A 72,089-nucleotide genomic window follows, 5' to 3' on the forward strand; every position below is an offset into this window, starting at 1 on the left:
AGAGAAAAAAATGATTTTTTTTTTGATTCCTGTGCCAGGAAACCAAGGTAGGGCCCTGCTGTCTACCATTCTACTTTTTGGGAGCACAAACTGGCTCATTAACCAGGACTGATGCTTTTTGGCATGTCATTTCCGGGAGACACTTTGAGAGGGATTGCCTGGGGGTGTGGTAAGGCTATGGGTATTGTTTGACCAGAGATGAGAAATTAGTGAAAGTATAGGTTAGAGAAAGGAATAGAACAAGACAAAAATGAACAGAAAGGTTACAGAAGAGTGGGGGGGGGCAGAAAGGCGAGAAGAAAGAAGGAAGACAAAGGAGAGAGAAATATAGGAGATAAAAGCAAAAAGGAGCAAAAGAGAAAAAACATATGTGCAGTAGAAACTGTTATATTGCTGTGGTCTGACTGGCTCCTTGAAGAAACTAATTAGTATCAGGAAAGCAATAATATTGAAATCAATGGGAGAGCTTTTCTGTGCATGTGTACACATCTCCTGCACAGAAAATTGCTGGTGGGCAGAGGAAGGGTAAAATGCATATGGGAGGATTCTGTAGACTCTCATCATCCATTTACAAGGGGACGCCATGAATATTTAAAGGTTCTACACTAAAATTAAAGTTTGTATGATGGCTGGTGTATCCCTTTAAAGGCTACCCAGCCTTTCCTTTAAACTAGCATGACTAGCATTTTCGGGACATCAAGGATCCAGGTTTTAGCTCTTTTTATCCAGAACTGTCCAGGTGAAACCTGAGATTGTTGCAACCTTTGGGGCTGGCACTAATGTCATCTGCCATTAATGACTAATGTGATCAGCTGTGATACTCAGAGGCTGTGGACCAAAAACAGAGAGGGCCCAGCTAAGGTAGAAATACTCAAATTAATTTTCCTTTTTCAATCCAGAATCTGTTTCAGTTCAGACTAAGCAACTTCAAACTATGCATTCCATCAGATAAGAAATATGTGTATTTTTTCTACTTCACTGTCCCTTTTAGTGACATACTCACTGGGGAGTCTATAATTATCTATAATTAACCATAAAGCTTAAGCCTTTAAACTGCCTAAAGTATGAATCATTATTCAAAATAATAAAAGTATTTCTACTAAAGATGCCAAGCAATTGTTCTTGGTTATTTATAATATATATTATCCTCTGGGCTTTAGATATGTATTCTAATAATGTTTTAGTGACTCTCTAAGAATTTCTGAACATGTATCATTATCCACATACATTCTGTAATAGCTTGTAATAGCCTGTGACTAACTTGCTGCTTTTCCCAAGTTATGTATTCAAAAATGAACTGCAACGGTCAAGGAATTTCTACTCTGTATGTGCAAATAAGTTATAATAGTACATGTGCAGGATCTGAATATGTCAGGTTAATATTACTTTGTTAAAAACAAAACAAGAAAATAAAACTTGATCAAACAATTACAAAGTAGAAGTTTAGGGCATATAAAACTAGAAAATATTTTAGAAAATGCTGGACCATAAGAAGAGGCACAGTAGAGAATAATGTTAGAACAGGCTTAAATAAGTGCGGATGAGCTACTACTAAGAAAATAGTCGAGGGACTGCCTGGGAGCGAGCACCATTAAGGTGCTCTGCCCCCAGGTACACCTAAACTGGAGAATAACTGGCCCAGCATGCAATCTTTCTCAATAGAGAACAAAGAGCAGCAAGCTGGGCCATTTACAACAGCAGGGAAATATGGGGCAGGGAAAAGGGGATTAGGTAAATGAGAAAAGTATTTAACCTGGCCCTCAGGGCCAGGTTGCCATTACTCAGTTTTTCCGCTTTGTTTTTTTCAGATCCTGCTGCTGGACCCGCTGTAGAAAAGAATGGAAGCCGAGGCCTTCTACCTGCTCGGTCAAGCTAGAACAGGAGCTCTCCTGGTAAAGAAAAAGAGAAAAGTTAGACCTCTGAGGAGATCCCCTGGCGGCTGGTGAGGCAGTCCTGGTTTCCAGGCTGTGTCATCATCCCTCCCTTCCTACCTCCTCTATGCCTTCCATTGTATCCCCTCCAGTCTGCCACTCAGCCGCCGTCCCATTCTTTAACTGTACCCGCCCAAGTCACAATCAATGCTGTTCCTCTTTCCCAACAGAACCAGGCAACAGCTGGACAGACGGACATCTACCCAAGCACAAGCAGAGGCAATTGCCCTTCGGCAGTGCAAGACCACGACTGTGCAGCAAAGCACAGCAATGCTGGCGCAGCGAGAAGCTCACAACCATCCCAGATTTATACCTTTTATAATTGTATCATAAATGCATTGGGAAGGGTTGCTTTTTATTTAAAAAATACCCTGAATAGGTTAGATGGCTAGATGAGAAGAAGGTATAATCCTTCTCCCAACGATTTAATGTTCTTCAAATATCAAACAGGTCATTGAATTTTTGCCATTCTACAAATACCTTTGCCAGTTTAAGAATGGACTCATAGTTTGGGGTATAACAATAAGAATATGTGAATAAGAGGAGAGAGGTGGTTTATATGCATACCTGGGAACTCTCCGGGTTTGCCCAGAGATTGCCGGGTGAAGCTCTGGTTTTCTGGGTCAAGACCCGAATCCTCCGGGTCGCGGGAGCGGGATCTTGACATGCCCCGCTCCCCACCCATTTTCCCTTTAAATGACATCAGCAGAAATGCCCCCAACATCAGCTGGACCTCCCACCGACATCACGGACCGCCCGCTGACATCAGTGGGCAGTCCTGGCCGCGTCCCGCATGGGAAGGCTCCGGGTAGCCGGAGCCCAGAAGTTCCCAGGTATGTTTATAAGGCACTTTATCTACATTAACTCCTGGGGATTTTAAAATCTTTAATTGAGGAAATGGGGGGCTCGGCTCATGCATGCATCTATAAAGTACATTTGGATAGAGCTAACACCAAACGTGTTATTACTGTTTGTCTATGTTTTTATTGATCTGTGCAATGTGCAAGGTATCTGCTAAATCTGCTTCCATATGCGGCGGGAAAAAAGTCTTTAATGTTTTAGAGGTGCTTGCTGCATCATGCTACAGTGGTGAAAATATGGAAAAGAAAATAAAGATCAGAGTTTTAAAAAAGCAAAATAAAGCAAATATATATTGAAATAGTGTTTTACAGATTTACTATTACCTACAGTCTATATCGTAGACCTCCTCAGGCTTCAACATGCCATTCCATGCTCTCTGTACTGCTAACTGCTATTGCTGTACTTCACTGTGCAGTGGGCATCCATTATTGTCCGTTAATGGCCCGAACAATCATTAATAGCTGCTGATGTTTGCCAATGCTCGATCTGTATAATTGCCAATTGCCATCAGTTGCCATTTCCTTTGTCGTTTTAGACCTTATAATACTTTTTTTTTCAAACTGTGTCTGCTGTTATTTGCTCTACTCAAATAATTCAGGTACTTAAAACTTATAGGACTTTTCCTATGTTGGTCCAATAAAAGGTGTCAAATTCAAATGAAGAATTATTAGCCCAGGACATTTTCTATAATATGACTATATCCATTTTCCAATTAAGATGAGTATTAAGTATTAAGATGAGTATTGAGATCAAGTCAGCATTATATTTGTTTAATTTTTTAATTCTTAATTGTCCTGTTTTCTTATCCTACCTTTAAACAACATTTAAACAACCTAACAATGGGGTAGAGATTACTTAATGGGGGGCAATTATCATGCAAATCCAGAGAACAAGCGATTAAGATGGCCACGTCCGTGGTATAAACATAAGGTTGTTATTTAATACATATACAGTATATTCCTTATTTTAATAGGTAAACACTTTGGTGCATAGAAAGTGATTGATCGGTTTTAATTTACAGCACAAGAGTTACCTAAAAGCGCCTGGTGAATAGATCCTGTTCAGCTGGAAAATAACAAGGCATAAAATCTATGAGTAATGATAAGCAGCACGTAGCTAAAGGAATTGTGAATCTGTCTTTAAATTGCTGTGACAAAGCAGATGAGTGTTAAACAACATACATGGATCTAATTTATTCCAGGCAGTGATCCAGCACCTTCTATAATTAAGCTAATACATCTATCCAGAAAACTAGAAGTAAAAGCATGCCAGTGATGTGACAGTGCTGTAAAGGTTTTCTTATAGTTGACATTTTTTAGATGTACATTGTATTACACAAAAGAAAAAAAACAACAGGAGAATTACTGCAATGGGTAAATACTAGTCAACCATGAAATTTGTTTTAAACCTAAACAACTTGTTCTTGAATTTTTAAACCTTGAGTATATTCTGATTATATACTGACCTGGATGTTTTCTGGGCTTTTTTTGTTGTTTCTTTTTAAAGGCAACTTGTACATGTATGATAAATACAATAATGTGGTTATACACAGAAAATTAGTTGAGAGCTTGCAAATCTGTTAAATATATATTGTGAAATAGTCTCATAAGCAGGTTGATTTTCCATACAATTACCATGTCAGGACCCCGCTCCTGCGACCCAGAGGATTTGGGTGTTGACCCAGAGAACCGGAGAAGCAGTGCCTATATCCACATATGATGGTCATGCCCCAAAATACAAGGGATATGATGGAATGTTCATACTTTATGCAAGGGGTCTTCCAGGGGCTAGTGCGGTATGACCCCTGGCTATTTCCCCTGTCAGGACCTGTTACCGCTCATACTAGTCTGGATTATAAATTTGAGTAGAAATTTCCTTTAGCCACTACAAGAGTCATGGCTTCTGGTTTGTCCAAGTAGGCAAGGACCCTACACGATCAGACTTGTGTGTAATTTCATTGATTATCTTTTCATTTTTACTTTGCTCTGATTTTTCTTGCTCTCACTTGATACCTGTCATATGTGTTTTTGTATCACCATTGTTAGAAACACTGCTTGAAATAATTATAAAAATAATCCATAACCCACAATACACTTTTATATCCCAAACCTCCTATGTGACAGCTAAAAATCACACGTGCTGAAAAGCAACCGCACACCACAAATATACATTGCCAGCCTTCTTTAGGGATCACCCTTGGGAAAGGCCTTTGGGAGGAAAGTTAGGGGGTTTCTGCTTTTCTGCAATAAAAGCTTCTTTTTTTTTATAGTATTTTTTGCTTGTTGTGCATTTGAGTGCAGCTCCTTTACATCAGGCAGCCTTCTACACCCAGTATTCCAGTATTCCAGTATTGATCTGCCGACTGGATGCACTTTTAGAGAGTGTAAAAGTGTAGTGTGCTGTCTTGTTTAACCACAAAACAGCCACAGGTACTTAATTAATCACCTACTGCACTTTAGGGTGAATTTTACCAATTTTTAGCCTAAAACAAGTTCCCAAGTTGCTTCCTTATGATTTTTTGTCTTAGTAAGTATCAATGATGATGTCACCTTTTCAGTTAGTGAAATATCTGCGTTGCTAGATCTGCCTCGGTCCATTAACCCCTTAATGACAAAGCCCGTACATGTACGGGCTCAAAATGCATTGTTTTCAATGGGTTTAGGGACCGCCCATTGTCCTTAAGGGGTTAAGTACTGTTATTTTGAAGTGGAAGCATCTAAGAGCTCAACAGCTCAGCCACAAGGTAGTGAACACACACCCACAGAATGTGGCCACTGAGTGCTGAAGAGCATAGCACGTAAAAATTGCATGTGCTTTGCAGCATCACTCACTACAGAGTTCCAAACTGCCTCTAAAAGCAACATCAGCAATAACACTGTGCATTGGCAGCTTCATGACATGGGTTTCCATGGTCGATCAGCTGCACACAAGCAGAGGATCACAACAAGCATCAACTGGAGTGGTTTAAAGTACACCACCACTGGATGTTCTCTGGAATGATAAATCCCGATTCCCTATGTGGAATTCTGATGGACGAACCTGTGTTTGACAGCTGCGAGGAGAATTCTACCTACCGAAATGCATATTGCCTACTATACAATTTGGTGGAGAAGAAATATTGGTCTGAGTTCCAGTGAAGGGTGATGTTTATGCTACAGCTTTTTATGCAATTTTTTGTTACCAACTTTGTGGCACCAGTTTGGGGAAGGCCTTTTCCTGTTCCAGCATGACCATGCCACTGCATACAAAGCAAGGTCCATAAAGACATGTTTTGACAAGTTTGGTGTGGAGGAACTCGAGAGGCCTGCACAGAGCCCTGACCTTAACCCCACTGAACACCTTTGGGATGAATTGGAAAGTTGATTGCAAGCCAGACCTTCTTGGCCAACCTCAGTGACTTCACAAATGCCGTTTTGGTTAGATGAACGCAAATCCCCAGGAAATCTTCTGGAAAGCCTTCCCAGAGGAGTGGAGGCAACACCATATTAATGCCCATGGTCTTATAATGGAATGTCCAACAAGCTCATATACTGTAGGTGTGGTGGTCAAGTAAGAAACATACCTATTATCGTATAGTGTATAAGGGAAAAGCAGTCAAGGTCAATGATAATAAGGCGCAACGATTCTTAATCAAAAATTTACTTTTTGGGGTTTTTTCTTCAATTGTCAAATTTTCAAAATACACATTTTAAACACACGTCCGATGCATATATACATCTCAATAATGCTAAATAGTAGAAGTGGGCAAGCCGGTAGGGCTCAAGCTAGGAATTGTGTGTGGTATAAGTGGTGATGTCCTCAATTATCGCCCATTACCCTGCTACTCTTGCTTACCCACACCCCAGTTGATACTTAATTTGCATCTCTTGACTTTGCCAGCTCTCATATGGAGAGTCTGGCGTGGGGGCAACTGAATATGGAAATAAGAGAGAACAAAACTAAATCCAAAAACTAAGTATAATATGCAGCAAGACATGAATATATCCTATTTATTAAAAAACAATATCTTTGTATGTCGGTTAGTTAAAGGAAAGTACCCTCATTACTAGGAGTATTGAATGATTACAGGTAAGTTATATATAATTTTACCTGTACATTGCCTTGAGATTTTAAAAGTTAATTACAAACCAAAAGCTTTTAATCCTTACCTTCATTCCCAAATAAAACCAAGTCCCGATGGTAAATGTATAAACTGTATTTTTAACAAGGCTTAAGTCATTATATTGTTGTGATTGGCATGTGGAGTTAAGTGCACACCATGTAATGTATATGAATTTGGGACACTACCAGTAATATCAATTTACCCAGACCAGCTCTTAATGGAAAGCAGAAATGTAACCTTTTCTATTTGTTACAACACGGAATATTTTTAGATGTGCCAGAGTAGTAAATAATGGTGTGTTAAATCTGGATCCACAGAATATACTTTGCTTGCCATTAACGCTGGCATGCTAGACTAGTTTTTGTAAGAGTTCTCTATTATTCCTTTGAAGATTGTGTATGTTGCTACTGTAGAATGTTTGTCTTCTCCTGAATGAGAGGGTTCATTGTATTATAATAGTGATGCAGTTAACTCAACCCAATAAAACTTTTATATGACATTTAGGAATGTTTACTATTTAAAGGGGAACTCCCACTATTTTTTGTTAATTACCAGTAACACATTAAAATAAGTTTTAAAAAAAAATGTGTTTTTTTTCTAAACCCGTCTTGTTTGCCCAAAATAAAAAGTTTTCCAAGTGTGTAGCGTAAATGTAGCAATACACTGCTAGATGAGGGATGTGCTTCGGCCACCATGCAGCAATGTCTCTGCACCTCCTTGTTCTTTCCTCTGCTTTCAGGAGTGGATGTGGTACACAACCATGCAACAGCCACCCAAGTGAAACCTCTGAAGTATTTAGACAGTTGCATATTAACAGGGCCGGACTGGGAATGAAAAGCAGCCCTGGAAACATTTGGAGACCAGCCCCATATAGTTTATCTCGTGGTCGAGCTCTTATACCCACACGCACCCCTAATACATACCCGAGTCAGACTATTTGCCATACAAATAACTATAAAACATTCTTTTTATCACATTATTTGTATTCAAATGCCAGGAAGCAAAAGTGTTAAAAGAATGAATTAAATGAATTAAATGAATTACATTAGAAATAATGGAATCAAAACATTTGCTACTGCAAACATTTTTAGATGAAAAAGTTCAATTTTATTCAGTGGAACAAAACAGTGATCACATTATTCTTCACGATATTCTTGTAAGAAACTTTTATTTCTTAATGAGTTCTTCAATGGGTTTTGGGACTGCCCATTGTCCTTAAGGGGTTAATTCATGTAAACTATTTTTTCATATTTAATCAAAGCTGTGATTGAGAAAAATAATTTTTTTGTTTTTATTTCCTTTTTTTGTGCCAACCTGTCCCCCCAGTTATTCACATCTGCCCCCAGGCTTGCCACTCTGTCCCCAGAAATGCCTTATACCCCCCTATATGCAATTCTGCCTCCCTGATATGCCTTATACCCTCCTATATGCCACTCTGCCCCATGATATGCCTTTTAACCCCCTTTATGCCACTCTGCCTCCAGAAATGCATTTTGACCCCCTATATGCTACTCTGCCTCCAGAAATGCCTTATACCCCTTAATGCCACTCTGGCATATAAGGGTTAAAAGGCATATCATGGGACAGAGTGGCATATAGGGGGTTAAAAGGCATTTCTGCCTCCAGAAAAGCCTTAAGCCCCCATATAACATACCCCTCCAACTTACCACTGCTTCTGGTGTCTGGTGAGGGCAGCGGGTTGAGGCCGGCATTTATGACGTTAAAGGGGCCGGTGCACCGTGCCGCCCAATGGTCATGCCTCAGCTCTTCATCCCACCACTTTTAAGACGTGGGACAAAGTCCTGAGGCACTGCCATTGGGCAGCGCTGTGTGTCAACACCGGCCCCCTTAACTTCATTAGGTGCCGACGGTGGGAGAAGGCGGCCTGGGTGTGGGCGGCACAGAGCATTACATGGCAATATCCATTTTACGTACATAAAAATAACACTGCCCTACCAAAATAATATAAAGCCAGTAAAAGAAGTTGAGGTGGACTACATGGTTCTATATATATATATATATATATATATATATATATATATATATATATATATATATATATATATACATACATATACACGTTACAAATAGATTGGCATGTAGCAAAATATGTATTTTTTTTATATTTCATTGCTATCAGAGTCCATATACATCCTTAGTAACCATATTAAACAAATATGCTTCTGAATCTAAGAGCATAATCTAGTAATTTAAGACATATTGACTTGGCATCCCATACCACATATGCAACTCATTTTTATATACACAAAGGATGTGGTAGAGAAAATAATTAGAACAGTCACATGTTCACACAAATGTATCATTTACTAGCGGAGGAGTTAATTTATTCTTTAGACATATTGGTTCAATTTCATTTTAATCAAGTGACCCCAGAATTGAAAGTCATGTTAGTACATTCTTTACAACAGTTATTCAAGGCTAATAAAAATTACTCTGTAGCAGATGGGCCTTTTCAGTGATTATCGCCTTATGCAGAGGTTTGCCTTGTGTCTGTGTGGTTAAATCGACCCCATATTTGCTTGGGTCGACCTTAGTTCATCTAGCTAAGTTTATATGAAAAGCTGTTATGCAGCTCTTGTCTTTGTAGTGATCGGTGTGTGTGTGCTGAGAGTTATATTGGAAAGGTAGCAGAGAGTTAAAGAAGCTTAAATAAAATGGCATTTTACTCCAATGGATTTTACTGTATGTGAACTGGAACATAGATTGTTTATTTACTGGGGTTAGAAGATGAGACTTCTCTTGGGGTAAGTGGGGTATTTTGGTCCAGTGCAGCCCTAGGCCTGACCTGTGGCATCATTCCAGTGCTCCCCCCCAAGAACTTACCTCTGTGGCAGCCAGTTATATACTTTAGCTGAGCATTACCTGTCAAGGGAAATATCCCTGCTGTCTCTGCCACCTACCTGCATGATCTGCATGCATACCTCCCAACATTTCAAAATGTGAAAGAGGGACAATTTTTTTCTTTTAAATCGCTCTCGCGGAACTCACCAGTATAAGCAATTGCACTTTACAATGTTGCGCTTCCATTGCCACTGAAAACACGCTTCATTTTTGTCAGCACAGTCATGCATATTAAAAATAACCAACACATTGAATTGAATCACCATGAGGCTCAGCCAGACATACTACTTCCATGATGCTGGCTGAGAATCATAGAAAGTGAAGTTAATAGTAGATAAAGCTGCAGGTGTTAGCTGTGAGTTACAATTCCCTTGATGCTCAGCCAGCCAGGTGTCCACCATGACTAGGCATTGTGGGAGTTGTAATTCACAACTAACACCTGTCATATCATCTGCTGTTAACTACAGTTTACATAAGGCTCAGCCAGACATACTGCTGCCATGATGCTGACTGAGCATCATGGGAAGTGCAGTCAATAGTAAAGCTGCAGATGCTATCTGTGAACTACAATTCCCACGATTCTCAGCCAGCCAGGTGTCCAACCTAAAGTTGGCTGAGTATCATTGGAAGAGTAGTCAACAGCAACAGAGATTTTTCTTTTAATTTAAAAAAAGGCTAATGTTAGCCTCCCTCCCAGGACCATTACACACTGCCTTTACACACACCTGCCCATAAACACACATATACACATACACTGCCCTTGCACACACCCATAAAAAACATACACTGCCCTTACACACGCCTGTCCATACACACTGCCTTTACACACACCTGCCCATAAACACACACATATATACATACACTGTCCTTACACACACACACACATATAAACATACACTGCCCTTACACACACACACATATATACATGTACACTGTCCTTACACACACATATACATGTGCACTGCCCTTACACACACAAACATACACGTACACTGCCCTTACACACCCCTGCCTTTACATACACATATACTGCCCTTACACACACCTGCCTTTACACACACACACACACATACACTTCCCTTACACACACCTACCTTTACACACACATACACTGCCCTTACACATACCTGCCCATAAACACACATATACACATTTACTGCCCTTACACACACATATACACATACACTGCCCTAAAACAGCAGCTTACAAATACCTATACTGCTCTTACACACACCTGTCCATTCACACACAAGCTTACAAACACACACATACATACACTGCCCTTACACCCCTTTCTCCCCATCCCTTACCCCTTTCTGCATTCTGCGGTGGGAGCATGAGGTCTGTCACTTCACTACGCGCTGGCTATTGATGCAGAGTGCGGGGGTACAACTTCATATCCCCGTGCTCAGCATCATTTGCAGGTGTGTAGTGATTAGCAAGCAGTAAAGCGAGGTCTGAAGTGACAAACCTCGTGCTCCCTAATGTTGAGCCGACTAGAGGGAGATTGTGATCTCCCAACTAGTCCTGCAGGCTTCAGCTGCTGATCGGGTAGCTGTGCGCCCCCTCGCAGCTGCACTTGAGATGAGTACCACTCTTGCCTCACCCTTCATCCGACAAGCGGGACAGAGGTAGCAATAGGCGGGACAGCGGGGCAGAGTCCCAAAATCGGGACTGTCCCACCCAAATCGGGACAGTTGGGGGTCATGTGCATGTCATCACCTGTACCTGCGTACCAGAATTGGCTTCTTCCAGAAGTATCTTAACATAGCACAAAATACGGTACTAAAGCTTTTAGTGTTTATTCAATTTAGATGTAAGTGAATGAGATTCTTTCTGTGTCTGCGAATATAGATTGGCGCTTAATAACTTACAATACCCCATTGTTCACATTACTCTATAGACAAAAAAAATATGTTGTTCTTACTGGAGAATCTCATATGTTTAACTTTTCATATTGTATAGTAAACATGTTTAAATGAAATCTCATCCACAACTATTTAGTGAATAAACCCCATAGGTTTTGAGGCATGAAGGAACTCATGAACTAAGTTTGTTACCTGGTAGATCTCGATTTATGGAAATTATTCATTCCAAAAAAGTGAATGCTAGTGTTTTTAATAAACAGGATGAACACAACACTTTTAAGTCTGGGTCAATTGTGGCTTCTTAATTTTGGTCTGACCTTTATTAAAACAATTACTCTTTCTTCAGACTCATTTTGCCTGATTACAGTAATCAAATAACACTTGACAACATTGACACAAATCAGGCATGCAGGAAACCGTTAAATAAACCCCTTAATTTGATTGCAATGTCTCTAGTTAAACCATGCCAGAACTACTATACCTCAATCTTGTCTGATACATTTTAGGACTATTTACACCATTGTGTTTTATATAATTTTCCAAAATACACTCACTAACAGGCAGAAATTCCTGGTCACTGACAAGTTATGAAAGTTACAATTTGATCTACAGCTTCAAATCTTAAATCTTAATGTTTTATACTTTAACTAGGGTTCAGTAAGGAAATTTACCAGGGGACATTTCTCTCACTGGAAGCCAAAAAACGTCTGTTTTCGATACTTGAAAAATAAACCTGATTTGCACTTTTAAATAACTAAATGTTTACCGCTACTATTGGACAGCTTTGGAGCCATTGCTGTAGCGAGTTTTGCTAGAACATTTTATACTTCAAACGTCTTCTCATTCCAGTCACGCTGGTTTATTGATAAACCTCTCAGGGCTGCATTTAGCTCACGGTCAAATAGGCTAATTGTCATGTCGTTTTATACTAGGGCCTGTTTGACTGTAGGCATCAAGGAGAAGATTGACCTGACAAGTATAATACCTAACATTTAATTTAAATGCTCTGTATGAGGGTGTCAGTTTAACCATCCCCTGGGGTTTTAAACAAGTTATTTCCACAGAATGCTTTCATAAAAAGTGTTACTTAGGTAAAAACAAGACAAAAGAAAAGTGTATATGAGGTTAGATTTTCCAGGTAGACGTGTGTTCTTATTCATAGGTAGTAGGAATAAGAAAATTGACTCTGTTTGCTACTAATGCTTACAATTAGTCAACGAAGGAATGAGTTCAGTGTTTTAGAATGTTTACCCTTCAGGTATAAATTACAAAGATAGTGTTGCTAGCCTTGGCTTTTAGGATAAAACAATTATTAGGCACCCCTCAGGGCAGTAGTGTGTGGAGAAGAAAGCTCCTTCCTACTCTCATAGCCTTTTCTCCTTAAATGTAACAGCTGCTTTTTGTTTTGAATAACTATGGCTGCTGGAATTTACAAGGGGGGTGGGAATCTTAAGGAATGCTAAATACCTCCAAATGAACACCTTGCTTCCTTTGTTTGACCTGTAATTTTAAATCATTACCAATTTTCAAAATGGAAAATTATGATCTAACAAAGCAAAGAATGAGATCTATGTTTAATGAGTGATATATATATATATATATATATATATATATATATATATATATATATATATATATATATATATATATGGATATGACCACCAGAATGCGAAGAGGTGTGGGTTTGTGTGTATGTACATATGTATGGATCTGTGTACGAGGCAAGATGTGACATGAGCATTACATCACTGGTATGCAAAAAATAAAGATGTGTCTATCTAGGGAATATCATGGGAATATCACAGCCAAGGATAAAAACTGGTACATGAAATTCAAAAGAAAAAGAACAGGCAATATAAAATATAGAAAATTTGGCAATTTAGAGATGAGAAGCAACTGTCATATTTATTCCACTCAATAAATATCTCTTAAGTTCAACCTTTAAGGGATAATCCAACCACCATATGCAATTTAATGCAAATGAAAGCTGAGAAGTTCCTTTAAATGTTGTGGTGTCTTCCATACATATGCATGGAGGGGAGTCTGCAGATTTCTGAATATGGATTTTCCCCCTTCACCCCCCCTCCCCCCAGCTACTTGCTATGCAGGAGAAATATGTGGCTAAACATAGATACCAAGACGTGCTACAGGCCTGCTACAGCTTCCCCAAAAGGTCTTTTTTATTATTTTCTAGTCAAATGAGTGCATATGAAAGTACTTGCAAAGTACTTTGATATACATTCATTGTTCAGGGGGTTTCCCCAGTATCTCTTTATATTTACTAGCAACAACAACTCCACATGCATCTGTATTACATGATTTTTGTTACATTTGCTATGTACCTCAATACAAACTGTAATGTATGTTATATTTTACATTACAGCTCAATATAACCCAGTGTTTAACCATAAGGTACCTGCTACATACAACATAGCTGCCAAACTTTACTTAGCACACCAACTGCAAATATGCAGGGTTGTATACGGCAATTGATTAAAATGCTAGATACCACCTCCTCTTCACCTGGACGTCTCTCATGTTTATATGTAACCACGAGGCTGATGCTGATCAATCTGTAATTCAGCAGATTCTGATACCTAATGTTGCTGCCATAATAATTTTAAAAATGTGCTTGCAGTCCATAACATAAGAATTTCCTCAATGCTTTGAATCATTTCAATAGAGTTAGTAGGCTGTTAAGCAGTGTCATATCAAAATCGAGTTATTCATTGCATTTAAATGTTTGCCCGATATATAATTAGTGAAGGAAGCTCTGTTTTAACTTAATTTAATTGTGCTCAGCCCCAGTCAACTGGAGGGTCTGTGATAGGTGTTACTAAATAAATAAAAAAATAACCTTTGGTATCAAGTTCTCAACACTCAACTAAAATACAGACATTTGACAAAAAATTAGAGACATAACATAAGAAAAATAAACATCTTTTAAGATCTCCTGACTAGTTCCTCTGAATTAATAAAACAGGTATCTCCACATTATGTGTTTACGTTCTGATAGCTCTGGTTCTAGAAATCTGGATGAGTTCCACGGAAGGAAGACTAGTAATGAGTCTAGAACTACACTCTTATATGTAAAACGTAAAAACAAGAAAGTAACTCCAACCACTACCAAGTTTTGCCTTTTTCCAAGCTTGTTTGACCTGTATTTTGGCCATATCTTTCCCAATTTTCAATCTAAGCCCTTCCTATGGTGATTATTTTCCTTCTTAATTGCTGGTGGTTGTCTACAGTGTTGCACTTAGTATAAATCAAGCCCTATAAAAGCCCAAATAGTGTTAAAAACATACATGAAATAAAAGTTAGGTTGTTATTTTAACAACACTATAAACATGTTTCATTGTATGAACAAGCAAAAACACAGAAGTGAAATATATGCAAACTAACATTAGTAAAAATACACTAATAAGCATGTCTCTTTGAGTAACAAATACAAAATAAGCAAATGAAAAACAACTTGGTTCAATAGAAAAGTCAGGAAATTAGGAAAAGAGCATTTAAAGCATAAATATCAAAGGGTTGAGCAGCATTCAAAAAACTATTAAAATCGCTAAAATAATGAGAAAGAGATTAAGGCAATACAACCCTTTTTAAAAACACATTAAAAGTTTGAAATTGGTAAATCCGTTGGGGAAGATCAGGAGAGGGCAGACGTTTTAGAGATCATGGCTCCAGAATGGAGCGTGAGGTCTGTTTCAGTGCTCCCATACACTGTGTGCTGGCTGGAGACATAAGGAAAAAGAAGAGAAGTAAAGAAAAGGGGGGTCTTATTGAGAAAGGGGAGAGAGAATATGTGTTTTGAAAGTGTATGTGAGGACAAGTGTGTCTAAGGGCAAGTAAGCATGCGCCTGTAAGCCAGGATATTTGTGTGTAAGGGCAAGCGTGAATGTGCGTGTATATGGTTATGCGTGTGAGTTTCATGGTTTCACCTGTAACACCTATACCTAACCAGTGCAAGTAAGAAAAAAACTCTAACAATTATTGAGATATTTGTCGTTATTTTAGACACACCTCATACACTTGGTATTTGCATTTATTTTGGCGTTTTAACACTTTTTTATTCAACCATTTTAGCGCCAATCTGTCCCAAACATTGCAGTAAAATGTAGTCTTTTCATTTTTAACAAACCTTTATACAAAAATTCTATACAAACACAGTATTTCAGTAGATTTATTTCCCTGGATACATGGAATTTTTTAAACAACTTGTGATTTGTATTCTAAACACACCACAAGTACAGAAATACCACACATGCATGGGTAAGTTCTGTTTCTCAAATCTTGCTGGGTCTGAATTGGAACTTGCACATTTCAGTTCTCCTACTTGGAATTTTGAGACACAGTAGAGGTCCTACATATCAGTTTAGCCCCATAAAACAATATGTTCTCTAAAAGTAGACAGCACAAGGAATCTGATTAGGAGCAAGTTGGCAGCACCTTTCAAAGTTGGTGGAACAAAAAAAAACAAAACCTTTTTCACATCCACTTTGCAGTTTCACCATCTCTACTTTTCTGAGTGGATATATGAAAGAACAAAAAAGGATTTGTATTCAGCAACACCCCTGGAGTACAGCAATACCACAAATGCATAGTTAAATAATGTTTCTCGGACGTTGTGGCGCCAAAACTAGAACATGCGCATCTCATTAGAGATACAGTAGCAGCCCCAAATTACTATATATATTCCTGAAAGCACACCCCTTGAAGATTTCATCCCTGCTTACACCCTACTTCCCTTTCTAGGTGGCTCGTTAACCACAAATTGAACAGGAACACCGGAGTTTGAGGTTTTTGTTCTACCTTTTCACATGCCATGTGAATTTTCAGATAGACATTTCAAATTGAGTTACCTGAAATAAAGTAAGACAAAACATGAATTTTACATTTCTGCTGAGCACGTAGATACCACATATGTGCGGTATGTGAGCGTTACACGGTCACAAGACACTCCCAAATCATAAGAGTGCAAATCATAACAGTTTTTCTAACAGCTGAACCAGGCACAAAAAACTACTATTAAACAACAAAATAACCCCATAAATTATATATTCCCTCAAAGCATAAAGCCCACAAATCTTATGGGAACACTGAAGATTCCACCTTTTCAAATGTCGTACACATAGAGTGAATATCAGGATTTACATTGTCTTGCACACATGGGAGGTATTTTGCTGAAGTACCTTCCGTGGGGTTTGGGTCATGTTTTTATTTGTTGTTGGTGCCTCCCCTTTGGGGTGAATTTTAGTGGATTTTCTGTTTCTTTCCTTCCTTGTTTTTGGGGGGCATTTTATATTTTTGGGGTTAGTGGAAAGCGTAAGGAGTAACACCAGGGTCCTGTTAGTGGGATAGTGATAGGTACGGTTAGATATTAGGGTTAGGTAACAGTACTGTGTAGTATTAGAGATAGGGATAATGATCAGATTAGGTCACTGGCTATTGATCGTGAGACTTATTAATCAGTGGTCACGTTGCTTTTTTTTAGGTTAAATATATATATTTTTTAAAAATAAAAAATGCATTGCTATCAGATCACTTTTAAGTGACAAGGTTAAGGCACTGACATTGAGTGAGACCGATCAATATTCAGTGACCTAAAATGTCACTTACAAGTGTGTGCATGAGTGTTTTTTTTCATTAGATGACCCTTCTCTCTTTTTAGGGCAGGTTCATCCAGTGGCTGTCATAATGATGAGATCACTCCTATTGGCCAGGAGTGATCTGATCATCAACAGCCCACTTTTGATTGGTTCTGTGGCAGTTTCAACTGCAGCAGATCCTTAGCTGACAGCAATTGACCTGGAAGCACTTTGAATGCTGATGCTTCATAGGAGCACAGCATTGACTGTGATTTAGTACCCCAAAATCCCTAATTAACCCCTAAATGCTTCAATCAGGTCTTAGACAGAATTGCGGAATTGGAAGGGGCAAACGCAGCACGACAGCTCTTAATAGAGCGTGCAGCGTCTGTACATGGACACTGGATGGAGTGTCGATATGCAGTGTCAGAGTGTGTGTGTTATTGCACATTGATTATGTGTAAGCATATGGTGTTAGACTGTGTGTGTATGCAATATAGTGCTTGAGCATGCCAGGAAGGTTGTGTGTGGAGTGACATGCAGGGAGCAGAGCACTGAGCGGTGAAGAAGCTATACAGAGTAAATTGCGCTCTCTAGTATATTGCAAATAAACCTTTTCTGGCGTTTCCTCGCAACAGCCTTTCAGTGGCTGTTTTTGTGTCACATTGTCGTTTACTGTTCCTAACTAGAAATTATGTTTCTAATTGCAATAAGTGTTAAGTGCAGAGTAGGCGGTACTATATATATATATATATATATATATATATATATATATATATATATATATATATATATATAATGTATATATTAACATTCTTAATTTTTGTACAATTTTGGTGTGTAATTTACTTTTATAAAATGTGTGGGAGTTTTTATTATTTTTAAAGGTGGGGGGTCATTTTCGGGTTTGGCTAAGTGAACCCTGAATTTTCGTTTTCGGTCCAGAATTTTCATTTCGATGCAGCCCTAGAATAAATAGAACTATTTCATTTTTACTTATCCAGAATCCTGAATTTGTAGTCACAAAACTTTCTAGGCCCAGAAATCAGTGAGAGGAAAAGTAAAGGTTTTGTGTCATTTACTTTATTTTAATCTGCATGTTTTATTAAAGGCCATATTTTCTCACAGTGAAAAATAAGTGTGGCCCTCGCACGTATACAATTCTGATGAAGTGGCCTACTGCAGAAAAAACTTGGACACCCCTGGCATAATATAAACATAATAGTTATGGAAGTTGAGTATGTACATATGTCAAAGCACTATGAAAACAATACACAATATAGAGGTGTTGATTACTTACTGTACATAGATGAAGGCTAAAACTGTCTCTCTAGAAACACCTGTTAGATTTAAAACCTTGTAATCTGGGACCCATTAAAGTGGGTTTCTCGTATGTCCCATGTAAATACAACTAAATTACGGTAACTAAAATTGTTCTTATTTTAGGTAGTTTTACAGCTGTGTAACAAATATGAGTTATGTGCAATATTTGCACATAAAAATAATTTAAAATTCAATGTATTATATAAAAATGTATATGTATCTGAAATACAGTTTCTTATTCATATATCATAGCAAAGCATCTATTTTATATATATAAAAAAATGTATTTTTAAGAATAATCACAATCTCCGGTGTTCAAACGACAGAGGATGATAAGGGATTATAGGATGCCCCAGGGTTCAATTAATCTGTTTTTTTAGACAAGTATTTTCCATGCTACAAGAATTCATCAGACTTAGTTTTCCATTTCAATTGTCCACCATGTTTAAATCTTTAAATCTGAGATCTTTATAGTAAGCAATATTTCACTTTGCTAATTCTTCACAAAAGGCAATATATAGTTAACGTCTGTTCTAGCTGATTATTTCCCTCATAAATATGCAAATACATTTGTAGGCTTTTACACATTGCACGTATTTACTTGTTAATATAATTACAAATATGCTCTATTATGATCTATATGCTCAATAGCTATACAGCAATTGTATTGTTAATTCTAAGATTTGAGGTTTGGCACATAATGTGAGCCATAAAAGGCTATGTTTGGTCAGATGTCAAATGCATTTTATTGAGATGTCATCATATTTGGCTGGCACGGTACATATTTTTTAGATGACATTATGTTTGTCTGGTATATCATATATCAATGAAGTATTACCAAGTACAAGCTCAAGAGGAGAGTTGACAGTACATTCAAATTGACTAAAAAGTTAGGAGAGGGATTAGAAAATGTTGTCACCAAGCTTTTTTCCCCATCTGTGTTTTGCTTTTGCTGACACTTTGTCTGTTGGGTGGTCTTCCTAGCTTTAACAAACAGTAGTTCATGTAACCAAAAACACAGAATGTTATTTAATACAACATGCAGCCTCTATCCCAATGCAGTCTGAGACTGATCCAAGCTTAATATTATATTACAGCAGCTTTAGAAGTTGATGTGTGCCGAAAAATTAGTACACAGTGAGAAAAATGACAACACAGCTGCCTAAAACTATCTAGCTTATGATAAATAACATGTACAAAGTTAATCTAAGCAAAATCACATACTAATGCAGTATCTAAATGAAATATTATATTTGCTTGTATTTTAATTTGCTTTGTTTTTGAAAATAGTACTAAAATATATTTTGCAGAGATTAATTTTTGATTGCACCAGTGTGTGCAACTTTACAATTTGCATGTTGTGCATTATTATTATTATTTATTGTTTTATACAGCACCATCAAATTCCGTAGCGCTGTACAATGGGTAGACAGGGCATAATAAGTAGTATGTAACATAAATTGACTAACAGAGACAACAGGCGAGGAGGGCCCTGCTCAAACGAGCTTACAGTCTAGAGGCATGTTGTCAGGAACCACAAACCAGATGGAGACAGAAATGCAGTACAATCACCTTTATTCAAAATACAAAAACATAATATCGTATTTGCTTGAGTATAGGCCGCACCCGAGTATAGGCCGCACCCTAAAAGTTAGGTGCCTTTTTAAAGAAAAAATGTAATTTAAAGTGTAATAGATATGCTGCCACTCTGGTCCCCCCGAGACATGCTGCCACTCTGTGTGTCCCAACGAGACATGCTGCCACTCTGTGTCCCCCCCGAGATATGCTGCCATTCTGTGTGTGCCCCCCCGGGATATGCTGCCACTCTGTGCCCCCCCAAGATATGCTGCCACTCTGTGTGTCCCCCCCCCGAGATATGCTGCCACTCTGTGTGTGTGTGTGTCCGAGATATGCTGCCACTCTGTGTCCCACCCCGAAATATGCTGCCACTCTGTGTCCACCCCGAGATGTGCCCCCCTTCCCTAGGCTTACCAGTGCAGACTCCAGGAGTCCCCGGTGTCTTGCGGGGCCGGCGGGGGACATCTATTCTACGCAGAATGGTATACAACTTCCGGTGTCGGTGAATAGATGTCCCCTGCAAGACTGCATTGGTAAGGAGGATTGTTAAAGCTTACCGCGCAGACGTTCACCGGCGAGCGTAAACAACCTCCGCTGCCGGCACGTCTGCTCGATGTGCTTTAACAATCTCCCTTGCCGTGGGAATTCCCGGTGAACGTCTACACGATGCGCTTAGACAAGCTCCCGTGCCGGCACTCCCCCCGTGGGAAGTGCTGGCAGGGGAGGGTCTCTCAGTGCATCAGAGAGTAGAATGCAGGTCCCCTGCAGCGCTGCGGGGGATCTGCATCCTAACCCTGCTGCCTGCCTGGCTCCCGGAACTGCATGTCCCGGGTGTCGGGCGATACGAATTGCGCATTCCTGCGTTAAACCCCGAATATAGGCCGCACCCCCACTTTTAAGACTTAACGTGGTGGGGGGGAGTGCGTCCTATATTCGGGCAAATACGGTATACAGTGCAGAAAATATAATGTCCATAAAACGTAGTCAAAAATCCAAGCCAGGGGTCGAGAGCCAAATCAGGAAGTCAAACAAGCCGAGGTCAGGATACCAGAAGTCAAACGGAGTCAGGGATGAAAGCAGGAATCGGGAACTGGAGAGGAAATCAGCCAAGCCAGGAGTCATACACAGGAAACTACAGGAACAATGGGAGGGGCTGGCTAATCAACAGGAAACCAGGGAAGTAATACAGAACAAATTACTTCAGCTGAGGTGAGGCTAAATGTGAGAAGCAAGCAAGCACACAAGGGGCAGGGTGAAAACCCTGACACATGTGAATTAAATGACAACATGCTTGTCTACTACCTGTCTTTAAGTTACTCTTAAAGAAAAATGGGTATTCCAGTCTCCCTATCAAACAAAACCCCCTTATGTAGTTGGGTACATGAGGCACATCTATACCCCCTACTAACATTTCATCCCCACTGGGATGGGTGATGGGGTGGTTAAAGAATTGCCAAGCCTGTTAGATACTTCAGAGCCTTCTGGAACCTCTTGTACTATACCTCCATTTTCTGTAGTTTGGCTATAGCGTGCAGTCCTCCCCTTTTCCCTCGATAACTTGTGCCAGGTGCTGGGCTCTTGCCCAGATATAGTTGTTATGAACATTAAAGGAATGCTTTATTTATTAGATAATTGAGCAGGTTAGTTAGCATGCACAATTTGGAGATTCAAATATTTTTTTATTAAAGTTGAAACAAAATATAACAACATAGTTTCACAGTAGAATTCTGAACCAGGTAAACAATGCTTTGAATCTCTCCATGTATGGTTAGGATCAATGTGATAACCTTCATATGGTTATTTACTACTTGCTTTCATCAATGTTGTAGGACTGGCATATCTATCCTACAATTTCGACCCACCAGGTTATTGGGAAATATAACAGCAGATTTTTTTGTACATGCACCCACACTGACTATGGGCAAAACATGGGAAATTTCTACTCTGGCTCCAATATTTTCCACATGGACAGCTTTTGGATACGAAAGTATTATCGTTCTATCAACATCATCAAAATATAATCATTTATTAATAATGTTTACGCAAGCTTACAATCTTGAAGCCTTAACTGCCTTGAGTACATACCTAAAACTTAATTATCTAAAAGCTAAAAGATATCTTATAAACCTAGATAAAAAAAGGAAATTACTACTTGAACAAGATTAATGGGAGATAAAATGATTCTTATTTTTTTACAAACATATCTTGCTAATTAATTATATGCCTTGTTGTTTTGTTGTAAGTAATTAAAGACATGTACAAGTTTGTACAAGTAGTCTTTTGCAAACTATAACACCAGTCCCTTTTCTTGCTCTGTTTCTCACAGTGAATATTGAATGATAGGCCTGCATCACTTTTAATGAAAATGAGAAACCAAAAATCAGATCCACAACCCAGAAAGCAACTAATTTTTAAATACAGACTTCTAATTACACTATTAATATGGAATATGTATGACTAAAGTCTTTGCCAGCGATAGAACATGACTTTCCTATATTTTTTTGATGATTAACTCCAAAAAGACTTGAATAAAAGCATAGTTATTAAACATTATGTATTTTAAGTGATGATCTATACACACATAAATAATGTGTTTTTCAGTATGGAAAGAAGAAGCAAAAACCTATTTTCCAGTCATTGTTCCAGGCATACACCCAACAGCTACAATTAAAGCCCTGTGTTTTAGAGCTCTAAATAAATCATTGGTGCTCTGTTTTTCCATTCTTAAATATCTACGTGCATAATAGAAATGTTTTAATAGAAAATAAAATGCAAAATGTATATTAAGGTACTAAAATATAGCCTCATATTTAATAATATTGGAGTAGGTTTCCCGCTTAATTTTATGTATTTCTGATTATTGGAAAAAATAAACATTATATATATATATATATATATATATATATATATATATATAAGCCCCCCGATTGATTTTGTCTTTGAATTATTAGAAATAACTCTTACTTTGAATTATTTTCAAATCATTATTAATTTTCAAATTATTATAATCATTTTATAGTTGGGTTTCCGGACATCAATGGGGGCCGCGATGACACAGATGTATGCCAACACATATATGTTTGAATATGAAAGTCAATATATTTTGTTACCATATGCAGATAAGATTAAGCTATACAAGAGATTTATTGATGATATTTTGGATAGGTACCGTGGAGGAGTTGCAATGCATGGTAGTCCATCTAAACAATTTACCTGGAAGTATACAAACTCTGGAATGGAGTTATGAATGTATTCATTTTTTAGATTTAAACATTTTTTTAAGCAAATGGAACAGTGGGTTACACCTTGTTTAGACATTCCCCAGATCAGAACTCGCTATTAAGGGCTAATCATTTTTACCCAGAAGGTCTTAATAAGTCTCTACCATTTACGCAATTTTATCAGGAGTAATTTTGAGGCAGAATTAAGGGAGACATAATTAAAAGAAATGTATCAACATTTTAGACTTTGTGGATATAGGAAGCCACATCTTGGCAGAGCTCAGCAACATAGGCCTATAGTAAAAGCAGATACAGAGAGGGTTGTCTTCCCATTAACATACCATTCTGCCACTACGAAGGTAATTTTGGTTGTCTATAAAAACTGGAAGGTTCTACAGAGTGACCCTGCACTACCTCCTATCTTTAAAAAAAAACTCCATTAGTCTGTTATAAGAAGGGCATAATTTATGTGACCAGTGAAGTCTTACACACCAACAAGCAACAAAACCCCAGGTGCACAGGATATGCTACCTGTGGACACATGATTCCTGGTTCTCATTTTGCACATCCTCACCTTGGATACAGTGGCCCCAGGGGTCTTAATGAGAATTTACCATTATCATGTTTATTACCTGTGAGATAGAGCTATTAGATGTTTAAAGTGTACTTCCAGCCTATTCCAGTATATGCCACTATTTTTTTAGTGATATTAATGGATAAACACGTTATATATTAGCATTTGTTGATGCAATTGATTTTTAGGGTGTCTATAGAGGGTTAAGTTAGCTTAGGGGAAAGGGTTAAGTAGTGGGTGGGATAGGTTGACCTTATGAGTATTTATTGGGTGTAAAACCTTTGAGGGTGTCTTGAAAAAAGTCTCAAACTTTGACCTTATTTCACCTGTATGGGAACAATAAACGTTTCTAAATTGAATTTCCAAGAGTGCTCATTCTGTTACAAAGGCAGTTTATAGTCCTCAGAGTCGGGAACACCAGCTTGTTGCAAAACAGTGCTTTATTTTAACTCAAACCCCAAAAGCAAATCATAAAAAGAAACACCTAGCTCCCAATTGGAGCCCTCTCTAACTGTACGATGCTGGCCCAGACTGACCAGCCTAATCACCCACTAACTTGACCTCCCCGCCAGACCCAGCTAAGCCAGGCTCTGGAAAACCTCCCAGACAGCACACACGTCCAGGCAGGTATTGCCTCACTTGGCCCAGGGATAGTCTTCTTCAGGGCCTCTCCTTGCCCTGGGAGCTCAGGGAAACTTCCTCTTCCCCCAACAGTCTCCCTGAATATCAGGCTCCAGGGGTTTTTAATGCCCAGCACCTGTGCCTGATGCCCGCCCCATTGGAATCCCGGACCTGATTCTGCAGACTTCTAGCCTCTTGGAAAAGCCGGCATGGAATTTCCACAGAATGGGGGAACGGAGCATTGGCCCACCCTGCTCTTCAATTGCTCCACCCCAGGGACCCATATGTATAATCTGCATAGCAGCTGTACCCAGATGCCATGCCAATCAACTCCCTGGGGTTCACAGTCTCACAACATACATATATATATATATATATATATATATATATATATATATATATATATAGTATATGGTGTTGTGCTTGATGATGTGAGGCTTGCATACAGCTTCTCGGCGTCAGAGCGTTAGTGACTTTTACGCACCATGCGCCTCACCACTGGATGACACGCTCTGTGACTTTACGTGGGTTTTAACTTTGTGGGTGAGTTGCTGCTGTTCCTAAATGCTTCCACTCTCCAATAATACCACTTACAGTTGACTTATTGCAAAGGTGGCATCATCTCACGTTTGAATTCACTAAGCTCTTCGGAACGACCCATTTTTTCACAAATGTTTGTAAATGCAGACTACATGGTTAGGTGCTTGATTCTATACACATGTGGCAATGGATCAGATTGAAACTCCTGAAGTAAATTATTAAGAGGTGTGTCCCTATAGTTTTGTCCATATAGTGTACTATAAGCCCATAATGACATTGCCACAGTAACTTTCTGTTTTGGGGATTAACGGTTATGTATTATGTACAGTTAGAATTAAAATAGACAGATCTCTTCATCAGCCTGCAAAGATCAACACTTTATGTTTTTACATTCTCTTCATCAGGTCCCCTTTTTATAGAAACAATTTCTTGGAAATTCTTGACATTGATAAATTCATGAAAATGGTTGATGCAGGTTGGAGTCATTATAGAGAAAACATGAAAAGATAAAGTTTGTATAAGGTTCCTGGCGGGATATCTCTTAACCATTGAACCGTGGCTGCAGTAATATAACTAGTGATATCCTTATCTTGCGATGAGTGGATCTAGTTGGGTAAGACAGTAGGGACTATGGGCGAGAGGGTACTAAGAACAAAAGCTGTAGTTAATAATATTTTCTGGAAAACAAACTATTTTTGTTGAAGAAAGAGGGATGTCGTGAGGTATTGATTGAAGAAAAAAAAAACAATTATTGCTTGGGTGGAAGAGGTTATCTATTATGAGATAATTTGTAACCATTTGATTCTTGAATATGTTTTTTAATTCTTATAACTTCAATGTTTCTCAGATATTTGTCACTTCATTTAGTAGTTTACTTATATAAACTACACAGTATTCATTTAAGATTATTTTGAGCTGGTATTATATTTTAGCTAATAAAATCTGAATAAATTCCCTTTTCCTGCCCATTACACTGCCCATACGATAAGAATTTAAATTGACAAATAGTCTTGGATATAAATGTCATATATGAAACCTTATTATACACATGGTTAACTAATATTTTGCAACACATACTGTACCTCCAAGTAGATCACCATTAAGAGAGTAATGGCAAATAGAATAAACTCTCTGTCACTAAACAAATTCAGATTCTTGTGGTATAATTTTATAAACTGCTTTAGATTATGTTTAGAGTACTTACTGAGGCATCATTGAAGGAGTAGTAATATAAGCACACTATGGCTGTTAAAGTTAGTACTGATACATAATATCACCTTGAAGCCATGTCATGACATTATAGCAATAATACTTTTAAAAGTATCATTGCAATAATACTTATCAAAGTCTGTCTCATAATTGATATGTTTATGCATAATTGATTTTTAATATAGAAATATAGAACTTGATGGCAGATAAGAACCATCTAGTCCACCTGTTTTTCCTGATGTAATGACTAGGGGCCTCCAGAACTGTAAACAATATGCTACGTGAAATATTAACAGGAGACCTTTAACCACCTCACTTTTAGTGCTACGAATGCTTCTAGCTATACAACCCAGCACCATCCTGGCCTTTTTTCGATTCTATTCAATGACCTTGTTGAATTGAATTGAATTGTTATTAAACAAAAACAACTCAATTTCACAATAGAGATTTACTTTGACACCTCTTTGGTTTTGCTCAATCTCTTTGTTACAATGTCCCAGTTTTTTCCACTCCAGTATACAACACTGCAGGATATGAGACACTATACAAATAAATCTTAAGTATTATGTAGTGACTCCTCTCAAGTTTAGTTTTTGTATGTATTGACCCTTAGCTGTGTTTTCAATGAAGTAGTGTGAAAACAAATCCTATTCAGGTTCTTGACAGTGAAGAACAATTATGGTCTTCATCAAAAGCTTTACTATTATCAAAAATAGTTAGGTGATGTGCTGAACCAGTTTCCACTATGAAAATCTGAGATTATATACCAAACATGATATATGTGCATGTGTACCTACAATGCATCTTTTTTGATCTACAAGTACACCACATGGTTAATGAATTGTTAATTGAGGGTACTCATAGCTCAATAGAATAACTTGACTATTCATTTGCACATCCTTTCAAACAAGATCTAAAATGTTTGCCATTTATGCACAACTATAAGACACAAATTAAGCTTACAGCACAAACATAATGGAAATGTTAATTAATTGGACTGCTATTTTTTCAATGCTTTAAACAAAAATCTTGGTTGGCATGATGTTCAGCCCAGTACCTCATGAACATTTTGTTATCTGTGTCTAGTCCAGGGGTAAGCAATCTTCGGCTCTCCAGTTGTTGTGAACTATATTTCCCTTGATGCTTTGCCAGCATTATGACTGTAAGAGCATTATGGGAGATATAGTCCACAACATCAGGACAGCTGAAGATTGGCTACCCCTGGTCTAGTCTATTCAAATGGATATTTTTATATTACACTTACTTAATATAATTCGTATAACGTTATGCACAATTTGTACATGAGGTAATGTACCAATACATAGTTCTGAACAACATTTATTAAATAATAAACAAAAGAAAATCTTACAATCTTGCAATTGTACTTCTGTATTTTAAAATTAACTGAGCCAATTTATAAAACCCTGGTGGTTCTTGAAATCTGGAACAAATATCCTTGTCTACCCTAACCTACACATCAACTTTGATCTCTTGTTATTTGCGGTCAAGGCCCCCGCATTCTTCAAACCACAACCATCTTTCCAGCCCCTACTGTTCTTTGCTGTCATAAATGTTTCTAGAATTATATTTCCAAAGCAATAAAATAAAAATCCAAAAGTGTGCAGACTATATCAAAGACTCTCACATTGTTTTATGGAAGCTGAGTTATTTGTTGACATTTTCTCCTTCAGCTTTATCTACTTCTTTCTATCCTCATTCAAAAAAATTGCCAACCCACTAACTATCTTTAAGTAACAGGCCTAAATATGTAATTCTGTGTCATTAGGTCTTGTGCAGGAGCACTTACTTGCGATACAGTAAGGGAATTTACATGGGATGGACATATGGGTATTCTGGATATAAGACTAGGCAATGGACTTATTAAGGATTGAATCCTTACATTATGAAGAATGTAAACTTATGTGTGTCCTGGAAAACATGGCCAATGTGGTCACCCTAGACTAGATGAGCCAAATGATTTTTACCTGCCATCAAATTCTGTTTCTGATACTTTTATAGGATTTGTTTGAGACAATGTATGTTAATGCAGGGGAACTGTTATAAGACAGACACATTGGACAACCAGGCCACCACCTTTAGTGTCTGATGCAACAATCTGACCTGTTATTGCTATAACAAAAAAAAAACGTAAGCAGGGCATCTTGATAATATATTCCAAAGAGTATAACATTATGTTGAGAAGTGCTTTCCCTTGATTTCTTCTTAAATGCAGAGCAGACATTTCTGCAGTATATATGATTTTAAGGCATCAACAGTACATATTTACACAAAGCAGTGAATGTTTTATGGTTCAGTGGTAACAGAGGAGAGACAACATCTGCAGCTGGTAAATAAAGGATTTTTCACAAGTATAGTGTCTCACAGATTTTTATTTTAGAAACATACCGTTTCTTTTGATAATCATCTTAAATAAAATAAAGTAGATTTCATATAATCTTAAATAAAATAAAGCAAATTACAAAGGCATGTCATATCAAGATAAATTGTTTCTGACAATGCTACTTTTGCATATCATTGTTTATTTAACAATCAGTTTTGTTGAACGAATTGAATGGATTTGAAGACCCACATGGAGATTAGGAAATTTAAAGACATAATAATATAAGTTAATAAACCAATTTAGTCTAACCTATGCACTATGACTTATAATAGGAGTTTAGAGATGAATGAACTGCATACAAGTATTATATTTATTTATTAAATACATTACTCATTAATGGCATATAGAATTATATGTGTGTCAAAGACAAAATTTCAGACAAAACGATAAGTTCAGGTAAATAATTGTATTAAAAACATGAGCAAGTCAACATCTTTCAATGTTTAGCCAAAGTTTTCATGGGGAAGCTGGCACATTACAACTCCAATGAACTGTACATTAGATGTCTCCTGGAATATACTCAAATTGGCACCAAAAGCTCCAAAGAATGTAATCCATCCAGCATGTCTGTTCCACGTCTTTTTTGTATCCAAGTTTTTTAGACTGTGTTAAGAATACTCTAGATAAATCATTTAAGGGCTTCAATTGTCAGATTCATCTCTGGGTGAGCTATATTCTAGGAAACCATAATGATATAGAATTCTAGTGTATATTTCTACTCATTAATGTAGTATGGTTTAGACACACATACAGTAGAACAACATCTACAAAGTTAAAATCCAATAAAATTAATGGGCATTACATTGTCCTTTTTGTACAACACTAAGCAATATGATGATGCTTTCAAAATATATATGTGTTATTTTTTAGCAGGGGTAGCAGTATTTAACCCCTTAAGGACCGGGCTGTTTCTTTTTACTTTTTTTGTACCCTTTGTGACCAAGGCTGTTTTAACACTTTTGCGCTGCTCATGTTTAGCTGTTTACAAGTTATATATTGTTTTTTTCCGAACAAGGAGGGCTTTCTTCATATACAATTTTCATCATATCATCTAATTTCTTATTACATGGGAAGTGTGCATTTTTCAACTTGAACTTTGACATTTGGTCCTTCTGCTCCCATGTCCTATTTTGGACATCTTTGAAGTCAGCTAATTCAATTTGCTCCATCAAACCATATTTTACACAACCCATAGTATTTCAAATGATGGTATTTTAACCCTTTCTGTGCACAAATTCTACCACCAGCCTTTTGCCAAAGTTTGCAGTAGTCATTTTTTTTTTAAGTTCACACAAATTGTACAGGTATGTATTTATAGCTCCTGGTATACATCACTGTCAAACAACACTTTCATCAACATATCTCGAGTACAGTGATACAACACATGCATATGTTTGTCAGGTTGTTTGGGAGGTAAAACACCACATTTGGGAAGTGTGCATTTTTCAACTTGAACTTTGACATCTGGTCCTTCTGCTCCCATCTTTGAAGCCAGCTAATTCAATTTACCCAATCAAACCATATTTTTTTGAAAACTAGACACCCCAGGGTATTTCAAATGGGGGTATTTTAACTCTTTATGTGCACTATTTCTACCACCAGCCTTTGTCAAAGTTTGTGGTTGTCATATTTGTGTGTTTTTCACACACATTGTACTTTAGGTATGAATTTGCAGGCCTTGGTATATGTAACAGTAATGTAATGTGCTCAGCAACATCTCCTGAGTACAGTCATACCACCAATGCATGGGTTTATCAGGTTGTTTGGGCGCTCAAAGGTCACATTTGGGAGGTGCACTTTTTTCATTTTGACATATGGTCAGTCTGTGCCTATGCCCTATTTGGAACATCTTTGAACCTGGCCAATTCAATTTACCCCAACAAACCATACTTTTGTTTTTAACGAAGACACCCCATGGGTATTTGAAACACTAGTATTTTAATTCATTCCATGCCAGGATTTTTGGGAAGATACACTGCTAATTTTAGCACTTACTAAAACCTTTTCTATTTATTTATAATATTTTTTTTACATTTTGTTGGAACTGGATGGTTCTCCTGATGGTGACATCACTTCAAAATTATTTTTAAATATTACCAATTTTTTTTCATGTTTTTAAAAAAATATTTTACTAATGACATTGCAATTAGAAAGCTGGGCTCAATTGACTTGCATGGTTGAATGCAGTACCTTTATTCAACCTGGTGCTTGTGATAACAGCAGCAGCAGCAACAGAGAGATTTGACTTTAAAAAAAACCAAAAAAACTGTGCCGTAACAAAATCCTCAGAAAGTAAAGCAAAATCTGTAATAAGAGCTGCAAATATTCTTTCGGACAAATCTGGGGCAAAATAATGGTTCAAATGCAATTAGATACCAATACTCAGGAATTTTTGCTGGACAGTCTTGACAGGCATTTCTGCATCATCTTGTCTATTAACAAGAAAAAAAGTTGCTAGCAAAACAGGGATGGATGTTGTTAAGATTAACATTTCTGGTTTCCCATCTAAGTCAAATCAACTTGAAGTTGAATCACAGTCTATTTGGCACTCATGTTAACTTTAATTCATAGATGAATTGCTCAATATCAACCAACTCAGTAGCCGCTCTACTGCCAAATCTACCTATCTTGAAGGTATTAAGAGCGGCGGAATGCAGATACAGGCTACTGGTAATCACAGCTGGCAGTCAGGAGATAAACAAGTCCCTAGCCAGTAATAGGTGCATTCTCTGCATGATGTGTTTCATGAGAAAGAGGTATGTTCACAAATCCCATGGCAGGATAATTCAGGGGCGTACCTAGAGTATTTGGCACCTGGGGCGGATCCTGTATGTGGCATCCCCCCCCACACACTTTAAAACTGCATAGCTTCTACCGTTATATACTGGCACAGACATTGAAGGTGGTACAGCATAACACCTATCACTATATACCGAGGCAGACATTGACGGGGGTACAGCATTACACCTATCATTATATACTGAGGCAGACATTGACGAGGATACAGCATAACACCTATCACTATATTCTGAGGCAGACATTGACGGGTACAGCATTACACCTATCACTATATACTGAAGCAGACAATGACAGTGGTACAGCATAACACCTATCACTATATACTGAGGCAGACATTGAAAATAGTGCAGCATAACCCCTATCACTATATACTAAGCCAAACATTGATGTGGTATAGGCCTACCACTTCAGTGTCTGGCTTAGTAGGGATGCACCAAAATGAAAATTCTGGACCGAAACCAAAAATTCAGCATTTACTTGGCCAAAACCGAAAATGACCCCCCCCACACACCATCTCACACTTTTATTAAAAGTAAGTAACACATCAAAATTGGACAAAAAATAAAATAGCAATATTAATATATATATATATATATATATATATATAAAATTGTTAACAGCTATCACGTCCAGGCATACCCAGGTTCTAGCATGTACTTTTTGCCTGGGCATGATAGGAGTGTGACTGCTGTTAGCAATTATATATATATATATATATATATATATATATATATATTAATATTGTTATTATTATTGTTCACATGTGAACTTAGCACTGGAGGCATAGAATCAGACATACAAATCCCGTATTTGGAAGTATACAATAATAATGTACGGAAACATAGCATTGCAGGTATAGATCAACTAGAAATCACATAAAAACTCAGCAATAAAGGTATATATAAAACCCCTAAATTACAGGCATGCATCACAGATTGCACACCCCAAAGCCAGCGTCCACATTGCCCACATAGAACCTGACCAGCACCCAAATTACACACATAGGACATGCCATCTTTGCCCCCAAACAGCCCAGCATTAGTCAGCATTGTTCCCAAACAGCCGAGTGTACGCCATCTTTGTCCCATAAACACGCTGCCTGTGCCATCTTTGTCCCATAAACACCCTGCCTGTGCCATTTTTTTTGCCAAATCAATTATACACCTATGATTAACACAAACACTTTTACAGTCACTGACTAATTCACTTTCATTCACACAATTCATTCACACAATCATGTATTCTTTCACACAAATTATTTACACATATTCATTGATGCATTCTCACAAATTCATTAATTCTCTCACTCATTCTGACTCTTTATTTCAATATTCTTGCAAAGTTCAGCTCTTGAACTGAATCCTCATTGAGCCAAATGGACTTAAAGTTAAAATAGTGGCATATTTTACCATAAGATTTGAATGCATTTAAGATACACCACCAAACCATCCCTGATGCAGGTCCTAAGTGAAAACTGTTGATCCTTATCTTTAAGTTATCTCAAGTTATATTTAGTATAACGGCAATTGTATATTAAATTCCAAATGTATGTCAGTTTTGTGCAAAACATGAGGACATTATTGTTAATCAGCAAAAAAGAAGACTGTTCTGTTTGAAATCAGTCAGAAAGTACACATTCTTCTTGTCTCCAGTGTTAATAGACTTGTTTGCTATGGGTTACCCATGCTGATGAAATATGGATTGATTTTTTCCACAATAGATATATTTGAATTAGAACTCTGGAGTGCCTCTCTTCTTTCTTACTTGGACATTATTGTTAAACCATAATGATAAAGTGACTGCTAACCCTCTGGCGTTTTCCTGCACCACCTTATGATATGCGCTTGGGATTTGATGTCAGGAAGAGAAAAAGGAGCTGCAGGAGAGGAGACAGACACATGAAAGGTAAGGAAATAACTCCCATCACTGATGGGCGCAGAGTCTGGTGCGGTTTATAGTGTTGGCAGTTATGCTGTACCACCGACAATGTCTGGGTCAATATATAGTGATGGCAGTTATTCTGTACCAATGTATGTGTCTGGGTTTGTGTATAGTGATGGGGGTTATGCTGTACCACTGTCTGTTTGTGGCTCAGTATATGGTGATGGGAGTAGCTGTACCACTTTCAAGGTCTAGCTCGTTCTATAGTGATGGCTGTTATGCTGTACTACTGTCAATGTCTAGCTCAGTATATGGTGTTGGGAATTATGCTGTACCACCATCAATGTCTGGCTCAGTCTTTAGTTAACATGAATATAGCTTTGAATAAGTCACTAATCATCTTTGCAGAAACAGAGGCTCCAAGACTGCATTTACCTTTGCAGAACAAACTGAGTAGTCCCTTTGGACCTGTGGTTTTGGGGGTTTTGTTTCTATAGAAAGCAGTATTACCTGTTGAGCAATTGTTATTTAAAAAAAAAAAACTTATTTAAGTTATTACATTTTTAATTTTAAAGTGTGTCTGTGGGGGTGCCACATAAAGGATCCTCCCCGGTGCCAAATACTTTAGGTATGCCTCTTTCAATCATTCAATGATAGTAAATATATTTTTCAGATTGCATTTCTGTATTTATATATTTCTGTATTTAAAATTACAAGTGCAATATTGTATTTTCCATTGCTGCTAGATTTTTTTATATATATTTAATAACTATATTTTTGTGATGTGTAAAAACCACAAATTAATTTTGTTTACAAGTTATCTTTTTGCTTACTACAAATACAGAAAATTAGATTTGTGGGATGTAACCAAAAATGAGGGGCATCTCCACAGGGGGCCCATGAGTTTGTGTTGCCCTCAATGGTCTCAGTCTGCCCCTGTGTATATTAGTTAAGTAAAATACATATATTAGTTAAGTAAATATATATGTATATATATTAGTAAATATGTAAATATATTTGTCACACTATCCCCTCCATTCCAAAGTCCTGAGATGCAGGGAGGGAGAGAAGCATAGGATGGCATCTCTGCCTATCCAGTGGTTTTCCTAGGCAATTAAATTAATTTTGCCCCAGTGGGCAACAAGGGGGGGTGAAGGGTCTATATTTTGGCCCTGTATCTCAGCAAGGTTTATTTTATTACCTTACTCCACAGCACAGAGGGCTGAGGAAGAGGGGACCCAATCGACAGCTTCCCATGGTTAATAGGGCTTTTTCTTGATATTCTTTTTTACTTGTTTAGGTGGTTGATGTACGTGATAAGTTGTAAAAACTTGAATCTGCAGGCTTCTTGTATTTCGTGACTCTCCTGCAGTTGTATGTGAGATGAGTATGAATTTTTGCCAGTGCAAGTGTGACTTGGCATTAGTGAATATTTAGGTTTTCAACCAACTTGCATACACATATACCTCATTGTCTTATGTTCAGGATATTTTTATGCATTTCTCATTAAATTCCCTCCTTGTATTAACCTCCACCATTTCTAAACAATAACCATTTTACTGATAAACTTCTAAAGAAAATGTTAATTTTTAAATAAAAATATCCACAATCCATAAAACAAACTTCTGAAGCTTAGATCTTCAAGACAAAGTCACAACCTTCCAGACTGAGCTGCATTGTGTGCTGCAGGAGGGCTCCAGCATTCCTTATTTGCATGGAATGTATGTATGGATTGCTTTGTTTGCTTATTTGCATATATATATATATATATATATATATATATATATATATATATAACAAATAGCCCTGCACTCCTACCTAAACATAAATAAGGTGACAAATACTAGATTCCTAGTTCAAAAAACATGCCCGGTGCTTGGCTAATAGCAAAGTAACAATAATCTGAAAGTGGTAAAGCCGCACTTACGGTCTTCAATAGTGCTTCATTTTTATTTGCAAGACGCTTCACTCCACCTCGTGGACTTTCCTCAGGACAAGCAATTAAACAAGTGCACAATGAATCCTTAAATACCATATAATAAAGGGAAGGACTTATCCCTATTCCACACCATGTGCATCAGTATCCAAACTCACCAAGTGCATACTTCCTGGTTGTGTAATCATTATATATTATGGCTATAATTGTCAGATTGAATATAATATCAACAATGATGTTTATTTGGCTCTACTGTTAGTTTTTGCTTTCATGGGCAGGAATATATATTAAATGGAAGGTACCAAAGATTCTGTATAGGGACTAAGGGACTGATTAATGCATTCAAAACAACTTTGTGGTAATGCCTTTAGCTTGAGATGTGTGATGTGGCTTGATTTTTGTAATTTGGCTTGATTTACCATTTGACATGCCTAGCTGACTGTCTTTAAATTTATGCTCTTGCGCTATGACAGCTGTTTAATGTCAAGAGCACATTTTTCTTCATGGTGAAACATAGTTTGACAAGTTATTTTCTCTCCATCTTATGTCCCGATAATATTTAATTATAGTAGGTAGTTTTATCATATATGAATTTATACTGAGTGGACAGTACATATTTCCAGATCTGGAATGCTGAATTTCAGGCTGTCCTAAGGTCACAATTACTGGGGTATGGTTATCAATGGGTAGAACATAAACAGTAATGCCTGCTTCGACCTTCAAACTCCTCTCATTATCCAACAAGCAGCACACCTAAAAGGTGGCACTATGGTCCCTTGCCTCGCCTGCTTTATAGAAATTGTGTATTCAAGCATATTCCTTCAGTAATAACTTGGTTGTGTCATGTTACAGGAACTAGGTTGGTTAGTTTGTTGTGATTTCATAAATGGTCACTGTGATGCTAAAAGTTGTATTTTATCTATGTAACTTTTGTTTGGAATTAAAATCGCCATCTCAAGATATTTACCATTTGACGCAAGCGTTAACCTTTTTGAAAGTTCCTGGAGATCTATAAATGGTGTTGGCCATACCTGGAAACTTGCCAAGGGTGCTTTACTACCTGAAGTGCAAAATACAATATTTGAGGCGATTGCAAGCTTTCGAGCAGGACCCTCTTTACCTGTATCTTTTTGTCAATTCTAGTTTTGTCATACCCTTTGAATATCTCTAATGTAAGAAGCACTGCATAAATTATAAGTGCTATGTAAATACAATAATCATGGTGATATTATTAATAATGTACTTTGAATGTATTTCACCATGAACCATATGGCTCCTATCCTAAAACTAATAGGTAACACTTTATGGCAAATCAGACATATTTTTCTGAAGGTGTAACTGCTATTTTTTGTTCAACTGACTGAAAATCTTAAATGCATTTTTTCCATCAATAGAATAATCTGTAACTCAATCTGGATTTTGACGGGCCAAAAATATTTGCAAGGAAACTATGTGATTTTTCTTGTGTTATCACTGGACTTTAAAGTGTTCTGAAAGAGGCTAGGAGGTTTTATAATAAAATATAATGAGATATTTATCTGGATCAAAAAGCATTATTTAAAATATTAAAATAGCAATTTATTTGAAAAACACACATCCATCAATGCCTAACACACTAAATTTAAATAACACACTTATTGTAAATATTAATTAACATTATTTGGCAATTTTGGATGGTTTAACTGCTTACTGAAATGTACACTCTGTAAGGCATTTATTTAAGTTCGTAGATTTCACAAATGTGTATGATTATGACCTATAACAACAACAATTACTATTGAGTAATAATCAATGTATTAAACGTATATGTTTTGATTATACAATATTACAATAATATTACATTTAAAGGATTAAGCATATATGATAAACAATGCCCAGGGCTCACAGTTAATGTTTACAAAGTCATACTGTATTTAAGGGTTTGCAAGAAAAATACAATATAACCATTTGGCCACATGGCCATTTTTAGTCTTGGCCCTCCATAAAATAACTAGCACTGCCACAAATGTAAATTAACTATTTTTCTAAATCATAATTAATTCAATAAAGGTTGAGTTCATTTAGTGGTATCACAACAATGTCAATTTATTTATTTTAGCAATATATTTTGTAATGTAATCTGGGTAGTATAGTATGTATACTATATTGTGGGAATTTGCAGCTGTCATCAAATATGATTTTAATTATTCTGCATTGCTTCTTCTTGCCTTTTAATGACAGATACACCTGGCAAAACTCAGTACTGTTCTAACACAACAAAATACTTGAAATACATGGATGCTACATGATCGCATTTAATATGCACCACTAGGTCTCCAGAAAATTAATTATACAAATGACACCAACTCAAAGAAACTGATGACACATACCAAAAAATGAAAACAATTTTCCGCTTCACCGAGTATGGTGATTTTTTTTCTTTTTGTGACTGACAACATGTAGAATTTGCAGGTTATTAGTTAAATATGTGGGAATTTCATGGAAGAGTAAATTGCAGGCTTTTGCCCTGCAATGCAGTGAAAGAAGAGCAGCATTGAGTTTCACAGATAGCACCAGAGACAGCTATTAATGCTTAATCTAGTGTCATATTTCAAGCCAGTGCTGGCTAACCACCAACCTAATTTGCTATCTTCTCTCTCACTGTGTTTCTCTGTTGTTCAAAGCCAAGAAGAGGCTTATTTTAATAGTAGGTCAAGCCTCAGCCAAATGTGTTGAATTGAAGGCCACCATGGAAGAATGGCAGGATATTGTCTTTCCAACAGCAAGTGAACTGCGTGCAGCTTAGGGCAGTATCCATTTCATTGTAATGTGGGTTTGTATTACAGCTCTATTCAAACATCTAATTGCCTTGTATTGCTGACATTTATAGATATAACTTATTTGGAGTGAAAACACAAACGCTGAGGTCACAACATTGATAGGCAGCCAAAAATAAAATATTACCTGCCGTTTCAGAATTCATGCATATGACTTAAGTAATTCAGGCTAAATGTTTTTTTATTAATATATCAACAGCCATTCCATGTCTCCTGGGGGGTAGTTTCTTATAGCATGTGCTGTTTCAATTGTTATCCTTTCTAATTAGACAACAAACTATTATTTAACATAAAGCTGATATTAAGCAAATTGCGTGCTTCAGAAGTGATTGAAATAAGCAATTTGTTTTGATGCTACAATTTCAGAATGGGCATTTTGTCAGGGATAAAATTACAGATTTGTACATACATATATATATATATACATACATACATACATACACACATATATAACTCCCAATTGGTTCTTTTTATACCAGTATGTTATGATTGATATCCCTGCCTTATGCAGATGAGTCAATGGAGTGTATCTATAAATGAGGACAAATCAAGGTTTCTATGTGGACTGGCTTTTTTAAGGACCCATGTAGCTATCATGTGCTGCAGTGTCACTTAAGGTACATACTGTGGCAAAATACCCCATTTTTTTAGTTGAGGGTGTTCGTTTACCACACAGTCTTTTGAGGCTTAAATTGGCACCAAAGAGCAGGTTTGGGGGGCTTTATTTTGTAGCGCACATTTTTGAAAAACAAATTAAAAATCCTAGCTTTGAGCACAAACTAAACAGTTTTACAGTCCTAACTACAATCGTGAAGGCTACGCCATTGTTTCAATATAGAATAAACAAAGACTTTTCAGAACTTTACACACACACCACACCTACACACACACACCTACACACACACACCACACACCACACACCACACACCACACACACACACACACACACACACACACACACACACACACACACACACACCTACCGGATCCAAAATAATGGCTCCTAATCAGCTGTGTCTGCTCCTTTTCACTCAGCCTGTGTTGTTAATTAGTACAGAAGGTGAGTGAAGCCAGTGCCCAGTAGTAATCCTGAACTAGCTTGCTACACCTGCAGCTGCCAAGAATATATGGAGTGGACCTTCTCTACTAATGCTATTATTGTGTTTATGTATTTCTTTGATTTTAAAAGAAGGCTCTACTTATCCTGAATAAAACGATGTATAACTTGTGCCAGTTCATCAAATATGGAAAAGGGGGGGGGGTAAATAAACATCATGTATTTGTGTCCTTACATCCAAAATTCACAACAAAACTAGGCTTTAAAAATTCAGTGTCCATGGAAGGCATTACTGAGTAATTAGACATGTAGTACACTTAATTTATTGTTTTTAAATTTATTACAGCATAAACAATATTATTAAGGATGTTCAATAGTGTGCAATGGTATTTAATTACTGTTTGAATTAACAAACAAATCACATATGTAAGTATATCACAAAAGGAAGCATAACTCCAAAGTTAATGTGTATAATAAGTGAACTGAACTAGACTAAACTTTCTTAAAGAATGGCTATTGATTTGTGTTTCAAGAAAACAATTTAACCAGTATAGGTTAAGCCCTGTCCCCTATTGTGAGCTACATATTCTACCTCTATGAAAATGTATGAAGCAGGCAGAAGTGACCAGGTGGGGAGTGGCACAAGCCCTGTCAAACAACCTAGCTTCCAAAACATGTTTGATAGACATGTTGCTCAATGGAAATCATCTAGGCCTGCTCACCACACATTGACCAAAATAACTTAATAGGATGCCCACATAAGAATAAAACCAAGAATCCAATCATGTGTTAAATGATGACTTGTTACTCTAGACCCCTGGTGGCTACCTGTAGAATTGACTAAACTAAAGATTCTCCGAGGGGCCAAAATCTTCCAGTTATGGAGTTACCTTGATGTGTCACATTTTTATAACACCATATTAAATATTACATATAGCCCAACTCACGCATAAATCAGTAACTGTCTCTTACTTTCCTCTGGGTAAGCTTCTACTTTGTACAGGCAGTGTACTGTAAGCAAGTGTTTCACTTGAATCCTATTTAGGAAAGAAATTGTGTAAAGATGGAGTTAATACATGTGTAGCTGTTTCAGAGACCTTACATTTTTTTGCATGGGGAGTTTGGGCACTTGTTTCATTGGATACCTTGGGCAAACTAAACACTCCACAATTGTTTTAAAATCATTGTGCAAAACATTAACTTAAAAAGCTTAAAAACTTAGTAACAACCTGTACTGTCAAGAATCTATAAAATTAAGAGGATGAGTTAACCTCCATTTGGTGAACGATTAAATATACCGTATTTCAAATCCATTGTATGTGTGAATTATTATTATTTTAGATTAACCTAATGATAAATACTCTTGCCTTATTCATATGTTAAAAGATTATGTATTATAGGATTTTTTTCTTGAATAATATCAAGAATATTTAATCACATAAATATATGTGTGGAGTTTGGTAAGCAGTGGAACACAGTCCTTCTACAACTGAGCTAACAATTCCAGTGGCAATAATTAGTAAGTGATCCAAGAATGAGATACCAAATTGTTTGGGGCAGTGATGAGATCTGAGAAGTCAGAGGTCAACACAGACTGCTGAAGTTTAGATGATGAAAGATAAGAAGCAGGTCAAAGAAGTCGAAGGTCAAACAAGAGAGGCCTGAATCTAGAAACAAGTTGAGGTCAAAGTAAGGAAATCAGAGGCACAAACAAAACACCAAGTTGCAGCTCCAGAGGCCATAAAACTAGACTCTGGGACCAACTCTTGGAATGTTTAATCAACCTGCCTTTTCTAGTAGCAGATGTAGGTAGTGATTCAGTTCATTAGCAGATACAGGTGTATGCCCTGAAGAAGGCAGCTCATAAGATTTTGCTGGAACAAGGTTACAAGCAAGAATTTCTCTAATGGAATATCAAGACTGTAAACTTGCGAGCAGGGCTCTCTCCACCTAATGTATTGGTTTGTCTTAGTCTGTCAGTTCTAGTCTTGTCATACATATATTATAAGAAGCGCGTGTGTAAATTGTTGGTGCTATATAAATAAAAGATAATAATAATAATATTAATAATCAGAACAACCAAGTTGGTTATAGGGACAGCCAGGGACAAAGCCATTCTTGAATATGGTAGAAATACCGGTATATGTTTTAAATTCTGCATAGAATAATTTTTTTAATTATTGCAAAATGTTTTTTAGAATATGTATGTATTTACTACAGTTCCCCCTTTACCTAATGTTAATGCAAATGTTATAGCATTCCTTATTGATTAATAGATTTTCTTAGTAACACAAAAAAAAGTATTTGATCATGTCTAGCAAAGCATCTAAATAAAGACATATGCTCTAGTATTCAAGTGTAATAATGGGAAATTATTTTGTTGCTGGTAAGTTCAAGTAGAAATATTTTATACTAGCATGCATAGTTCCTTGAAAACTGGAACATACAATGTACTATATTACTAAAAATGAACTCCACATAGCATCTTTGTAGCTTACAAAGCATCTCAAGCACCAATCATACTCATTAGGATAGGAACAATGATATGTATGGGCAAAAACACAACTTTGACAGTGCCAAGAGACATTCTATGCCAGTGGATAAACCATGAGCGTATTTTAAACAAATGTCAATGTTCATTACTCTACAGTTCTACATGTGATTCAGTTGAACATAAGCAGGGACAAAAACATATTCAGTTAGTTATGTGCATGTGTAGCATGTGGGTGGTAGTCTAAAGAACATATGTGGATATTTAACTAGCGGTTTTTAATCTAATCTAGCTAGTTGCATTATATGTGCCAATTGGTATGGGAAACTAACCTCACCAGGAAATGCATCAAGCATTAAATATGGTTTGAAATAAAGGTTATATAAAGGTGACCTGAAATAATCCACATACATTTTAGCCATTATTTGATTTCTGAAAATGGCATTCAACTTAAATTAGGGTTCCTAGTGCCACATAGGTGGTATTTTAGTAATCTGTTTGTAAAATGTAACCTGGAGCTAGTAATAATACTGTGGAAGTCTTATGCAAGACTTGTGCAATCGTCTTCGGGCAAACATGAAACGAACACGAAGAGTGCGTTTTCGTGTTCGTTCCGAAGACACGCCGAAGAGAAGACAGCGGCAGTAAAACATAGGCGAAGACGAAGACACACACCACGAAGATCTTCGTGATTGTCTTCGGCTACCACCCCCCCCTTCTAACTTACCTTGTCTTCGCGGCATCGCGGCAGTTCACGGAAGTGGAAATCCGCAGGTTCGCCGTCATGGGTTACAGGGCAGTGCAAATGAACCTATTGGTCGCCTACAGGGACCTCCTCTGGCATCAACCAATTGCTTGATGCCAGAGGAAGACCCTGCAGGTGACCAATAGGCTCACTCGCACGGCCTTTGTAAGTTGTAACCCCTGACAGCGAACCTATAGATTTCCACGGGAGCGGAAATCCGTAGGTTAAAGGGCCGTGCAAGCGACCAATAGGCTCACTCGCACGGCCCCTTAACCCTTTAAAAAAAAAGTTAACCCCTAATAAAAGTTAACCCCAATGCTGCAACTTACCCGGCAGATCCCACTGGTCTCCCTATTTATTGGTCGCTCGTACGGACATTGAACTAATTGAACAGGGAGGGAGACCAGTGGGATGTGCCGGGTAAGTTGCAGCATTGGGGTTTTAAAAGTCTGCACGAGCGACTCTGTTGGTCGCTCGTACGGCAACAGGAGTTTAACAGTCTGTACGAGCGACCCTATTGGTCGCCAGCAGGGGGCTCGTCTGCCATTGGTTGATGGCAGACGAGCCCCCTGCTGACGACCAATAGAGTTGCTCATACGTACGTTTAAACTCCTGGCGCCAGAGCTGAGTTAACCCCGTATTAACCCCTTAACCGGGAAAACGAAGAAAAACCGAACACGAAGAATGTCCACAAATATTCGCCCGAAGAGAAGACAGGAACAAGCGATTATTCGCGGAATACGAAGATTTTTTTCCCCCCGAAGACGAGCATGAAGACGAACACGAAGAGCCCCCTGGTGCCCAAGTCTATGTGGAAGTAGTATCTGATATTTTATCTCAGACATTGTGGCAACTAGCACAAAAGATCAGGTCAGCAGAGTCGCTAGGCAGAGAGTATTCAAATAGGCCAGGAGTCAAAATGAAGGTTCCAGGTTTCCGGATATGGTTTTTCTGTACAGCAGTAACAGGTTTTTAAATCTGGCACTGAGCTTGCCCGCCCCTGGTTGCACGTTATTGGCATGCCCCCTAATGCGCATCACAACCAAAAGCCCAACTTTACCACACAGTAGACGTCCGTCCGGTAGACACTAGATGTACTGTCTGGCGAGCTGTACCCTGGCTGCCAATAGGGGGTTTCTGGTGCGTGACAATGCCCAAAACCAAACTATATATTTCTGCATACTTATACTGTACTGCATTTTTTGGTTGCAATAAATGTTATCAAATTGCTGGGCCCATATTCATTCTGTAGTACTTTTAATACTTGTCTGAGCCTAGCTAAGTAGCACCCTGAAAAACATTTGCGTTAAATTATCCATTCTGAAGTGGTTGTCACATTTTTTTTTTGTTTTGTTAATATACAATAATCATGTTTGAGGTCATGAAAATGATTTGCAGATGTTGTTTCAGATGTATTTATTAAGAAGAACTAATATTTCACTATGATCTCAATTACTGTTTTCAGAAACAGTTAATTATGGTTCAATGACTCTTACTGCCATATGGGAGTTATGGTAATGAGTGAACCCTTAAAGTGTGGCATTGATCTATAATTGGTCATTTCATAGCTACTATAATGGCAGTAGGCTTTACCCCTGAAGAACTTTTATGGTGCCAGGTGCAAAATGGATTCCATAGATGCATGTCATTAGTTTATAGTATTGCTGTTTGATTTATGAATAAAATACATACATAATCCTGGAACTTGTATGGGGTTTTTTTGTTGAAGATGGTCACATGTGCATTTTTTTTTCTGAATATAAATCATAGCTGTGTAAGATGAGCAGACCCAAGCCATCAAAATATAGGACATTCTGGTAATTTTCCCCAGATATTTTGCTTTGGTTTGGTAATCAAAAAAGCCATGGAAGTATGTTTTCAATCAGTGTTGTAACCACCTTACCTGTGACTGCTACGGCTGCAGCAGCCGTCGGAACCTTGCGCATGCACAAGCCACTCCCATGATAGCCGACCATTTACTCCTGTGGCAGTATACGCATGTGCAGGCCGTTTCTCCGTCTATTTGTGCACTTGGCTTGGGGCGGGGTTATCTGCCTGGGGCCTATTTTAGGGCTCCTAAGCTGTCCACTAGCTGCCTGTCAAAGAGATTCATTGCTTGTTCTCTTGGCACTGCTTGTGCTTCTCAGTTTTCCTGTTTGTTCTGGTTCTGACCTCGGCTACGTCTCATGGCTATCCTGACTTCACCAATCCTCGACCTTGGCTATGTCTCACGGCTATCCTGACTTCACCAATCCTCGACCTCGGCTTTGTTTGTGGACTGCTGTACCCGTGTCCCAGACGCCTGTTCTGGTTCGTGTCTGGGTTCTGCACCGTGGATCCTCAGCTGCTGATCCTGACCATTCCTGGCCGTTACAGTGTTCTTAAATATCAAACAAATATATTTATATTTATTTAAATATCAAAACAAATATATATATATTTCTGTGACAAATGCTATTGGCACATTGGCAGAATTAAAACTTTTGATTGATCACAATCATTTCCCCTACAACACTGTTAGCTGAAGAATCCACTCATTGTTAAGAGTCAGGCATTCTACTGTTTAACAGAAAGTGGTATAGTTGGGTCACAGGTGATGCAATTGCAAATAAGCACTTAATCCTAGAGTGGCAAGTCAACCTAAACACCTTTGACCCATTTACGATTAATATTTTTAATAAAACACTGTTTATTATTATTATTATTATTTGATTTATATAACACTAACATACCATATTTTGGAGTACTGTACTATGGGTAAATAGGACTAAACAAGCGATACATCACATAACAATTTGGATTTACAGAAACAAACGGTTAGGTGGGGCATGCTGGAATGAGCTTACAATCTAGAACACTTGAAATACAGTATATATACAATATAATGATTTATCAAAATCTAGATAAATGCATTCAAGAGCCTGTCATCGCCAACCCTTGAAAGGCTTTTTTATCTTATTGAACATCAGAGGCTAGTTCAGAGGTAGACTTTCTCAGAAAAGTAGGGTATTGTCAGATTTGCTTGCGGAGCGTAGCGCAGAAAGCAGATGGAAAAGTCCAGGCAACAGTACACAGGGGCAAATCCAAATGGAGAAGTCCGGGTCACGGTCCAAAGGTCGAGGCAAAGCTCAGAGCAGGTAACACACAGGTACACAGCTTAACGAGTAAGCACTGTATGTAGGAACTGCTGGGGTTATATAGGGGTGATAGTTGTATGTCCCTCCCCCAGCCTAACATCCCTTCAATCTCCTAGTAGGAAGAACAGAGGTGGAGGCAGAGGAATCCACCTCCCCTCTTTCCTATGGAGCCACCACACCCCCTGATGTTAGGCCATGCCTCCTCCATATTGGAGGCGTGTCCGCGTGTAAGAGACATTGTGTGCCTACCGTGAGGGGGCTGCGGCTGCGTGGTGGTGCGGCCGTGCCGCGAAGAGGACGCCGACAGCCATGCCGGGAAGATGCCAGTGGTCCTGGATGTTGGGACGGCACGGAGGACCTCCGGACAGGGTAGGAGGGGGCCTCCGTGCCTGACAGGTATACAATATGTAAATATTCCATCTTTTGTATTATTCCAATATCTTTCACACAGAAGATGCCTGTGTGAGAAACATCACAGAACTGCTTAAAATATTTGTCAGTTAATTTAACTACCATTTTACTACAAAGGTCAATCAACATAATGTATCCTAATGAATACCAGACTGGAGCTCAATACAATCCAAACATCAAACAACAAACTAAATGCATACATTTTATTATTAAACAGAGAGATTATTATTAGTGTTATTTGTTAATTATATAGTGCCATTATATTTGCCAGTGCTGTAAACAGGGTAAATATAACAATTTGGATGCACAGAAAAAAAAGAGGAGGAGGGCCCTGAGAAATTATTAGTTCCAATACCACTAATAAGTCTAAGTCAAAATCAATAAACATATTCAAAATTTGTCACTATATGGTAGGAACTCTTAAGAATACATCACAGATAAGCATTAATACTGTCTGTATGTGTAAGTGTATAGCATAAAGAGTGTGTATGTGTGGGTTACATAGTTATATAGGCTGAAAAAAGACGTACGTCCATCAAGTTCAGCCTTTCCTATATTTGTTAATTTGTTGCTGTTGATCCAAAAGAAGGCAAAAAACCCCAGTTTGGCTCTTTCCAATTTTGCACTAACCAGGGACCCCAAAATGGCAGTCAGATTTCTCCTTGGATCAATAAACTGCTTCCCATAATTAAAGATTATATCCCCGAATATTGTGTTTTTCCAAGTATCCATCCAGTTGCTGTTTAAAAGCCTGTACAGACTCCGATAAAACTACCTCTGCAGGCAGAGAATTCCACATCCTTATTGTCCTTACTGTAAAGAACCCTTTCCTCTGCCTTAGACTAAATCTCCTTTCTTCCAGTCTAAACGCATGACCACGTGTCCTATGCATAGTCCTGTTTATGAACAGCTTTCCACACAATGGTTTGTATTGGCCCCGGATATATTTATATAATGTTATCATATCCCCTCTGAGGCGACGTTTTTCTAAACTAAACAGATTAAAATTTGTTAACCTTTCTTCATAACTATAATGCTCCATTCCTTTTATTAATTTTGTAGCCCGCTTCTGCACCCTTTCTAGTGCTATGATATCCTTCTTTAGAATAGGTGCCCAAAATTACACAGCATATTCAAGGTGTGGCCTTACCATTGATTTATACAGAGGCAAAATTATATTTTTATCCCGCGAATTGATGCCCCTTTTTATGCACGACAATACCTTATTGGCCTTAGCAACTGCTGACTGACATTGCACATTGTTGCCTAGTTTGTTGTCTATAACAATTCCCAAATCCTTCTCATTTGTCGTTACCCCTAATTCACTACCGTTTAGGGTGTAGGTTGCTTGTGCATTCCCTACCCCGAAGTCCATAACTTTACATTTATCTACATTGAATTTCATCTGCCATTTGTGTGCCCAGTCCCCCAGTCTATCTAGATCACTCTGCAGCACTGTAATATCCTGCTCACCCTGTATTACTTTAGCTAGTTTAGAAACATGACTTTCAACACCTATTGCCAGATTTATAAATATGTTGAATAAAATTGGTACCAGAACAGAACCCTGAGGGACTCCACTTACCACTTTTGACCAGCTTGAAAATTTACCATTTATAACAACTCTCTAAGTCAATGTTCTACCCAAGAACAAGAATTTGCATCTAGACCAATTTCCTTTTGTGTGAACCGTGTCAAACGCCTTGGCAAAATCCAAGTAGATTTGAACCCTTTTTGAATATAGGAACTGCCTTCCTCCAATCCTCTGGTACAATTCCTGAAAGAAAATAATCCCGAAAGATTAGAAACAGAGGTTTATACTGCATATATATATATATATATACAATATATACCGTATTTGCTCGGTTATAAGACGAGGTTTTTTGTCAGAGCAAATGCTCTGAAAAATACCCCTCGTCTTATAATCGGGGTCGTCTTATAATCAGACCTCAAATAGAGGTCTGACTATGAGACTAAGATCCAGATCGCCCGCACCGCTGCAGGGGACCTGGATCCTCCTGTCTCTCCTCCACACTTAACACTCCCCGCACCCCCACCGCACACACACTTACCGGTGCTTCCAATTTCCTGCTGTATTGCCGGGGCAGCGGGTTGACGTCTACGCGATCCGCGTAGACAACTTACGCTGCAGCCGGATAGAGGTGTGGCTAGCAGCGGGGTTTGTCTGCGTCCATCGCGCAGACCTTCCCCAACTGTCAGAGATCTCTGACAGCCGGGGAAGGTCTGCGCGATGGACGCAGACAAACCCCCGCTGCCAACTCCACCTCCTTCCGGCTGCAGCGGACGTTGCCTACGCGAATCGCGTAGACGTCAACCCGCTGCCCCGGCAATACAGCAGGGACTCAGAAGCACCGGTAAGTGTGTGTGTGTGTGTGGTGGGGGGGAGTATTAAATGGGGGCATAGGGCATTTTCATATACCTCCCTATATGCCACTCTGCCCCATAATATGCCTTTTAACCCCCTCAATGCCAGAGTGGCATATAGGGGTATAAGGCATTTCTGGAGGCAGAGTGCTCTATACAATGCCTTTTAACCCCCTTAATGCCACTCTGCCTCCAGAAATGCCTTATACCTCCCTATATGCCACTCTGCCCCATAATATGCCTTTTAACCCCCTAAATGCCAGAATGGGATATAGGGTTATAAGGCATTTCTGGAGGCAGAGTGGCACATAGGGGGTCAAAAGGCATATCATGGGGCACAGTGGCATTTAGAGGGTTAAAAGGCATATCATGGGCCATAGTGCCATATTGGAGTGGCAAGCCTGGGGCAGATGCGCGTAACTGGGGGGCAGGTTGGAAAATACAAGGAAATAAAAACAAAAAAATATTTTTCTCAATCATAGCTTTTATTAAAAAATGTAATAGTTTACATGAATTAACATTTATTGGTAAAACTTTTTTCCTATAGGGTCATCTTATATTCAGGCTTTTTCTTTTTTCCTAAATTAATATTCAGATTTTGGGGAGTCGTCTTATAATCAGGGTCGTCTTATAATCGAGCAAATACGGTGTATATATATATATATATATATATATATATATATATACTCACGCTCAGTCTTTCCCGTCTTCAGTGCAGCTCTTCTTCCCTCTCCCTCCCTCTTACCTTCTGCGGAGCCCTGTCTTCATGCAGTTTACCCTCTCTGTACAATTTACCGCACTACTGCTGCTGGGTCATGTAACTTTAGTTATGTGACCACTCTGGGCCCCTCAGTTATCTGGGCATGTGACTGGAGGACAAGTGGTAGCGCAAGGTCTAGAAGGGGGCTGAAGAAGGAGCAAGAGGCCTGGAGACTCAGGTCTTAGGTACCTCACCAAAATACTCAAGACTCAAGACACATTAATTCATTCTCTTACTCATTCACACAATTCATCCACATATTAATTCATTCTAACTCTTTATTTCAATATACTTACTTCACTCCCTTCTCACACTATCTACCCCCTCCCTACCCCCCTTCTCACACTATCTACCCCCTTCTCACGCTATCTACCCCCTCCCAACCCCCCCCTTCTCACACTATCTACCCCCTCCCTACCCCCTTCTCACTAGCTACCCTCTCCTACCCCCCTTCTCACTAGCTACCCTCTCCCTACCCCCCTTTGTAGGTTACTTACCGTGCAGTCCTGTGGTGGGAGCGCCAGGCCTCTGCCTCGCTGCCCTGCTGCGATGCGCGCGGCTTCACTGCTGTACAGCCACCGAGACAGGCGCCTCACTCCCAAAACTGCAGTCGGGGCAGCGTTGAGGCGGATGGCGGCGGCGGCAGAGAGCAGAGGAGACAGAAGGACACAGAGCGGTTGCTGAAAACGACCGCTCGGCACCCCTCTCTCTCCTCATGCGGCGTTTCTATTGGGGGGGTTCCTACGGCCCTGTGGGGGATTTCTTTATTAACGCCCCCCCACATGAGTTACTGGGTGGGGGATCTGTCCCCCCTGTCCCCCCGGGTTCCTACGCTCATGCCCCTTAGCCTACCCCTAGCAACGCCCCCTGACTGCCACCTGTGCTCAGTAGGCTCAACCAGGACCTGAAACGTGACATTCTTTTCAGACACTAGTATATACAATATAAGCTTTAATGTATCATTTCTACTTGAGACTTAAAAGAATATGCTGCTAAATAAAATACGGTACAACTATTCTTAATTTATCCAAATAGTTTTAAAACAAATTGTTTTACAATTGTTGGATTAATATGCAATTTGCAGTAGTCATATCTGAGTTCTCAAAATAGATTTTTTTATTATTAGATTAAATAACATAAAATGAATACCTATTATGATCAAAAGAATAAACATGGACTTTAGGTTTCACTGGTACAAATTATTTATTCAAATTTGACATTGAAAACTACCAAAGTGCTATTTGGAGTCGTCAAAAGTCACACATAAATGCATGTAACTAGCTATTGTACAGTGCTGCAGACTATAATGGTGTTATATCAATATTAATAATACAACTGTGCCAACCTTTGCAATTGATCTAACTTAATTTACAGAAGAAATAGTGACACATATGTATAATCAAGTATTTTTTGCCAATATTAAAATTGTATCATTGTGTATCTTTATGCATGAATAAATCGAAGTATGCAATTCATAACAGACAAGCTTTCTACTTTATCAAGTGTGAAGGCTAGTTAAGACTATAAAACAGCAGCTGTATTGTCAAAAACCTCAAACACTTGAATCCATAACATGTATCTGATGTAATGTTTGCAACAATTTTTTTGTAGACAACAGATTTAACACACCACAAATAGCCTGGAAGACAGACTTACATGCCTAAAGTGATTAAGAGGTTTTTATGGTAGTCTGAGGGACTTGGCTGTCAATCCCAACTTCAAGTCATATATTGGCCATTCATGAACATATCTGTGTTTTTATTTGCTCCTCAGATTTTCACCCTGCCCTTATGCCTTCTTTTTATAACATTATTCGTGCCTAGGAGGCTTTGGTAGGGCTATAAAATAACATACGTTCACTGTGATGAAATTTATGTAATGTACATGTGATATCTTCACTGAAATGGAGATGAATAATATGTTATACAATACATTGAGGGAATATAAAAACATTGATGTGTAGGATAGGCATAAGTCTGTCCAGAACACAAGGCAAACCACAGTTTGGGGATTTACAATAGGTACAAAAATAGGCAGACTTTATAGGCCAAAATAGGTCCATTTTCTATTGTCAATATCTGTTTCTGTGATATATTCTTAGTTTCCCATATAGTTATCAGGAAGGAAAATTATAAAGAAGAAAGCTCAGGTAAATTATGCTGAGAAGATAACATCACTGCTATTCTTTGAAGCCCATATCTACTGCTGTAAGTACTCAATCCTTTGCTGTTGTATGAAACATCTGACTGTTTTGTCTCGCCTGTATACCAGACAACAATACTTATCTAATGTGTTTCCCTTCTATTTTACTTCTTTGTCTAGAGTCCTTTTCTATTCAAGTCAGTGCTTACAAGGAGAATAATTAGACGTGTAACAACAGGATTTTCACACCTCATACCTCCTATTGCACAAATCTAACACGTCTGCTATATAGGTTGGAAAATTATCACTGTGCCCTAAGCAAACTATATCTGAACATGCCACATTTTTCTATTCCACCTTTTGGGTCCTCTACTGTTACCTTCCCTGATTTTTGTGTGAGGTATGTCCTGTCAGGCAGGAAATATATGTGAGCAGTGATGCTTCTGAGCACCTACATTAATTTTGTATGCATTTGCTCATTAACACAGGAATTAACTTCACAGTGCCCTGCATGTCCACCTAAATGACTTATACAGTATGACTTGGCCTTGGGTGGTTAGTGAAGGATAATACAACCATAATATATGACAAGTAAACAACAACATTTTGCAAATAACCCTTCACTGCTACTACTTAAATGTAAAATAAACACTATGAAACATGAAAGCTTTGATTTGAGCTGTAACTTTTTGGATTATACACCTCGTATTAGTTTGGCATGGTAATTTTGATAATTCATATAAATTAATTTATTATAACAGGGTCATTAGTTACATATAAGGCAAATTCCTTGCCTTAGGTCATTCCTTTGTTCCTGCTTTTGGTTTCGTGTTGTCAATACATCAGTACTGTATATGAGAAGATCTTCTTCTACAGAGGCCAATTTAAAACAAACGGAGTTGTGTATAAAACAAGACTTCATAACATGTTTCCCATTGCATTTATGTGACTTTATATTAGAACAAATGTTTATATACATGCTTATGTGGTCTAATCTGAATGCAACACTAGTTGACAGTTGAATGAAGATGCTCTGGCCAACTCATGTTTGCCAGCAACCATTTTATTCACTTAAGTCAACCCATTCACCTACAGTTGGCTGTCAAGCTGAAAAAGGAGGAAGTGAGTTGACCCAGAAATCATTACTCCAAATAGGACTGTTGACCAATATCCCCAATGACTCAAAAGTCGACTCTCATGACCAATGAAAGACACAACAAAGAACTAACAGCACTGTAGTTCATATCAATAGCAAGTTTGACAGCAGCCATGATTCCAAGGATACTCACAATGTCTAACTCAACAGCAATAAACTCAGCTGCTTTAAAACTGTCGGTTGAGTTACCTTGACTCACCACACAAAAGATAGCAACAGAATTGCTCATGTATATGCCAGTGTAATAACAGTGATACATTCTTTGAGGAGAAGGCTATTTAGCATGGGAATTAAGTGACCATGGTTTATCCTCTCTGTCCTATAAGTTGAACTTATTACTAAATAATCAAATAAAATGCATCAATCTCATTTATTTAGTTATGTATATTTACATTTACATTACAGTTGTTTATATAGCACCAGTAGATTCCATAGCGCTGTGACAATTAGAGGAATAAATTAAAATCCCACACTATAACAAACTGATACAAAAGGAAAAATTGCCTCGTTCTTGCGAGTTTATAATCTAATTGGTGGTTGAGGGAAGTGAAACAGTAGGAGAGGATAGGGTCCAGTTGATAGGGTCCAGATGATCTGTAGAGGTTGTTGACGCTTTAGATTGCTTGATTAGGATGATGGCTGCTGATTGGAATGAGGCCACTGCAGCTACATTTCCAAGCAAGCTGTTTCCAAGTGAGACCTAGGAATGTATAAGGCTGCCTCACAAGTGGTCAGATAAGGTGATTGCATACAGGATGCAGATGTTTCACACCTTGTCTTAACAATTGTAAGTAAGATAGACAAGACGGCACTAAAGTTAACCCTTTGGTGAAAAAAATGGATTAAAGCAGGATAAGGGGTGGATCAGATGCAATTAGATAACCATACCAGTTGAAAACAAAGGCTTACAGCAGGAGATGAGGGGTTCAGAGATATATGCGATGCAATTAGATAATCATACCTGTAAGAGGGGGGGTGGTTGAGATTGATACAGATTGCAAGGTGAGTAGTTGGATGAAAGCATAAAGGATAGGGATTGGATGTCTGGATAGTTCAGTGTAACTCTTATCTGTCCATTTATGAAGAGTCTACTTGGGATGATGCCACTGCAGCTACATTTCCGGGCTACAATTCCAATCTTTGAGAGCAAAGTATTATCTTACTGTATATCACCATATATATTTTAACCATATTAAGATTTAATTAGACTATCTTGGTAAGATGGCTTCATATGATTTAACTATGCAGGGGCGTAACTAGAAGCTTCCGTGTCCTGGTGGGAAAAATTGCCCAGGCCCCTCAACTTCAACAGCTAGTCTGTGCCACCATTGCCCCCACACAACTAGTATGTGCCTTCCTTGACCCCCTTCCAACATAAAAAAATATTTAAACACGCTTACACAAATTACACACACTTCTCTCACACACACAAGTACACATGCATGCTCTCTCTCACACACAAGTACACATGCATGCTCTCTCTCACATACACACACCTGCATGCTTATACACACACACACACATGTGCATGCTCTCACACACAAACATGTGCATGCTCTCACACACACAAGTACACATGCGTGCTCACATACACAAGTACACATGCATGCTCTCTCACACACAACTCGGCCTACCATGTATAAGAAACTGACCAGAACTAACAAAACGGCCCCATTCCATCACCAACACTCAATTGCCAGTTTGATGGCATTAAGAGATAATGTGCATTGTCCAGAAAGAATGGGTACTAGCATGGATGAACTGGAAGGTATTGTCAATTTGTATTTTGTGGTACACTTAAATGTGCTGAGATACCTGAGTGAAAAAGTAAAATGTTTTGTGCAATTTTGCAATCATACTTGGGCACTCTGACAAAGTTGACCCAGGCCTACACTAAGGATTAACCTTGACCCTAGCTGCTTAACGTCAGTGGCCAATAAATGATGTGCGTCCAATGACGGCTGGATACACGTGACCACAAGTTATGCTCTTTTGCAACATGCAATTTAAAGTGCTTCATTGTACAGTAAGAATGATTGTTCAAAGATTATTCAAGACAGTTGGCGATCTTCCCAGGAGTGGATGTCCCAGCGAACTCACCCCAAGGTCATACAGTGCAATGCTCAGAGAAATCGCAAAAAAGTTCACGATAGTACAATTAGAAGAAGACTGAACAAGTATAGTTTGTTTGGAAGGGTTCACAGGAGAAAGCCTCTTCTGGCAGCATGGCTTACATTTGCAAAGTTGCATTTGAGCAAACCACAAGATTTCTGAAACAATGTCCTTTAGTCAGAAGAGACAACAAACACCTCATACTAACACAGTGGTGGAAGGGTGATGGTTTCAGTTTATTTTGCCTTACATACCTTACAGTCATTGAGTCAACCATGAACTCCTCTGTATACCTGTATACTTTTCTAGAGTCAAATATGAGGCCATCTGTCCGACAGCTAAAGCTTGGCCGAAATTGGGTCATGCAACAGGACGATGAACCCAAGCACACCAGCAAATATTCATCAAAATGGCTGAAAAAGAAAAGAATCAAGGTGTTGCAATGGCCCAGTTCAGAGCTCAAGTGAACTGTGCATAAACAAATGCCGCAAACCGCAATGAACTGAAGCAACGTTGTAAAGAGTGGGCCAAAATTCCTCCACAATGATGTGAGACTAATAAAGTTATACAGAAAACAATTACTTCAAGTTATTTATTCTAAAGGTGGTTATACAAGCTATTGAATTATAAGGTGCACTTAGTTTTTCACACATTGTTTCTCCATTTTTACTTTATTTTTGCTGAATAAGTCATGACACACTATAATATGTCATGTGTTGTTCATCTGAAGTTGTATTTACCTAATTTTTAGACCTGTTAAGGAACAGAGGATTGTTATTATATTCTAATATGTAAAACTATAGAATTCAAAGAGGGTGTACATTCTTTTTCACACAACTGTATATACACTCTCTGGCCGCTTTATTATGTACACGTTCAATTGCTTGTTCAAATAGCTAATCAGCCAATCACATGGCAACAACTCAATGCATTTAGGCATGTACATGTAGTCAAGACAACTTGCTGAAGTTCAAACCGAGCATCAGAATGGTTGTTGGCGCCAGACCGGCTGCTCTGAGTATTTCAGAAACGGCTGATCTACTGGGATTTTCTTGCACAACCATCTCTAGGGTTTACAGAGAATGGTCTGAAAAAAGAAAAAAAAAACTTCCAGTGAGCGTAAGTTGTGTGGACACAATAAAAAGTGAAGTGCGCTTAACCTCACACATTCACCCTGAGCACAGCACCCAGTCCTGGACCAGAGACTGGGGACCTAAAACATCCTCTGGGCTTTGTGCTTTCCCAGACCTAAAGCTAAAGGACCAAGCTTTCCTTCTCTCACAGCTACTCACTTGATCTTAGCCAAAAGGCCTAGAAGCTGTTGTTTAGACCCCTAGTCATGCTGCTCTTGTAGCTTTTTTATGTGCATATATTGATTAATTTATTCTGCCATTTGGTGTAATGAGACATTTGTTCTATAAAAGGAAGCTTGCTGCATGGAGGCTCAGATTGTTTTAACCTTTTTTCTTATTTATATTATATGTAATAAAAATGATCTATGTTTTTATATATGCTTTATAAGTTTACTCCTTTCATAAGACGCATTGCTTGTATTTATTCTGTTTCAAGTCTTCCATTTTAGAAGATTATACTGCATGCTGCTGGAGCCAAGGGATACCATTTATATACAGATATGCCTTGTTTATTCATTTTATCCTGTGAGTGCCTGTCTTGCCTTGTATAAGGAATACATTTTATAGTCGTTATTGCTGATGCATCTGTGTGTGTTTTACTCCACTAGGAACAGAATATCCACACACTTTATTTTAAAGACTTGATGAAGTATTGACAGCTTGTGAGTGTATATCTTACTATTGCGTAGAAGATATCCAAGTGTCCTAAATACTATCCTAGAATTCTTTTAATTTTTTATTTCCTATGCAGCTTTGGAACTTTGAATTTGTTCTACAATCCAAATATTTTAGTTTGCTCATATCTATTAGACTAATTATATCAAAAGACTTAGAATGCTTAATCCATGGATTGGTATAAACAGTTTACTAAGGATTTCCATGGTATGTTTTTAATTTATCGCTTTTCATTCACACTAATGTAATAGTCTAAAGCTAAATAAATCATTTTACATTGTAATCATACATCAGGTGGCATGACAACTGGTTTTGGTTAAATTATTATTGAGGTCAGTGCTAAGTTTACAGGATATACCAAATCCATTTTTCAAAGCACCCATTAATACTTGAAAATTGTTGTTTCAAAACGAAATCGGATGTTAGCCAAAACCTATTAGCTAACTCGAAGAATTTAAAGCATGCAAAGCACATGACCCCACACGTGTTATTTCCCTTAATCTGACAATGAGGACTGATTGACACTTTGGGTGCCAGAGTGTACAGCCTTATTTGGGGAATTTTTGTACAGTACTCTTGGCAGGGTAATGTTAAAAATGTTTTTCAGTACCAGAAAATCAGGTGTTATATGTTAAAAAAAATTCTAGTATTGGTTGAAAAGTGCTCACACATGGAATTGGATGATTCCATGGGCTGCTGTGATACCATTGGTAAAACTTTGCACCCCTATAGTCAAATGTTTAGCAACAACCTCATTAAAATCTTTACAAAATAATTATTGTCATGAAAATACTTTAAAATTTCATATATATTTTTTAAACCATGTACATGTGAATTTTAATTGGATATGTCACTGTTATATATTAAATTCATAATTAAATTTAAAAGGTATATTTTGCAATAAAATACATTAAGTGAACAGTGTAATTGTTTTCATAGCTTCAAATGTATGTTTAAAAACTTGATTAGTAGCCATTGTAAACTCTATTCTTATGATTTCAATGGTTATTCTTTCCTATTAAGAGAGTTCTCCACTTTTGTAAAAGTTACTTTAACCATTTGATTTTCAATTTCAATTTGATTCATTTCTCGAGAAGGGAACTTTGTTATATTGAATCATACCAGTCCATATGGCTTGCTTAGCACATGGGTAAACTCAGTCCTCACTCACCCTAAACATATCACATGAACCAACCTTGAATGCAGTTGTTGCTAACATCAAAGGCCACACTGATTTATTTGCATCTGGTAAGAACCTCTCTCTTTGATCCTTTATACACTTATCTACATATCTAGATTTCCTGAAGGTCAAAGCTCAACAATCATATTGCTCTTGATTTACTGATTTAGAATAGTACCATCTTTCCCATGGTATTCAATGAACCCTACAGTATTCTACAGACCAATGCATAAAAAGATCACACTCTCTATCACAAAAGTCTAAGTTAAATATACTTTGGAAACAATGAACTGAAACTATATTCCATCGACCTAAATGACCTTGAACTGCCTCAGGACTGTTTGACTACTATGGGATCAAAACAAGAGAGCCCTGACCAAGAGTTATCCAATTCTCAGGGGCCAACTATGGCTTCTTTATGCAACCACAAGCAAACAAAAACACTCCTAATGTATCATCACCTTGACTTGACAGCCAAACAGCAGAGTTTACAAGGTGTCCCAGTCATTGAATTTCACTCACCACCAACACAGACTTCAAAACATTAACTTTTTTTTTTTTTGTAAAGCAGACAAAATAAATTCTTGTTTTCTGTCAGTTATATATGTGGTTTAATAAGTAGAATGCATACACAAAATAATCACACAAACACAACTACTTATTAAACGATTATATTGATTTAATTGAAAATAATAATTCCCAAGGTTTCACTGAATACAGACAGGCATCTACAGCCATTTGTATTTTTAGGTGAATTTAATTTTATATACTATGTATAATATCACCAACAAATTATGTACTATGCTACCATTTAATCACAATCTTCATGATTGTAATGTCCGTTACATATATATAGAGGAATGTGCATTAAAGTACACTGAGTACTTTAATATGTATTCTTCTAAAACTAAAACAATGAAAATAAAGCACTCAACTACTCTTTCCACTGATTAGCTGCTTGAAGTAGCCAATCAGTGGCAGGAAACATCTCCCATTGAAATCAATGGGAACACTTTCCACACATGCGCACAGTGTTAAAACTGACTGGAGGCGAGTATATCTCATTTGGAGAGATGCAGTCCATAGCAGAAGTAACTTAACATGACGTATACGACTAGCAAGGCAGCTTTGATTGCGTATGAGAAGCAGTTGGGCCAGGCACCTGACAGGTAAGCATAAGTAAGTGTGTTTATTTTTCTTGATGTTGGAGGGTGTCTTTGATACCTTTTAAATTATTCAATGACACTAGAGATCATGGGGATTGGTATTCACTTGCATGATGTCCAGGGATCAACACATTTCACAGACCCTCCAGAAATTCTGACACAAGTTTATAATGGTAATTCCAACAGCAAGATGGATCTCCAAGACACAAATACAAATTTGAGGTTAGACCTCTGAATGGACTCAATATTATTATCCACTTTAGTGTTAATAAGAATCATTGGGATACAGTTTAATAAACAATTTCTAACCCCACAGGAATCTAAAAAATAAAATATATAAATACATTTTTAGAAATGTTTGATTTTATTTGTTTCAGTACCATGGATAGGGTGCAATTTTTTGCAGTGCTCTTAGAGTCCATTTACATACACAGAATATGTGTGAAATGTATGTGTCATTAAATACTGAAGTTGGTGATTTAAGCAGTCGACTGACATAATTATGGTTAGAGGATATCTGAAAATATATCCTGTTACAGGTCTTTAAGAAGTGGAATTGTACTGTGTTTTTTATTATTACTTTTGGTAACCTATGTAGGGCTGGTACTATGACTATGTTTAAGTTTGTATGGTAATTGTATCTGGTAACAGTTAAGGGCACTTGTTGATTGAATTTAGCAAGTACAACATTTCTTAGAAAAGCTGGATGAGTGAAAAAAGGAAAGAGAACTATGCCCAAACCTTGCATCTATATCTCTTTTTTTATCAAAGTTCTCTCACTCCTCCAATTTGCTTTTGCAGGACACATATCCACACAAAATCTTTTCCAAGCATCATATCTGTTAGAAATAAAGCTATATATTCATATTTCTCTTCTTGGCTTATATCCTCTTTTATATGTACTGTTCTCAATGGGGTCATATGCCCCCTTCTGTTTTTCTTCAGATTTTTATTTTTGTCTCAGCATACTTAATGGTAGCCATTTTTCCCCTAGTTATCTAGCCTAAAGATTATTTTGTATTTTTGTAGTAGAACGAGCACACGGACATTAGGAGATGGGGCTCCCTGGTGACGATCAGCGATTTCCCTTATAACCATGGACTGTTACAAGGGGTATGACATAAAGCCCTGGGGCTCAGGCGACATGCAGCTCAAGGGAGAGAAGTCTGTTTTTTTAATAATAATAATTTGAAAACTACCTTCAATTTAAACTGTCTGGTGCTGTGTTAAATCATTAAACATGAAAGCGTCATGCATTTAAAAATATATAAATCCCAAACCCCTGTATGCCAAGCAACCACTACAGGCATATGCTTCCCTGAATTTAGAAAAACAACAATCAATGGAAGTTATATAATGGAACTTTGGACAAATGTACATGTGATGGAAGCCTATGATTTTGCCAGATCCAGATGTTGCTTTAAGTAATCTATTTTTTTTCATGTTTTTCCCCTGATCATCTTAATGTGAAACAGGGAGTATACTGATGTGTTTGTTTTAAAATGTTATTTATATTAATATTATATTACTATTTTATTAAATATTAATATTAATTAAAAATAATAGCAGGCTTACAGGACAACTGCATCACAAGAAAATATTTAATTTGTATTTTCTTTCACTCTCTGCAAGTTTTAATAATACATTTCCCCCCTGTTCTGTCAGGTTATAATTTACTTATCAAGCATATTTCATCCCAAGATTATAATCGTCGCTCATTACCTATGTTTGTTAATGGCATCAACCATTCACCTTGCATTTAATCACTTGTAACCCTTTATCCCTTAATAGTCACATCTGTAAAATTGATGTAATCGCTATGTACTTTTTATTCTAGTTTGTCACTATGTAATGTCCTGTTAAGGACCTGAACTATTACCTTCCATAACTTCCAATGTAGGATAATGTTATTGTATTACACGTCCAGACGTACCAACTGTTCTTAATATGGGTTCATTACACAAAGTACTAACATTTAACATATTATGATAAGGATCATTTTGGTCACTCTCTATAATCATTTGAGTCCTTTAAGTTTTGTATAATATCTTCTGATTTATTGCAATTTATCTCCAGAAAGGAGTTACCAAAATATAGAATAACAAAATAGTGTACACCAAGATGTGAGGATGTACAAGAATAAAAATCTAGTGTTTACCTTGTTAAATTGAAAAATATAATGTCTAATACTGAGAACCACCCAGACCTTTTTCAAATGACTTTCAACGCTGTTTAAATAGCCGTTGACAATGAAATTTAAGTGAGAAATCATTTGCACATTTTACAATACAATCAATTTACAGGTTTACAGAGGCTTCAAAGGAACAAAATGCAAGCCTATGGAAAGTTTTGAAACAATAGACCTGAGCATCAAGTAGAAGTCCTAGAGGGATGGACAGGATGTGGATAATTCCAATGACACTGTTAATTCCCAAGGCCAAAGAAAGGTATTGCCACAGTTTTATTAACCATAACAAATGATGGCTTTTAGAAACAAAAGCACATTCTTCTTGGTCTGAAAAACGTTGACGATGATGGGCTTTGTGGTTAACTACAGCTAAAACATTCAAAATGTATCGTACATTCACCCATGTCCCTTGGACATTTTTTATTAGGATACATTTTCCATCAACTGCATTTTATTTATTGTCCAGAATGTTTTTTAAATGTTTCATGTATTTTTTTAATATGCATTTTTTACATTGTACAAAAAAAAACATACTTTCTGAAAACACTACAGCTGTAGCACTGCACACCGGTTCCCCCTCTAGACAGTGCTGGTGCTGGATAGAGGTGAGCACTTCACACTTAAGTACTGCTGAACAGGAGATTTGTTTGGCCAAATGCATCTCCTGCAAGGCAAAGGAGCTGGGGCAGTTAAACATCCAAAACAACCATAAAACAGACATAAACAACCACAACATGTGGTGTCATAAGGGACCATCATAGTTATACTTGTTTCACTAATACCAGGAAAACCTGAGACCTGTACAGGAAATATACACATTGGCCTCTTAAATAGAATACACTATTGTGTCATCACAAGCAACATATCTTCCTATATATTATTTCACAACACTTGAAATGAGGAAAAACAAAAATCTAATTGAATAGAAAAAAGAAATATGTAATAGATACTGGGTTAAATTTACATTTTTACATTTTGTGTATTTAAACAAAATCTAGAAATATGTAGTGAGCCACATTCCATATCTGTAACATACACTTTTACTTCTACAAATGTATTTACCAAGCATTTGAAAACTAGTTGCTAATCATAGCGAGAGATAAAATTGCATTCTCAACATGTAAATCCTAATTCATCTGAATTGCTTCTGATCCAAAGCAATCTGCAGAAAAAAAAACTCTATAATTATTTTCTAATAGATAAAATTACATAACTTATTTATTTTTCAAAACCCAACTTTTCAAATCAGCAAGTATACCAAAATTTACATTGCATTTGTTCACTTACTGTAGACCTACGTGGAAGAATAATGACCAAGGGGTCATGTGTAGATCATAGTGGTTAAAATTAACATCAGATTTGCCCTAAAAGTAAAAACTGTTCCAGTGTTCGTAAAGTATACTAACACGTTACCTGATATGAAACGTGTGTAGTTTCCTCTGACTTGTTGCTACGTAATAACATTGCATTGGAATGTTATGTTTTTATGGCAACAGATGAACATAAAGATTTTTTAAAAACATGTTCTCTATGAAAAAAGACTTATCTTAATGACTTCCTGTGACATTTCTTCCTTTATTCCCAAAGATGTTATGTTTTAGACAAAATCTGCATATGTTGCTAAATTATTTCCTGAAGTGAGTGGATTCCATATGGTCCCAAGAAGAAACAGAGATTCATCGCATGGGTCATTCCTAATGAAATTCTGGAATATATAGCTTCAGGCAATGTACTGTTTGCATTTACTGGCTTTGAGCGAGTTTACAGTCTGCCTGATTGGGCAGAACATGAAAAAACAAGGACATAATCTTCTAAAGGACTACATCCATAAATAAGAGAATTAGTTGAACATTGTAGAGGTTTAAGCAGGATTATACGTTAGAAGGGTTACAGTTTCCTTCTTCCTCCTTCATAAAAAAGAGCTCTTCATTGCGTTTGAAATAAATATTAGAAAATTAAAGTCTTGAATAACCAATTCATAAGAGTTGCACTCAAGCTTTAGTGTAATAATTGTAATAAATTAATAAATTGATAATTGCAGGGCCCTTCCACATAAATGAACTTGGGAGATTCCTTGGGCATTGAGCTTTAAGGGAAGTCCTGTGAGGCTCTTTTGAACAAATGCAGCTGGTGGGTGCCAGAAACACAATTTGCCTAGGGTCCCAAAAAAATCCGAGATCCCATTGGCTCCACCCATAAAGCCTTTTTTGTTTTGTTTAATAGTGTGGGGGGCATTAGTCATTATGTCTAGGGGCATCTGTTATGTAAATATAAGACTATTTATTTGCTCAAAATATTCCTTTAATACAGTCTTTACAGTGGTCCCTGAGTGCAACATATTATTGCACTCTAGAGAAATGATGACAGTATAGATTTAAAAAGTCTAATTACAAACAGGCAGAGGAGTACACAGGGAAGGGTTGGCAAGGGGGCAGGAAGGTAATTACTTCTTGGGCTGCTTTGATTTGAACTCAAAGTCTTGTTTTATTTTACTTGTGGTTCAACGCAAAAGTGTCTGTTAACAAGAGTTTTATGAAGCATTTACGCTATATCTGGATCCTTTCCAAGTTCCTATTGTGATAACCCCCTTTGAAGGCTTTATGGTGCATCACAAATATATTGCAGTCTCAGCATGGACCACCTAGCTTGATTTATATGTATATATTGTTCTTATTTTTTTTTATTGTATTATAATATATTATATTGTTTTGGTAAGCACCCAGGTTTAAGTTGTTCAGGGCCTTTTTGTGAATACTGTATTATAAATTATATTGCATCGGTTGTTTAGTCTATGTTTTGGAGTAACAAGGACTAGTGACAGGCTCCTAACCAACATTGATTGTTATGAAATATAATGTTATTCAGTACAAGAGGGCTAATCAATGCAGATAATACATGAGCATAAACACTCAAGCATGATGGCACATAGGCTAGGTTTTAACATTTGTTGAAAGGCAACATACACCAAGTGGTCTAGTTGTGCCTTGTTTATCCCCTTATTAGCTCACAGTTGTTGCTATGTCTCATTTTCCAACACACTAGATTGTTATGTCTGGGGAATCAAATCCAGTACGTGTTAGGAAAACTGGAACCAACGCATTGCTGCTGTTTAGTATAATAAATCCATGTTCTTATATTTTGAAGTGAACCCACTAGGGTGTCAGTAATTGTCTCATGTAAGCAGGTAATCACACACTGCTAACATAATAATATTTGAATTCTCTTTGCAGAATATTTCTAGTCCTAATAGTTTGGCTGGGTTGCGATAATTATTATTCTGAAATCTATAATGAAGTTACACTGCTAGATGAGCACTACTTACATTTAGGAGCTATCCTTGTTATTGTTATAAGTAAGGAAAAGGGGCAAATGTACATGCATTTAGGATACAATTACATACCTACTTATGACAAAAATGAACTGTCTTTTTGAGTTGAAGATAGTAGGTATCCATAATAATGCTTTATGTTTGAATTAACTCAGAATTCTAAGACATTTTAGCAATATCTAAATACTCCTTCTTATTTCTTCATTGGGGTATATACATATGAAATATGTGAATTTCATTTGTTTTCACTTTTTTTTTTACTATGCTTAATGTGACTTTTACAAACCAGTTCAGTTCAGTGCTACAGCTGCCTTTGTAGACACATGTTCCATTCTTTTCCCACCAAGTAAAGCAGACAACAGCCAGTACTGAGTATTGCAGACAATGGACATTCCGGTAAATAAGGGCACGGTTTTTATCCTGTGTAGGTTAAAGAGAAAGATCACGACAAAGAGATAAACATTTAAATTTGGTAACAAAACAAACTAACCAACAGACAGCAGGTATTCACATGCAATGAGAGGGCCTAAATTCACAATACCTCTCAGTGTATGGATAACATAGCCAATGGGAGAACCACCTAGTTCCATAATGGGAGGGGATCCTACCATCAATATGATATTTTATGGGGAAGGGCGACCAATCAGAGGACCACCAACCTCCTCCATGTTATTATATTAGGAACGGTGACCGACTAGAGAAGTGCTTACCTTATCCGTGTAGTCCAGCTTCACCTTTAATGTTTGCAGCCACTTCCTGTCACCGACCTTCTTCTCGTACTGGGCACAAGCACACTCACTCCCCATAATGGCTCTCCCACCTTTGCTCCGTGACACCGGGTATTAACAAGCCATTTTACCTTATCTAGATTTAAGAAGAGACTCTTCCTATTACATGGGTAGCAGTCCTTGCAACTTTCTCATGAATTTATAAAATAAAATGTTATAAACAAAGACTATTCTTATATTTATTAAATTGCTACTTGAAGTGTTCCACAAAATCATCTGCAAGGGAATGCAAATGATCATCAATTCTATAAATGTCTTGGTTGGTCAACAAGGTTAGAAACATAGCGAGAAACATTACCTTTAAACTACACAATGATAAAGCCATAAACAAATTTTCAATATCTACTGCACTGAATAAACATAAACCACTTGTTTTACTGAATGAGTGAGTAAAACAAATATTTTTTTTTCATGAGGGTGTGCACAAGAGTTGATTTTTAATGAAAAAAACAATTCTGGACAGTAAAAAAAGTTTTGGTTTTAGTGAATTTCATATTAAAAATGTATCTATACCACAGGGCTGATTTAATGTTCATTTGTTTCTAGCTGCTGTAGAAACCAACAATATATTTCCAGAAAGTGCACTGTAAAATGCAATTATAATGTTCATAAATATTAGAGGATATTGTAAAAAAAAAAAAAAAACAGCATCCTCATGTGAAAATGCCTTACAAATGTCTACATTGCTTTAAGTTAGAAAATTTAGTTAAGTTCCAAGGGGATAAAATCTATGAAAAACATGGAAAAAAAAGTTCCACTTGAAACATGCAAAAGATTTTTAACCTCACATCAGTCAATCAGCTTGATAATAGTTTCAGAAAAAGCCAATAAACAATAAACTTGTTTGTATAATCCAATTTGTCATCCCCGAGTAAAATACATTTGTTCACATTTTGGATACGAGAAAAAAGGCTTGAGCTTTACTTCTTAAAAAATAATCAACAGAACCAAGGAAAATCGGCATGTGAGCATCATGCATTTCGGCAGCCTTAGGGAATTAAAATAGATTGCTCAAGAACTTTCACCGATGTCAGGGTATGGTGGTTGCCAAGGCTGAAACACCAAGTAATAAAATGTTGAAGTGCCTTGAGTTCTTCTTTTATTAAGAAAAACATCTTATAACAACAATCCAGACATTTAAAACATTATTATTATTATTATTATTTATTGATTGATATAGCACCATCATATTTCAAAGCATGGTGCAATGATTAAAATAGGGTATAACAATTTCATTAAGTCTTACAGAAATAAAAAGGTATGGGGAGTGGACAAATCCTAAGAATCTTAAAGGTTTATTCCAGAGGAACTGAGATTAAGTTGAAGTTTCAGATCTTAAACTTGTACTGAGTTTTGAGACACCAGTCTGCAAAGCTGGACACGATATTATGAGAAGTAGCTTCCAAACTGTCATTAACATGATCCAGGAACAAGCCAGCAGTGCTGTGGTTTCATTATCTAAAGAAAAACAAGAAGTCAGGCACAGCATTGTGTGTGGTAGTGTGTATGTACACACTGCATTGTGTGCTTCGAGGCACAAGGCCAAGGTCTGACTGTCTTCAGGATCAGGAAAGCAGCCCAAGTGCCTCATGAGTAAATATTGTTTTTTGTTTTACAATTACTGTGTGATAACTCTTTCTATGATATAACAACGAGAACTTGAAATATCTTTAAAAGAATGTTCTGCAAGGTACTTTCAAACATCATGAAAACTAACGTATGCAGGAGTTAGGAAACAATACTAAAGAGCAAAGACACTTATAAAACAATAGATGATACTTATGCAAAGCTGGACCATATCTGGACCAAAGTGCTAAATTTAGAGCACTCAGTATGAACATGCCATTGGGTCCTATGATAAATTAGCCTATAGCTTCAGTTTTCCAATTATTAATTCTTCCCGATGTCTGTTTATTAGAACTTTTATGATGCTCTTGTTGACATTGCTAATGCCTACAGCTTGTTAGTTTGCCTTGTTAATCAGGAAACCTGGTTTGGTTTAGTTTAAAAGTAAGAAATTATTTTACTTCAAGGATGTTAAAATGTGCCACAAAATCGAAAAGAAACAGCATTTCTAAACAATTTCCTATTCTCAAATGATCTCCCACACTTACAATGATTGCTCGAACTAATCAAGAGCAATATGCAACATTGTCAACAGGGAATAGATAGCATAATCAGGAGGCTTAATCGTGCAGATCCTGTGTAAAGGAAGTTACAATAACTGCTCCCATGCTATAAAAAAGTGACATTCTAATACATATAAATGCGTTTATTCAAACTTGTAAACACTATAGCATTGATGAACTGTATGTACTTAACTGAAAGGGGTAGAATTTGGGATCTGCCTTACCATGAGAACTTAATTCCTTTGTTGTAGCTAATGTGCATTTATAGTAGAAACTTATGGAGTCCACTTACAGATTTGCATACTGTGCTAAGAGTCATGGCCTTCCACAGGAATTTTTCAAGGGGTGTGTGCAAAATATCCTTCTCGCCTTTCCCTGTCCTCCCCTAGGTTTGTTGATTGTCTATAACTACAATTCCCATGAAGCTCAGTTAGCAATATGGCTGCTGAATATTATTGTAGATGCAGTCAACAAAGGTAAGTGTTTGTACTGTAGACTTAGTGTAGCTGCTCAAATCCCAATCAAAGGTTACCAGCTACTATTCCCATAATAATCAACTAGTAATGTTGCTGGCCCAACGTCACGAGAGTTCTAGTCAAGAAAATGTAAAGTTGTGCTGCTCTGCAGGGCTGTTGCAAGGATTTTTGTCACCTTGTTTTGCCTCCCATTGGCTCCACCCCTTTGTGCCCTGCCCTTGGGGACGTGGTCATGTGAGCAAATCATACACATGACATGCCCCCTGTGTTGACATCGCCCTTTAACCTTTCCCCCATGTAGTTTAGGTATAGATCAAATAAACACCACATGGAAACACAGCATTGATCAACTGAAAAATCACAAGTAAACTTAGCAAAACTACAGGCATAGATAACAGGCCACACACCATAGAGGCCAGTCCTGGAACCCAGATTGCACTCGTGGGACTTGCCGCAGCACCCAGATTGCACAAACATTCATATAATGATACCCATATTCACATGTATTAATATTTTTCACATAATCTTTATATATGTACTTAACAATTACCCTCCACCACTGGCATACGTGTAAACTGTGTCATTCTATATGCCCCCAACTAGTATATATTATTATTGGCATTACTTCTATAAAATAACATTTTTAGCATTTAAGGCATAGCATCTACTGTGCATGTATCTATACTAAAAGCAAAACGTTAAAAGTAGTAAAGTACATTGTGACAATATTAGGCAATCTGCAGGCTACATTTAAATTAAATTAACATTTTCTAGTTCTGTGCTAAATATAAAGCCTTTAAAAACATTATTTTCATTCCATGGAATTAAACTAAATTTATAGAGCAACTTTCTTTAACTAAAATGTTTCCATTGCTGGAAAATAGTACTACATTTGATCAGTTATTTTCCAATGCAGGTGGATATATTATAATTTACAAGTTAAGTATATTGGTATTTGGCTCTGAACAAAGGTCTGTCACTGACTCAGAGAAAAGGAAAATTTAATTTTACTAGTCTAAGGCAAAGTGTGAAAGAAAAGTATTGCCCAATTATTTTGCCTTGCCTGAATCTGCAAAGGAGTATTTATTGTTGGAGGAGATATAAACTATGTTTATAGACAGATCCATCCCTGGATAAAAAACCTTCCTAAGGGGAAAAAGGTAGAGCATAAGATAAACTATATAGCTCTATCTTTCTGAAAAATGCATTAGAACAATATATTTGTTATTCAAAGATGCACCATTCATATTCGAGGATTGACCCAATAAAATTGGAAGCACTGCTTGGTCTGACCAAAGGAGATATTTAACAGAGGGGAGTAAATCATTATCATCATTATTATATATCTCTATCATCATTATTATATATCTCTATCCAAATAAGAAAAAAAAGTGAATTAAAATCATGTTTATCTATCTCTGGTACAAATCAGCGAAGAATTCAAAAACTTTAATAGTTCTTTATGTAATCTACAGGAGAAACCAAATTCCAATGTAATGCCCTTAATCAACCATTTTCTATATCTGAGATTAAGAACACCATACTAAATATGAAAAAGGAAAGGCGCTAGGCCCAGGTGGAAATACCACAATGTTTTATCAAATATTAGAGCCATTGATTTCTCTTATATTACTTAGGATGTTCAATGACAATAATGATAAAAACTCTTATCCAGGGCCGGCCTTTGGGGTGTGCGACCTGTGCGACCGCACAGGGCGCCACACTCCAGGGGGCGCCGCCGCGGGGTCCGCCGCCGCCGCAGCGCAGTCCGACGCCCCTGCCGCCGCGGGGTCCGCTGCCGCCAGTATGGGGGCACCCGGCACCCCTCCAGAGACGGACAGTAATGTCCGCCGCTGGAGGAGCAGGCTCGCAAGGGAGCAGTATCGGAGGTCTTTAACAGACCTCCGATACCGCTCCCTTGTGATCCCCGCGGCAACAGCTGCTGTGCGCCGGGGTTTGCTGTCAGATCCCGGCGCACAGCACTGAAGCCGCGCCCACCGGTCTCCATGCCCTCTGACCCGGAAGAAGAGAAGACAGAAGAACTAAGAAGAAGAGCGAAGAGGAGGCAAAGAAACTGAAAGAGGAAAGGTAGGAAAGCATAGAGTGATAGTGAGAGTGGATTGGTGTATATGTGTGGATTGGTGTATATGTGTGGAGTGGATTGGTGTATATGTGTGGATTGGTGTATATGTGTGGATTGGTGTATGTGTGTGGATTGGTGTATATGTGTGGAGTGGATTGGTGTATATGTGTGGATTGGTGTATATGTGTGGATTGGTGTATGTGTGTGGATTGGTGTATGTGTGTGGATTGGTATATATGTGTGGATTGGTGTATGTGTGTGGATTGGTGTATGTGTGTGGATTGGTGTATGTGTGTGGATTGGTATATATGTGTGGATTGGTGTATGTGTGTGGATTGGTGTATGTGTGTGGATTGGTGTATGTGTGTGGATTGGTATATATGTGTGGATTGGTGTATACGTGTGGATTGGTGTATATATGTGTGGATTAGTAAGTGCGTGAGAGTGATGGGTGTTATGCTGTACCATTTCCAATGTATTTTTCATTATATAATTATGCTCTAAAGTACATCATAACTCCCATCACTCTATACTGTTCCATACAGTGGCAGAGCTGGGAGGCAGAGGCCTTGCACCCTCACCGCAGGACTTCTGAAAGGTAAGTGAACTTCAAAGAGGGAGAGGGTAGATAGTTAGGAGGGGGTAGATAGGGAGAATGGAGTGAGACGGGGTACATAGGGCAATCATACTCCTATCATGCCAAGTAGTCTACGAGTACATCCTGGAATCTGCGGGCATGATAAGAATGTGATTGCTGTTAATCATATAAATATAAATATTGTTATTTAATTGTTTTGTTATGTGTTATGGTGTGGGGGGGGTCATATTCGGTTTCGGCCAGGTAAATGCTGCACTTTTGGTTTCAGTCCAGAATTCGTTTCGGTGCATCCTACTACTAAGCCAGACAATGAAGTGGTAGGCCTACACCACATCAATGTTTGGCGTAGTATATAGTGATTGGGGTTTTGTTACAAGTTTTGATTCCTTTCTTTTTTTGGGATGGGGGGGCGCCAGACGAGTAGTCCGCACAGGGCGCCAGAACACCTAAGGCCGGCTCTGCTCTTATCCACCTGAGATGTTATTTGCCTCAATCTGTCCAATACCGAAGGCAGGAAAGGATCCTAATTATATCACTAATAGGTCTATATCATTGATTATCTTGGACATCAAGATTTAATTAAACAATTCTTGCTGATTAACTCCAATTAGTTATTACTGACTTGATCCATCCAGATCAATCCAGTTTTATTTTAGGCAGATCAGCAGAAGATAACACATATAGAATATTTAACCTAAGCTCAGAAATTCATAACATAAAGGTTCCATCAGTTTTCTTTTGATATAGTAAACTCGCGTTTGCTGGACAAAGTTTGTTTTGTTTGCATGTTTTTTCAAAAACAGTACGACGGCGTTATTTAAAGCACCAATAGCCAAAGTTATCGTCCCTTTCTTAAATTCTGATTTTTTCCCCATTAACGATGGAACCAGATAAGGTTGCCCTCTGGCTCCAATGCAGTATGCCCTATCAAGAGGACTGTTAACTACTTTAATCAGAAATTCTGAGGAGATACAATGTATGTATTACATGTGCAAATGGGCCAAAAATGACAAATTTTCTGGTTCATTTGGTTTTCGGCAACAAATTTTGTTTCCTGCCCATTCAGTTACCTGGTGCCCCATTCACTTTCACACTCTTTCACATTCTCGTTCACTCTCTCGCTCGCTAAATGTTTCCCTACCTTCTCTGACAACCATTTCTGCTTCCACGTCTTCTTCATCTTCTATATTGTCCCTTCTCTTCTCTGCTGTCTTCAGTCTGCAATCTTTATCCACATCTCTGTCGACGTAACCTGGAGAGAACTTCCGCGACATCTTCTGCGCGATCCTTCGGTTGGGGGGAGGATGTCACCGAAAGCACCAACTGAGGGCAATATGATGGTGTTTGTAGTGAGGTCCTCTCCCCGATCCTCAAATCTTAGTTACTCCAATCTAATCTCGGATCTTGATGCCCAGATTGTTCGATGGAAGGACCTTGAAGCCCCATGGATTGGCCAGATCAATATAAGAAATGCTTACCTGGTTCCAAAAAAATGATATTAGAACAATTCCCCTATGGTTCTAAACAATATATTAAAACATCTTGATAAGCTGCTGTTAAATTATGCATGGTATTGGAGGAAACCTAGGGTTGCAAATACTACTATTAAAAAGAACATTAAATTATTAGGCCTGGATTTTCCTGATCTACAAACATTTGCATGATGTATCTATGTATATATGGAAGGCAAAAAAGAGTTTAGGATGGTGTCAGATTAAGAATATAGATCCTTGATGAGGTAAAGTGGAAGGGGACTGTGTGTAAGAGGGTACATATCAATAACTTATAAGTAGAAGTAGCCAAAAATGGGGGTGGCCTCATTAATTGTTATGGCT

The sequence above is a fragment of the Spea bombifrons genome, chromosome 3 (assembly GCF_027358695.1).
Source record: "Spea bombifrons isolate aSpeBom1 chromosome 3, aSpeBom1.2.pri, whole genome shotgun sequence".
Classification (NCBI taxonomy): Eukaryota; Metazoa; Chordata; class Amphibia; order Anura; family Pelobatidae; genus Spea; species Spea bombifrons.